This window comes from Apaloderma vittatum, unplaced genomic scaffold, assembly GCF_000703405.1.
Source record: "Apaloderma vittatum isolate BGI_N311 unplaced genomic scaffold, ASM70340v1 scaffold7356, whole genome shotgun sequence".
NCBI classification, from domain to species: domain Eukaryota; kingdom Metazoa; phylum Chordata; class Aves; order Trogoniformes; family Trogonidae; genus Apaloderma; species Apaloderma vittatum.
The window spans coordinates 1-69,373 of NW_009722255.1; the positions used below are offsets into that span (position 1 = coordinate 1).

Here is a 69,373-nt window from a genome sequence, read left to right on the forward strand (position 1 = left end):
CTCTCTCATTTCTCCTTTTCCTCTTATGTAAATGTAAAATCCTTTTCAATTATTTCCAATGTCACTGGCCAGATTTGACTCGGTCAGGGCTTTAGCTTTTCTAACCTGGTCTCTGATTACACAAGCAATTTCCTTGTAATCATCACAGGTTACCAGTCCCTCCTTCCACACTTTGTGAGTTACCCTTTTGTACTTGATATTTGCTAGGAATTCTTTATTTATCCATATAGGTCTCCTGGTCTTTTTGTGTGATTTCTTCCATCTAGGGATGCAATGCCTTTGAGCTTGGAGGAGATGATCCTTGAAGGTCAATCAGCTCTCTTGGGCTCCCAGTCCCTCCAGGGCTTTATCCCACGGCACTCTACCGAGGAGGTTCCGGAAGCGGCGAAAGTCAGCTCTTCTAAAATCAAGGGTTTCAAGCTTGCTGAGCTTCCCCCTCTTAGCTTCCCTTAGGATCTCAGACTCCACCATCTCATGGTCACTGCAGGCAAGGCTACCCCCAAGTGTAGCATTTCCCACCAGCCCCTCCCTATTGACGAGAACGAGGTCCAACATGGCACCTCTCCTCGCTGGGCATTATACATTTTAATTTTCATTTTTAGGAACTGTGTGTTTTTCAACAGGGGCATGTCTGAACGCCCAGTCCTTGTGCTTTAACAGAAATTGTCATGGAAAAGCAGGGACGCAAAAAAAAGAGAAAAATGAAAAGGGAGATGTGTGTTTCAGTTTAGACAGTAACTTTGGGGGGGAAGAGTTACTTTGAGGAAATGACAATAAATTGAAGAGGTTGTTCAGATGGGATTTGGAGCAGCTTCGTGAATTTGATATGCTAGTAGCAATGGTGCAGGAAGGGAAGAAAAATCATACCATGTGCTACCCTGAAACAAGAGCATGACTTTTATTCCCATATTAATGAATCCTTATTGCACTAGTGAGCGAAGGTCTTCCCTGAAAACATTCTGAGCTCACAACAAATACCTACAGATTCAGGTCTCCACTCAAAACCTGTGATTTTTAAGTGGTGTTATTAGGTCTAAAGAGGGAGAAACATTCCTTTAGAAAGAACAGGGTATTTAGAGATTCACATATCTCAAGGCCAAGGCAGATGGCTCGGACAAGCCTCCATCCCAAGGGGAAGGCACCCACCACTTGCCTCTGCTAGTAGTTCTGCTGGCATCTTCCTTCTCCTCATTAAAAAGTAATTGCATAAAAGACTCCCACACTGAATCTCTATTTTTGGATTGTCTGGTTTCAGTTTTGAACCATTAGCTCTTTGAATGTTTTTCTCCATTCCAATATTCTGTGTACAGTAATTCCCCTCCTTGTGAGATATTACACATAATTTGAGGCACTTCAAGTAGTCTTTCTAAGAAAACAATTCTTTCTATCTACTAGTCCAAGTGTATTTACTCTGGAGTTGTAATTTTATTTTTTTTTTTAAATAATGTGGCTTGGGTTATAGTCTGAACTTTTAAAAGGTACTAAGTCAAATGGGGTAGTTTTCCAGGGTCCTTACCAAAGACCTGGGAAGATCAAGTCAACTTCTCATTTCTGCTCATGTATCAAAGGACAAGTTCTTACACCCCCGTTGCACAATGGCAGCTCGTGCTGAATCACTTGTCCACCAGTGCTACATAGGGTTTAGGGGTGCTTACTGCTTTCCACTTTCTGTAGCTGTGATCAAGATATTTTACACACCGAATAAAAACATTGAGTTAAGACCAAGTGCCACTAACTTCTCCAGGTTTTTTGTTCCACAATGGTTTCCTAATGGAAACTATTCCAAGATCCTCGGTCAGTTCCTACAGGAAGTTTTCACAATTCGTTTACCCTCTCGAGGAAAAAGAAATAAAAAATCTGAAGAGAACAATTCGCCTACAGGCTAAGAACATGCTTATTGTATCAAATATAGTTTTCATGTTGTTTCACTACATTTAAGTGATTTTCTTTTTCAAAGTAATTAGTGCTTAGAAACAATGAGAAACTGTACCCTGTCTGATGTCAAGGAAGGCGTAAGTTTAGAACACTGGTGGGTTTGCCAATTAATTTCTTTGCTCGACATACTGACATCCCTCTGAAGATTTCAAAATACTTGAAAAATACACCACACTCTGTAACACAGCACCAACTCGCTGGGAAAGCTATAAGAGGTTGTGGCCTTCCCGTCAGCAAGCGGCTGCAGATGCAGGAGAAGTTTCTACATCATCTGGCAGGGTAATATCTGACAGTTTTTCCCATCTGTCATCTCAACCCTAAGTTGCAAACGTCACTTCAGTGTGCCAGGAAGGCAGGTAAGACTTTAATGTGAGTGGATGACAGAAAAGATCGGGGAACTGATCTGCACTGAAGCATCCAAAACGCAGTCTTAAAGCTAATTAAAGTAAGAGCCCTTGGGCAGCACCACTCCACATCTCCTTCCCTCCCAGCCAGGCTTTAAATGATGTATCGCTGTCGCTAAATCCGTGGAGTAACCAGGAACCGCACGCTGTCTTCTGCCTCCTACTCTGTTTTGCTTCTGTGACTCTCACATTAACGAAGTTAACTGTATCTCATCATTTTAGGGTTTATGCTGATACTTAGAGCCATTAAAAACCTTGCTGTCAATGTAACTGAAAAAATCACTGGCATTACTTCTCTATATAAATGACTAGCTGAGTGACAGTAGCTTTGGATAGACACTGTGAAGAATGATACGCTTTCTGTAGTTGTCATTTTAAGCATGTCCACACTGGACGAATTATCGTATCTTACGCGTGAATATATAGTAATTTTATGAAACTCACAACTTGGCTGAATTCCCAGAAACCTTTGAGATATTCATATAGAAATATTACTGATTTTTGTATCTGATTAGGGAGTTTACAAACTCAGTGTCCGCAATCTTGGAAGCCAAATTAACAATATAAAAAAAAAATAGAAACTAGGCATGTAATTTTTTTCCTGACTAAATGTTACTTTGATCAACATCCTTTAAAACTCTAACTGGATGATCCAAGTCTTAGCATGTAAGTATATTCCTTTAAATATAACATCCCACATATGTGTGTGTATATATTTATATACATATATCTGTATTTTCAAAGGGAGAATGGTTAGGAGACTGAGTTATCAAATATTAAAGCTCCAATATACAAACTCCAAAGTGAGACTTTGAGAATCCAAACAAGATCCTTTGCTCCTTCATGATTTTTCCTAGCAAATTTTAGGCTGATACGGGAAAGCCAATGGGAGCATAGAGAATGTAGGGGGGGCCTCCTTGTGTGTGTTATTCAAAGAGATGATTGTTTCTCTTGGATGCCTCCTCTGCTCCACAGATCCTCATCTCATCTCTCATGTGCTCTCATTAAAATAAGCAAATTAAACTCACAAGCTATTTAGCACATAGCTTTGCATTGGGTTACTGTATTCCACATCTAAATCCAAGGTTTTAGGCCAAGAGCTTGCATCATTTTCCCCCCACCGTAGCGGTTTGTCATTGCCTCACTTCACCAAGCATCTCAGAGTTAGTATTTTCTCAAATAATAGGTTTTAATGATAATAAGCAACTTTTTTTTTTTTCAGCCTTAAAAATTCTTTAGAGCCAGATAATGACAGAAGAGAATCCCTTTTATGTATACGCAATCTTCAGGAAATACTATTCTTCTTCCATGATATGGTGCTCATCAAATAGCCATTTTGTAATAATAATAATAATGTAAGTCTTAGACAAAGACTACTCATCACACAGACACTGTGGGAAAAGAATTTGTAAGAAAAATGGAAGACTAAATAAGGCCTTGAATAGCTTTATTGAAATCTGTATAAATAAACATGCGCATTTCAAATGTAAACCCAAGTGAACTCAAGTGCAGACAAAATTTTAACCTCTGTCATGCAGGAGGTTAGTTTACATTTAAAAAAAAACAAAACAAAACAAAAAAAACAACCTCAAAGCAGCTTTAAAATACCAGGATGAAACACCAGTTTTGATATCAAGGTATAAAGCAAAGCCATGTCCAACATACCTCATTTATATCCTGGTCAAATGCAATTTTTCAAACTTTTTAATGCTAACATAAATAAATAATTTACCAAAATGTGCACTCACAGAGTGAACTTTTATTTACAATACACAATTTATAACCTATTGTATTTGATTAGTTCAAGTGAAGAACTTCATACTTTTTGCTTCTTTTTTTTTTTTCCTTTTTAAATTATTAGTTTAAACAGTGGGACACAAAGCAATTCTCCAGGTAGTAGATATGTGAAGTGTGCCCCCACACTTATGAGCCCTCTCAAAGGCAGTATGTTGTATACAAATCAATGATACATTCTTCCAACTAGATCAAAGGGAAAGCAGCAAATTAAAGAACGTTTCCAACTGTCACACTTATTTTGGCATCCTGGACCCCTGAACACGGTGAACTTAAAATCCAATTCAAAATTTATTTGCCTTATATACTGTACAGGTTCTGACTTGAACATGCAAATGCCAATTCTCTTATTGTGAGTCACCTTTTCAGATCTGCTGTAAGGCTATGGTGAATCCCATCAGGAACACACGAAGAAGATTAACCAAGCTACCTTTTAAAGTCATTTTGTTCATCAACAATTTAAAGGCAGGTTATATTAAAAAAAAAAATTCTCTTCTAAGCCCGATACACAGTCATTACTATGGATACAGAATACTATTAACTCTGACCCTATTACAGAGTAGTTTGCAAGCTGTCAAACTACAGAAACTGGGGAGAGAGAACTTAGAGCACAATCTTAAATTTTGGACGGACACCAGATTAAAATTATGCATGTCGTATAAGCAAGATAACAGGAATTATGTCTGCAGAGTAGATTCCAACAAGCAACAAAGGATACTTACATTTAATTGAAAAACTTTTTGTTAATGCAGCATGAAATCCAGAACCTGTTCCACAGCAGCAGTAAGATGAACACGATATTCTGGATGCTCAACTATATCACAAAAGGTTAAAACACCTTTTCAAGCTATTTCCTCTATTGTGACCAAATTTAAAAAAAAAAAAAAATTTAGGGAGAAACAGAAATTTGCTGTTTCAAGAAAACTACTGCTTAAATATTTATGACGTTTTTACTCGTAGTCTGTGTGACAGCCTAAGGAACACGTATATATTGATCCAGAAACTAGACTTGGCAGTAGTAGTCTTGCAGTACTAAGAAAAGAAATGTCAGAAGTCCACAGATTTAACATTTTAGTTATTAACTCACATCCAAAACAAAAGAAAACATAATTCATCAGAACAGCAGCAGAAAACTTAAAAGGGGTTTATTTGTGATTTCCTATATATAGCTTGTGAATACAAGACTGTAAATGCATTAGAGACAATTTCTGTTTAAGTTTTTAATGTTTCACTTCAAGTACTGCACATGTTAAAATGTAATAAGGATTTACATTCTGTTATCTGAAATTCCCCATCTCAGATTTTTATTCTTAATTTGGTGGGCAATTTCACTCTTCCAATAGGTATCCCCTGTACGAAAGTCTCTTTTATGGCTTCTAGTTCTTCCATTAGTTAGTGTGCATACAATTTTCATTTTCTATATCGTTATCATTTTCATTGCTGTCTTCGTCACTTTCTAGTGGGATGCCTGTGGCAGCTGAAGCACCTTGTTTAGTTTCCCGGTCAAGAGGGAAAAAGCCAGTTCCACTGATCGTGTCCTGTCTCTGGTAGAAGAGCACATATGCTGCTTTGGACTGTAAAAGACACAAGTGCCATTTACATGCAAACATTCACAGCTCAGGTTATCCTTCCCCCCTCCGTTCCATTCAAGTCTATAAGGTGAAAGTAGAAAGAAACCCATCAAGTAAATTATTTCCCATGTTGGAGCAAATAATTTGTGTTTTGGACTACTACTGACAAATTTACTGCAAGATTCATGATTTAATCTTCCTTTTTCTTCCCTCAAGAAGCAAAAACTATCCACAGTCCCAGTCTGAGAAATGCAAAAGGTACTTGCCACTATTTGGTCCTCACATGCAGTGGACACACTACTGTCATCAAAGTAGTACCATTTCCCGTCATCCTTATTTTTTGCAAAAGCGGTATCTAGGACAAAAAAGTAAAATGTCTCAGGACTTTTTAACTTCATAGATGTAAGCCAAGAAAGCTTAACCAGCAACATTCTCTTTCTAAAGAGAATGTGTAGTGAGAAAGACCAGTCAAAATTAAATTCCTCAAGCACTTTTTAATTTTTCTATTTCCTTCAAGGAGCTGTACAAGGTACAAAAACAGGGGCAAGAAAGACAAAGTCACTTGTAAGAGTACAGTAGCTCTTGTGGAGCTCCTACATCTTCTCTTTTCACAACGTGCATAGCTATAAGTATAAAAGAACCTACAATTACCCTTGAAAGCTCATTTCATACAGATTTTTTTTGTCAGAATACTTGTCAAAGCAGTTCAAAGTAATGAAAAAAACCTCATCCCTCAACCATCATAAAATGACATTGCTTCAAAGTGATTAGAACTTGAAATAAACATGGTCAGAAAGCTGACACGTAGAATGGTGATATTTGAAATCAACTTACAATGTCCTCCTCCCATTCCTCCATAGTGGTTGGACACAGCGATCAAGTTGTAGCGGCAAGGCCCTGCATTGGGATTAATAAGGAACTCTGACATGTCCAAGTCGCTGTTTAAAAAAAACACAAAAAAACCAAAACACAAAAAACACAAAAACACAGCCAAAAGAAGGTCACGTTAATATTTTTAACCTTTTCACATTTCGGTGGTCTTTCAGCCCTTTACATTCTCTGCAAAACCCACGTAAGCCCGACTACACTGACAGTGCATCTCTTTCATTCTGTGAGGAGTGGAACAGCAATCAGTAATCTTAGGCAAAACTATTCCCAGAGTTCTTTCATACTTATCTACCACTATTATTTTTCTGAGTTCATACTTTTCATCTACAAGCATTCTGTCATCAGTGTTTACCGGACTGACACATGGAAGCTGAGAAAAAAATCATTTTACTTAATTGCTGAATAAAACACATGCCTTAGTCATGCTAATTTTTACAGTTTGAGCAGCAAAGTACTTAGGTTTCTTACTTTATTGGAAAGTCAACCAACGTATCCAACTTGTCCCTCATATATCTACTGTAGGAAAAGCGCTTTAGATGAACTACCAGTACGGGGGGCAGCGACCACAAGTCTAACTTCTTGGTAGCTTGCTGATGCTCTTTACAGTTTGGACAATACCTAAAAGAAAAAAAAAAATTAAATAGCAATTTTGAAGAGCTGCAGCTGTGCGTAAGTTAAAAGACATTACCATAGAGAAAGCTGGTAACGTGGGAAGAGCAAAGGCTGAAACACACATTTCATCTTCTCTTACTAACAGCACCAATATCCCTTCCCGTTTGGAGTGTGAGGTGCCAATGTGTGCTCACAGTGAAGCTCAACAGCATTTAAACACAGAAGTAGCACCCCTGTAGTAACCACAAAAGAGAAAGTGCCAGACTATTTTCTCAAACTTAATTCTAAGCTTCAGGCATTGATGGAAGATTCTTATCTGCTAGAAAATTCTTAGAGAAGAAAGATCTTAGGGGAACATCCTATCATTGGGAATATTCAGATATGATTCCAAATCACAATTTGGAAGAACGATATATCAGAGTAAAAGTCTCTGCCAAAAACTTAAGGGTTGGAACATGAATTTGAGAGGTTCTACTGACTACAGACAACCTGTATTCCATGTATCAGTGCAAGGCAAGTTACACATTTGCCTAAAAAAAGCTTCAGTGTGCATCAATTTTCTCGTCTCAGAAAGGAGCATTTGTTTAAACCACTGCGATGGATTTGACACAACATTATTCATTCACGTCATAGTGTAGAGTATCTTACCGATCTACCTTTCCTCTTAATTCTGAACCTTCCGTATACGGTAACAATTCCAGTTAAGCAGTGGATCAAACCAGAAAACGTTTTGAGAATTTTCAACTAAGCTTGAAATAAGAAGGTTCAAAATTCCATTAAGAAATCAATTAGAGATCTCTGTTCAAGTGTGGTTTTGATTACATTTTGAGGAACACACCATACAACACGACAATTTTCTCTTTTTGTCCTTACCACGGGTCTTCAGCACCTAGTTTTTCCTTTGTTGTGAACAGTTCAATGCAATCTTTTAATTTCACAAAAGGCTTTTTGGGAGGCTTATATTCCACACTTTCATGCTTTTCAAAATCCTAAAGAGAAGTATTTCTTGAGTTAAGAGAACAAATGAAATAAAACTCATTTTAGTGATGTCGTCTTACTATAAACAGTAACTACAAAGCTCCTATATACGGAAAAACTGTTCAGAAACCACTCAAGCAAAACGCTTAAGATTTACTTCTAATTTAGTAAGCCTCAGATTTTTACAGATGTGTAAATGAAGTTTATTTATGACAATCACGAATAATGTGAAAAAAAAAATACTAGCTTCTTCTTTTGAAGACTTTTAATCTCTTACGTCACATTTAATTAAGTGGTATTTCTTACATTTAAGTTTGATTAGTGCTGGAAAAGAAACAACAAAAACAGCTTACCTCCGCTGCACTATCATCAAAATATCTCTTCTTCAATTCAGGATCCCAATCCAAAGCAAGGAAAGATCTTTCTAAGATTAAAAACGTATTTAGTCTTAGTATTATTTCTTGTTTTACACTAAATGGTATTAATTTCAGGCCAACAATCTTCAAAATGAATTAAACAAGATGAAAAATTGAAGCACACACCATTTCTGCATCTCTAAGAGTCAATTACAATAACAAATTGATTATTTATACAGAATTTACTCCTGGAATAAAAAAAAAAAAATGCATTAAATCACACACAGAGAATGAACCACTATTCTATGGAAGTGGAGTCAGAAAAAAGTATCAGAATCAAATGTTGCCCAACCTGTTCCCCACGACTTACCATCAAGCCTAGGTTGCCTATCATCAAATCTAATATGCCGGGTATCATCTTTGATGTAGTTTATGTCAGTATTGCCTAAATTATTGAACTGGAATGTAAACAGTCGCTTTTTGTGTCCCGTGAGTGGTTGACCTTTGCAAGTATCCTCAGTACATAATCCATTTTCAGAGTCGTTGTCTCCTCCAACTGAATCTTCTGACTGGCTGTTCTCATTCTCTGAAGGCAGTTCCTGATCCTGGCTGGATTCATCGTCTTGTTCATCTGTTTCCATTTCACCTGAAACAACCGGAATAACAAGGAGGAAGAAAGAAGGAAGAATCAACATAATTGAAAGACACTACAGAATTAACTTCAGTTGAACACAAAGTACTAAACAAGTTTAGATATTCCAGTCTTACTTGGAGATCCTTCTTCGTGAATTCCGTTTGGGCCGTTACCATTGATGCCGTGGTCCTTACAGCAGTGTAGGGATCCTTCCGTGTCTTCAGTTTCAGTACAGGTTTTTACGTATCGGCTAAATACAACAAAAAGAAACAACAGTTAGAACAAATGGATTTTCAAATATTTACATTGTTCAAGCCAGATAATCAAATAGTTACAGCAAATCCTTTCTAGCTTATTGTATTCCTGCATTCTTTTCTGATTTACCCCTTTTTATTGAAGTTTAATTGCCCAACTTGCTTCCTGTTATAGACATATCTGGAATTCTCATCTATCATCTTACATCTTTGGCAGTTCCTTGATTTTATATAACTGGATTCTTGGTATTAGCTTCTGTCCAGAAATCACTTCTTCATCTGTTTGTTGACAATACTTTTTATACAAAAAAATCTGTATCTATAGGCTCACTTACAGAGAAAGTTAGATCAACAGAAAATGAAGTGGAAGTTTGAACTGGAGGTTATATGATTCTAATTTCTTTCACATTATTATTCAAGTCTAGTTTCAGAGAGTGTCCATCACGCACTTTTAAAACATAAATCAGTATATGAACTTGTATAGTAGATACAGGAGGTATAACCATAGCAGAGTAACTTGCAAAACATTTCCATTTTACCAAGCCCTAACAAATAGCGATGTATATAGCAAAATTAATTCCCCCAAATCGATAGTAGGCATTGATCCTGTTGTGTTCTCAAATAATTTTTGGATGAGGTCATACTAACAAAAAAATCATATTAAAATCCACACTAGTTCACATATGTGGTTAAACCTTTAGATTTAACACAGTTAACAGAAAGGAAATACCAGACTAAGTAGTCTAACAGTTTGTTAGCAACGCGTGTAAGGATAAGTGTCTACTGACTCCGAACTAGTAGCATTATTCATCAAAAAGGCATTTTTCTTTAAACAAAAACCTTACCACATTCTTAGCAGCAGCAGGTTATACAGTTTATCTTCAGTGTTGTTTCTAGGCACTGCTATGAGAAAAGGTTGACCAAAGAGTGAAGAACCACTATGGCTGTAGCAAGTGTGCCTGCACTTTTCCCTTAAGCAAACAGGAATTATAACTTGCTCTGTATCTTCTGTTCTATTAATAGCAATTTCAAATCTAAAAAAAACCACAATCAGAAATACAAAAAGACAACGGTCATTTGAAAGGCTATAAAGGGGAAAAATTACAAAATAATAACCCCCTAAGATTTGTCTTTATCTTATGCTTGGGTTTTAATCTTTTGCAAATAACTAAACAAAGAGACTGCAAAGAGACATGAAGCACATTATCTGTACTTACACATAAATGTCATCACGCTCCATAATACTACTTAGATTTTCATCCATGCCAAATATCCTGTGGAACCTGTGATTGTATATATCAGTAACAATCATCTAAAAAAGAAAAACGGAGTATACGTAATTAAATCAGTTTAATGTGCTAAAATGTTCACTGCTGTGCTTCGTGTGAGAAATCACTCTTACCTTATCTGCAGCAACCCCAGACAAAGCCGACAATGCTGTGCAAAGATCCAATATATTTCCAATTTTGGGAACAACTACTTTGTACTAAAAAGAATAAAATGTCACTTTAATTTCTTAATAGAACAACTATCCATAAAAACCCCCACCCAACCCAAAAGACTTATCACATGTCCAGCACACTTCACATACTTCTTTCAGATTCTTGAGCTTAAGGTGTAAAATATGTAAATCAACTACCACAAATTCAAAAAGGTGCTGAAAATGTAGCACTTACCTTCACAACCTTACTCATACGCACGCACTTTGAATGCTACAATTATTAGTTTAAACAATGCAGGTTTTTTGATGTTATTTTACCTTCTACATATGAAGACTTCACAGCACCATTACTTAGATTTGTATTTCAACACCACCTGCTAATTTAAGCATTTGTTTATAAGGTATTAACAGAAAAAAAAAGCAATAGCAGGCATTGGATAAAGACTGAATTCAAATTTCATGTGCAGAGATAGAACCTGATGATTAACAGTCAAAGAAAAACCTCTCTGGCTTTCCTTAGTGCAGTTTGCAATGAAACTTCACACAGGACACTTATGTGTTATTTGCATAATAAATAAAGACAGGATTAATTAGAAATAAAGTATTAGAACTTTGTAATTAATTGCCAAATGCAGTAAGTGTTTGGTATCTTCTTAAGTCTTAGAGTTATTGAGAATCATGAAACCTCTACTGAACTCGTACTCTTCCCAGACTCCCTTCATTCCTGCATAACCACCTCACGTGTCACAGAGGGTCATCTTCAACTACTGCGTGTCCCTCGTGCAAAATCGTTCTCACAAATCATTAAATTTCTAGCAGGCTCATCTCCCACTAGTTAATATCTGTCCCTTTGACTTCCCTAACTCATATTACCTTTGAGAACACTCCCTTTTCCTCCACTTTCCTTATTGTATCACACTGATTTCGGGTGTTAAAGCATTTTTGCCTTTCTGACTAACTGCCTGGGTTTTACTTAGTTGATCTATCCTCGCTTACCCCACAAGGGACAGCTAGAACCATTTAATTACAATTTTGTTACTGTAACCTATGTACACCGTTTCATGCCATTCTAAAGCGTTTAGTGCCAGTCTTCCTAAGAAAAGCAAAAGAGATACTCTTTACAAATAAATTTAATCTGATTTTCTTTTTCATGTGACTATTAGGTCAGGACTACCTAATATATTTAGTCATTGGGGTTTTTGCACCACTTACTACCACTAATTCCCTTTTGAGGCTAAGAAACTGAGGAATTAAGTGTATAAATATTTTTTTATAAACATACAAATTCATTATAACAACACTAAAATAGACGATGACAGCATACATTTTAAAGATGGAGAAGCCCTATTAAAATAACCATGAAGAAACTACCAGCATCTTCCTTAAACTGACAGAAATATAGGAATGTATGTATAGTCTTCCTCAGGCTTTCTAAGTGGGACTTTGGAACACGTACCAAAAAGTAAAACTTGTGCGATTTGCTTATTGCAATTACATATTTAAAAAAAGTAGAGGAAGTCAGGTTTATTGTTAGCAACGCATGAATCAGGAGGTTTGTCCATAAACTCAGAGGCTTACCTGCATAGGCTTTGCAAGTGGATCCATTCTAACTAAATAAACTTCCAAAGTGCGTTCTTTTTTCATGGGTAATGGAAGTGTCAAGTAACAAAAAGGATCAAAGGTTACAGATATCTTAGCACATTCAGGACAAACTAGGGTGGATTTAAAAAGGCCATGAAATATATCTACAATGATGGAATCATTTCTTTTTAAATGGTTTTCCCAGGCTTCTTCAGCAACCACCTGTAATTAAAACATGACCTTGGTTATCACAAAGTAGTAGGAAATGAATAGTGAAAATTATTAGTAGGAATACTTGATAGAACATTCTCCGTTACCACCTAAACTTAGAAATGTCACTCCAAAGGACCTTATCAGGATCACAGGTTAAAAGACATATGCTTTTCCTAGGACAGAGATTCTGTCAGGGGCATTACACATAGTCTGAGAGAGATTTCAAGTGGCTTGGGGCAAGACAGAAGCAAATAAAACTAGAAATTCCGTCTCAAGTAACTCATACTTGTAGTAAAATGAACTATCTATATGCTTACTCCTGTAGCTCAATGCTGGGAGAGTTTCCCTAAAGTAAGAGTACTGGAGAGTGACAGAATGCTGCATACTGTAGACATCAGAATAAAAGAACAGAATGGAAATTATGTTTCCAGCCAAACTCAGCCTTGAACTGAATAAAAAGGTCTTAACGAAGCCTCAACACCTCCTGACCCCCCAATTATTTTCCAAATAAACAGAAATCTACACTGGTACTTGAACAGGGTCTCCATTTTAAGGTCTTGGCTTATTTTCCGAAAACTCTTCTAAAAAAAGCAACATGTGACCAGTGTCCCAACCTTTCTGTGCACAATCACGTAGAAGTGTCTTGCACCAAAATCACTACCTTGTCTGGCCTCCCATCTGCATCCTTTAACTGAATGTAAGGCTTTTTCCTAATTCGATTCAAATCCTCATGTAATCCATCCAAGAGAAAAGCCAGTAGCTCTTGACAGTCTTGTTGCTGATACCCAGAAAACTGTGGTGCAAATCGTCCGACTTGTGTCTAAAAAAAACAAATACAAGCATTTCTAGTACCTTAGTCGTTATTAAGAATATAGACTTCCAAGATGCTATGGCAGAGAGTTGAAAATGTAAAACTTGCCAAGTTACAAAAGATAAGCTTTTCAATGGAGAGAGAAAGCCAAAAGTCTTTCTCAAAGACCAAAGCACAAGAACAGCTGATGTTTATTTAAATATACATCCAATTGTTTTACCAGTTAAATAAATGGACTGCATGCTGATGAATATTACTCTGAATTCTTATTCTTGCATATCTCCACACGTTTCATATACTTAAAACTACAAAACCAAAACTGCTATCGTGTATTAAGGTTGAGTTCCCACTGACCTTAAACGCTCTTGGGGTAACATAGCTGTACTTTCCTGACCACATTTGCTTGATAAGCTCTGCATACGATTTTGCTATTTCGCCTCGCATTCCTAAAGGATTGTCAAAATTCAGCTCTTCTTGGTATTTATCATTGAGGAAGTATTCCGTAAGAGGAGGTGTGTTACTCAGACACTGTAAATAAAAATATGGAATTTTTAGAACAGCAATTTAAAATAATTCTAAACAAATAGTGTTTGTACTTTGTTAAAGCAGCCATGAACAGTACTTTAAACTGTAATGTCTAGTGCCTGCAAGGAGGAAAAATAAATAAATCTTTTCCAGAAACAAATTAAACCAAGGCTGGCTGCAGTTACCATTATAAGTTATGCACAGAGAGTATTTTTCAAAAGCTTTACATCAGAATTCATTAGACAAGAGTAGTCCAGCCAATCACAGTGTGACAACACGATTTTTATCAACGTTCAAAACAAAGATGATTCTTGATACACCAACAGTAGCTTTATGAAACTCCTTGCTGAAAGTTGTTACAGTCGCACAAATTTAACAGGACCTCAGGCAGAGATTGCAGAGGTGCTTGGAAGGGAGAGCCAATAAGGCTTGTTAGATCAAATCATGCCACATTCAGAACAACACGTGGGCAGAAAATAGTTGAAAAGGGAGATGTTTTTTCTGGCAGGGGTGGGAGGGAAGGACAGGAAATGATGCTTGCCCCACTCCTTCTCTTCCTAGGCATCTGCTTATGGATACTGTTGAAGCCAGCAATCTGTACTAGACGTACCAGAACTTGAATCAGAATTGCTGCAGCCCTCTCTATGGTCTTTTGAATTTTGTTTAGAGCTGAAATTAGTTCAAGGAAAGCAAGAGCCTTGGTTCAGATTGAGATAATGACTTATCCTCTGTACCAGTTTGTCTCTTCTGTCGGCTCTTAGAAATAGCAGAATGTAATCACTCAAGCATGATTTGCAATTTTAGGAAGCCACTTTGAATTTCTGTGTGCTATTCCTCACACCCATTTGAACAAAAACTTTTCCACCACTCCAAAATGATCCCCATGCCATGCTCTAGCACGCAGATTTAGCAAAGTTTCTTCATTAAATAAAACAAGATTTTTTGCAGGTGAGACTGATGCAATACCTGATCTTTCTTGGAATCTTTAATAGAGCAAAGAATCCAGAAAAGCTTATAATATTTAATGAAGAAACTTCACACACAGAGTAATTTCTGAGATACAGTGCTGACTGACATCCTTTCTAAAATATCAGGTACCCTAACTTTTATAAGAGTCGCTGTGAAAACATCTAATACAGTTGGCCACATACTCACTGATCTTTTCAATGCAACTGAGAAAGCTAAATAACTGCAAGGATGTTTACTTCTTGAAACAGTAAGCAATGGAGAACTATTTAAGACCATGATAGAAGTCACTAGGAAAAAAGCATCCAGAGCCAATCTGAAATGACGCCAATGTTCTTTTTTTCTCATGATGTAATATCTTGTAGGTTATCAAGTAAGTCTTATGAAAAGCTCAAGAAAAACCCCAAACAAACAACCCCCTCATTAGAACCAAGACAATCTCCTAGACAGCAAAGCAATCAGATTTATGGGCCCTGTTCATCATAGCAGTTTTGGGGATTTTGTTTATTTGTTCTAAAACACAGACATATATAAATTAACACAGATACTGATAGACGATGAATAACTGAAACCGAAAGAGCTAAACAAATACAGCAAAACTACAGAAAATCATTTGTGAACTGAAAAAGTAACAGAATAGAACTTAATTTCAGGTACTCTCCATGTTTTCTTTAACGAACAAAACTTCTGTACAGTGCTCAGTCTCTGAAACCAAAATGGTCATTTTGCTGAATGGTCAAGGGAAAAAACAGGACAGAATGTAGAAACTCTAAGATCTACTAAGAGACAAACCACAGAAGAGAAAGATTGGTCTTTAGTACAACAAAAACACTGAAATCATAGTTCCACGTAACATATTAATTACTTGGGGGGAAAAAAAAAAAAGGACATTCTGTGGTAGAGCAATCTGTGGATAACATTTATGTAATCAGCATCAAGGGATCATAATCAGCCTTCAAGGAAGTAGACAAACAGTGTGGCTGGACAACATGATGCCTCACGCAATTTGTGTGCCAATTGTATTATGCAACACCGTATGCACAGTTCATGTACATACACGTGCATACAAACATCCTGGAAGAATTCTCAACTACCGAGTCAAAAAGGAGACAAAATCTCCTGTGAAGACACAGACAGATAGTCTACTCCTTAGGGAGCACAGCTGTAACGAGTAAAGGGTGTGGGGGGCATTAAGATGCACAGAAAAATGAATAATAAATAATCTTTTAGTGCTGTATATAAATGTATGTATATAGCAATGCTGTAGCCTTACTCAAATACTTTAATTCCAATACTAGGCTATGATCTTGTTAGTAAGTCTACCTGTCCTATGAAATCTCAGTATAGGTTGAAAAATAATAACAAAAATACTCATGCCATACTTCTCTAAATCTGCATATTTTAGGTATGGGAAAAAACTCCAATGAAAAGAGGACTCTGATTCTTTAACTGATGAAAAGAAAACAAAATGAAGGAAGGAGGGCCACCAAGAGAGTCAGTGGCCTGGGAGCACTTGCCCTGTGAGAAAAGTCTGAAGCAATGTTGGGCTTGTTCAGCCTGCAGGAGAGACAGTTGCCAAGAGCAGCCTTCTAGTACCTGCAGGGAAGGTAAGGAGATGATGGAATCCGGCTCTTCCCAGCAGTGCACAGCAGGAGGGCAAGAAATAATGGGCCTAAGTTGAAATGAGAGGTTAGGAATATAAGGAAAGAAGTTTTTAATGTAAGACCAGTCAAGCAGTGGAGCTGAGAGGCTGTGTAGCCTTTCTGGAGTTTTTCAAGACCCAACTGGATTAAGTCCTGGGCAACCTGGTGCAACCCCAGGGCCGATCTTCCTTTGTGCTAGAAACCTCCTGTTCCTCCTAACCCAAGTTATCCTATGATCCCAAGGTAATGAGGAAACATTTATTCACATCCCATAAAGGATATTTCACAGAAATGATGATAAAATTTCAAAACAAAGAAAATATCATTATTTATTATGCCAGTGAGCTGGTGAAATGAGAAGCAGACAGTAAGATCATGAAATTGAACTAAAAACTGAGTGTTCCTCTAAGTGCCGTGGTTCTTCAGCTGTCCTACTTAACAACAATTTTATGCAAGGGACATTGAAATTTCATATTTCAGCCTTCTAATAAGAGACCAAGAACTGACTGACTGAAAGAAAGAGCTGAGTAATAGGAGAAAAAGTAAATTACTTCATATCTGTCTCTCCTACTTTAATCTGAAGCGCTTGGTGTGAGACATGGTAAAAATCACTCAGCTAATACATCCCTTAGCACCACATTCCACCTGCCTACAGCAACTGAAACAGAGCACTAAAAATTGAAATAATTTCAAGTTTTAGTGAAAGATGTTATGATTTGTCTGGATAAATTCAAAGCCACAAGTAACTGCAGAGGGAATGTTAACCGCCTTTCTGGAGAAAGAAAACTGCTGAAATATCCCATTGTAAAGCTCTCAACAGCTGCTGTTCATAAGTCAAGCACATATAATCACACTGATGAAAGAAAAAAAAGAACACGTGAAAGAAAAAAGAAGCGTTTTTATTTAAAGCATTTACTTTCATTCTTCTAATTTTGAATCACAAAATGAAAACTATGTGAACTTTCAAGTTTTCACCGCAAAAGAAAAAAAAAAATGTTTCCCACAGAGCTCTAATCACCAGTATCCCACCAAGAGGGCAAAGCAATACTTCAGAAACATCCACAGGTGGCAGCACAGCAATGCTTCAGGAAAGCCATATTTTTATTTTTTTTTTCAGTTCAGAACGTAGCCATGCACAGAAGCGTGAATAAAATATCTACTTGTCAAACACTATTTTTTTGCTTGGTTGTCAGTTCAAGTGTTCATATTCATGAAGTCCACAAGACCCCTTTTATCCTTCCCGTTTTATTTAATGCTCAGATCTGCAAAAGGAGACGTCTAGGTCTTAATGAAAAAAAATCATGCCTTTGGTGTTAGCACTTAAGTAAATTAAAAGTACGTATCCTTTTCAATATATATTGAACACCCCTTCAAAAGAATCTGAAAATTCTATACAAAAGCCCAACTACAACTAAAATATTAAATAATATTGAATTATTGCTTTTTTTTTTAGTAAGAAACAGTGCAAAGACAATAGCACTTGGAGAAACAGAATAGAATTTTAACCTTCTTGGCCTTACTCCTTCTCAGCTTGCAGTGGTTTGTGGTACCACAGAGGATCTTACCCACCTTTTCACCATCTCTCTAGCTGTTTTGAGCTCTGAAAAGCTCTGACTTGGTAAAAGCCCTAACACTGAAGGCCCCTACTCAGAAAAACAAAGGTCTCTAAAATAGTCACTTAGAAGGATGAAGGGGCAAGCCTAACCTTATTGACAGATTGAAGCAAAACTTAAGGAACTGCCGGGATTATCACATTTTTACCTAGTTACAGGGCACAAACCTTCAGACGATTTTGCTGGTATCTGGAGAGGAAGACGTGCAGGGAGCAGGCCTTCTTCTTTAAGGAACACTGATAACAGTTCTGATCGTGAAATCATCTTCATTGTACATGAGATGGGAGCAGAGAGAAGCTGAGAAATGAAGTGGTTTCTGAAGCAGAAATGGCTCTTAAGTGAACACTAAGGGGTCTCTATGCTGTGTGGGAAGGATGAAGATTTGAGCAACGTGGTAATCAACAGGAGGGTGGATAAACTAAACTCTGCTTCCATTGAAGGAAATTACATTGATTACACTCAGCACTGACTGAATGGAAGGGATCAAAGCAGAGATTTTGGAATAGAACATAAATGGAACTGGAAACTATTTCAGAGTCTAAAACTCTACAGTAAACTACTTTGTTTAAAGAAAACAGATTTATACAAAAAAAATCCAACTCTTTGATGACATAACTGTGAAGGAAGACATCTTAAGGAAGTAAATAACCTAGAGTAGGTAACCCAAGCACATCAGAGAATCACAGAGAAGTTTTGGTTGGAAGGCACCTCTGGAGATTGTCTAGTCCAATCTCCTGCTCAAAGAAGAGAGGCATTGTGTCCAGTCACATTTTGAGCGTCTCCAAGGATGGAAGCTCCACAGCCTCCCTGGAAAATCTATTCTACTGCTTGATGACCCTCACTGTGAAACAGACTCTGCAATCCCTTGATCATCTTTGTGGCCTTTCGCTCCAGCGTATCCCTGTCTCTCGAGTACTGGGGAGCCCAGCAGTGTCTCCAGGAGTGTCTCGCCAATGTTAAGTGGAGGGCAAAGATTGCCCCTGACCTGCTGCCAATGCTTTTCCCAGTGCAACCCACATGGCTATTGGCCCAAGGACCCACTGCTGGTTCATGTTCAGCTTTTTGCCCTGCAGGACCCCAGGTGCTTCTCTGCCAAGCTGCTTTCCACCTGGACCCCATCCCACCACGCTCCAGCATGGACTTTTGCCTGGGGTTATTCCTCCCCCAGCGCAGGCCTTTGCATTTCTTTTGATTGAACTTCCTAAGGTTCCTGTCTATCCATTTCTCCAGCCCACTGAGGTCCCTCTGAACAGCAGCACGACCATCTGGTGTATCAGTCCCTCCTCCCACTTTTGTGTCATCTCTAATCTTGCTGAGGGTGCACTCTGCTCCACCACCCAGGCAAAAGGTTAGAGCATCCATTATTCCCAAGCAGAATTCCCTAGTCTGCCTTCCACATACTATCCGGGCCCATCCCTTCATTGTTTCCAAGATTAGATAAGTTCAAATGCGTTCAGAGTGCTTCAGCCACGTGCATTACACCTCCAGGCAGAATAATCCAATGTTACTTCATAGGAGGTGAAACTAATGGCAAATTAATTAGTGCAGTGAAATGTGTGCTTTCAGTGTAATTGCAAAAGAGGCAGGAGTTAGGTGGTGGGAAAAGGAAGAAGACAGTCTGCGAGACCTTGGTGTATTAAGAACATACTGTGATACCGTCACTAAAAAGCATTTTCATGGATTTCTTAGATAACGTTAAACTCTGAACGATACTTTCTTTGAGAGATACAGTAGGTGGAACTGAAAGATACTTTACGCTTACTTGCTAAGAAAGCTGCCAAATAATGCATTTGAGAAAACACACCATCAAGGGCATACTAAATGTACCATGCCAAACTGAAAGTTGTATTGCTCAACAAACACCTAATTTTCTTACCCAGAGCACTGTCTTGTGAATCAGCAAAATTCTCTTTATTTATACTGCAGTTTCTCAGAACTTACTTGAGTGCTTGACTCCCAAGATATAACTGAAAAGCAATGAAGTCAACATGACGTGATTTAGAATGAAGACCTCAGAATTAAACCCAGTTAACATAATGGGTTACTGATGCAAACCATAGTTTACACTGTCTAAGATTCCTAAAGGCAATAACCTATGCTTCTAATTCTCAGCTAAAAGGTTATTTTTAAATCTGCATACATGCAAATTCATATATACTGGTTTTACAAAGGTTGGAATAAGTAATCAAAATCATCCGTTTTTAATCAGTCTAGCCTGACAAACAGCATAGTATCATTAAAAAAAAATATTTTGCTATGTGCTAAGAATATCGTCTTAATTCAACTTATAAAAGACAATTCTGGTTCACACACTAGACAAAAAAATACATTCTCTTTTATTTCCCGCCGTTATTGCAGCATAATGATGCAATCCAGTAATCAAGAGAGGTTACATATAGCAATTTTATTTAGAATGGATGCTGCCAAATGTGTGTCCCTCCCTCTTCCAGTTTAGCTGCCTTTCATGCAGCCTGCTAAAAGAAAATCTGAATTATTTCCTGCAGTGCTCCTCTTCAAGTATCCTCATGGACACATTTTTAGAAACAAGAATAAACTGAATTTTACGGATGCCTTATATAAATAAGTATGGAGTAACCATGGAATAACCCCACATACCCCTACAGGCTAGGGGCTGACTGGCTAGAAAGTAGCTTTTCTGTGGAAATGCGGAAGAGCCAGCGGTGCTTCCCTGTGAGAAAGGTGGCCAGCTGCAAGCTGGCTGGTAGCCAGAGGCAAAGGGAAGCAAATCTTCCCTTCTCTGGCGCCGGTGAGACTGCTGCCGGAGGCTCTTCTCTTTAGGGCTCCCCAGTGTCAGAAAGAGGGGAGTAGGGCCACCAGTCATGGTCGGGGGGGCTGGAGAATAACACACAAGGAAAGGCTGAGAGCTGTACACATTTGTTCAGCTTGAAGAAGACAAGCGTAAGAGGAGAGCTCGTGGCTGTCTGCAGCGACCTCCTGGGAGGCTGCGGAGAAGCTGAGCCAGAAACTTCTCAGAAGCGCCTACTGGCAGGACTGGGGTAAGGGACACAAACAGGAGGCAGGATCCATGATCATTCCAGGGCCCGTTCTAACCCAAATTATTCTCTGATGCTATGTACAAAGAAGGAAGGGAAAATCCACACAGACTCACTATGAAATTCTGGAATATTTCTTCTTTGGAAGAAATTTCAACAACGTTATAAATTTAGCTTACAAATGCATCTGAAACTACTTTTCTCCTGCACAGGCTAAACAAGGAATTCAACATTTATTTTTTTATTATTTCACCCAAGTAAATAATGAACGTAAGTTGGGAATCTTTGTGATGACGAAAGAGAAAATTAACTCTGAAGTATGCTTGGTTAAGATCTAGTATCTTTATACCTAGTGGGAAAAAAATGTGAATGAGAACATAAATACAGTTTACAGATTTCTGATGTAAGACTGCTTTGATGACAGAATACATTCCAGAACTAAACAAAACCAAATACTACAACTGCAGCTTCCACTGAAAAGTAAAAGGCCCAAGGTTTTTTTGTCTTGGTAATACTAGGTATCCTAGTATTTCTCTTGTACAGAAATAAGAAATTTCCACAAAACATCTCATCGATGAAAAGCTGCTATTCAAAGGGGAAAGGTCAAAAGGAAATATGTTCAAAGGTTCTCCGCACGTTAACCTACGCACTAAAAGTACATGACAGTTAGAAATAAAGGCCTGGTAATCCACCAGTCATCTACTTTTCGACACTTCAGCACTATCGCCTGTGCTCAAGCGCATCTCAAACCCAAAAAAGTATTTTTTGTGACATGCATGCATGGCAATTATTTAAAAACCCTGAAGGTTTCAGTCATGTAGTATGCTGGTCAAATCTCTTTCTGAAATTGATCACTGTACAAAACCAGGGGAAACAAACAACGCAGCTATGTAAAACAACTGTTCTAGTATGCCAGTACAGATGTATCGTTTCCTCACATTTAATCCTATCCAGCTACTTAATGGAGTCACTCAGTATTAGTTTCCAAACACGACAAAATATAAAAATGTATTAGTTCAAACGTAATAAGACAAGCTTATTGTATTCTAAAGTACGTACCTGAATTGCTGAATTCATGAAACACGTATTCCCCAAGTTACTCAGGCCACACAGGCCTGGCTGCTCATTGTGTCTTCCTGGCTCTGAATAATCATAATTCTTATAAGCGGTATATGATGGGAGACAATAGTTCGAATTTTTCACACTGTAAAACAACAAAACATCTTTCACAATGTAAACATGTATTTTACAGTATTTTAATACATACAAGTACTTTATAAGCTTAAATGATTAAAAATGCTAAAGTAACTTCTGTGAACAAGAAAGGATTTTTAAGAAGTATTTGATTTTGGTAACAACATTAATTTCAATTTAAAAATTATCTGTGCAAACAACCAATATCTAATGTACTGCAATAACTGTTATTATTATAACCCTACCCCTTTTGGACAGGAGCAGCTTCACAGCTTACTCTATTCTTCATTGGTCCATCAAATTTAATACACTCAGACTTAAGACACCACCAGCAGCAATTAATCATTTACGTCCCTTTTGCATCCTGCTACTGCAAGAGTGAGGTCGGTGGCAATGGGAACGCAGAGTTACAGGTGAAAGCTGAGATTTCCAAGGCCACTGTGGCATAGCTGCCTCACTGCATCAGAGAGTCTATTTATAGCCTCCCTGCTAGGACAGCACAATCCAGCATGCAAATGCAGGAAAGCCTGGAGAGGTAAAAGAATGCGCAAAACGCCTTGCAACAACTTCCTTATAAATCTCTCTGATGCATCTGTTTGGAGAAACCGGAGAAGACTGAAACAGGTAAAAGGGTAAGATTTAAAGCAATTTGTTTCCAGGTGAAATCATCCAAAGGCTAAATATAGAATAACTCTCAAAACAGTAAAGTAAGCATATCCGAGAACGCTAGAAAGCTAAAGAATCTGCTAAGAAGATGCTCTGCAATATTACAGATCTTAGGAAAAAAAAAATCAACCAAAAGGGTTAAACTCCTCTTAAACTATTTCAGGCACTGATCATAACGAAACCTGCATGATAGCAGTTTTGGCTAAAGTTCAAGAGCACTTCTGCAGTCACTAAGCACTATTCACATTAGAAGGAACTCGAACATAAAAATTCAAAGTCAATCGCTAAGAATGACAAAGAAAAATAGGCAGAGCAAAAAATAAATTCTGATAAATAATTGAGATTTATAACTGCAAAAATCTGAAGATGCAAGTGCCCAACAATACATTCCAGCTATTATTCCTTTGTATCCAACTGAATTCCAACTGTTCCCTCCCTCAGTGCACACTCCATTCCATGAATAACAGTTGTTTTGTTTTAATCACAAGAGTTATTGAGATTTTTAAACAGAAGGGGAAGAAAATTTCTCCCTCTCTCAATGGCCTCAGAAATCTGTGTAGTTTATAGCTCTACTGTCCATAAGGAACTGTTCTCAAATTTTTACATCTGATGAATTCTCTTTAATTGTCATCTTTCCTATTGGTCCTTCTCTGCATTTTCTCGGCTCTCTGGCTTGCTCCCAGGCTAGCTAAATGGCATTGTGTTTGCTGGTCATTCTCCACTAAAAATCCCTGCAAATTTGGGTTTGCCTGTTGAGGTTAATCCTAACTTAAATACTTAACCCTCCTTTACACAAGATACTTTTTGAACTCCTGGGCCCACAGCCCCTTTGAGCTTGCTTCCGAGGTCAACCCTTCCCTATCATCAGTCCCTGGTTCACCCACGTATGAGAGAAACCCAGGGAAAGTGACTTTCCATCTGCTTTTGCAGCTGCAGTCCAGCACAAAAGCCCAAATCACTTAAATTGGCAGGCCTTAGCAACCCCAGGAAGAAAAAGTACAAGCTGGCCATCGGTGCTAACGCTACCTCCACAGTGTAACCAACCCCCCGACCCAGCTCGACAGTGCACAGCAGCGACAGAAATGCACACGTACAGGGTACATGAGACGGTTCTACTCTGAGCCCTGCTTGCTTCGTACTCCTTTCCTCATCTGACTCAAAGATTACACTTCTCACACAGTTAAGAGAAGAGAAATCTCTTTTGGAGATTTAGGAGATGCAGGGGAAATAAAGAGATTGAATGACATTCTCCTGGGGATTTCCATTGCCCTTCTTTTTCCTTCTCTGCAGCTTTTCCTCCTTCCTGAACTGCCACCTTAAGAGGGACGCTGGAAAGCGAGGAAACGTGACCAGCGTTTTTTGGCTACAGAAGAAAGATTTCCTCACATTAACTGAGCAACATCCTAATTTAATTGAAGGCAATCGTAACGCAGATAGATCTCCAGTGTTGATTTGCTCTAAGGAACAAACTCTCCGTTTACTTCTCAAAAGTGAAAGACATTTCTGAGGTCTTTCATCTTCTATGCTGGCCCACAGAAATACATTTGAGGAGTTTAAAGAATAGGGCACCCCAGTCACTCTGTGAGTCAGGTCTATCGATACATTTTTCTTTGTGGGTTCTGGGATATTTTATCAAAATATATCCAGCAAAAAACAGTGCCTGCTACGTGCATGAGACTAAGAGATGCTTCTTTGCAGCTTTATCAGTCTGCAAACTCATTTTTTCCTGGAAGAATTTAAATTGCATTGTGCCTGTGTTTTTCATGCTTTTGAAACTGGACAAAAAGTAAAGTATTATTAACAGCCAGTAGTAAATGCCTAACAAAGGAAAGAAAGTAAAGATGCAAGGCAAGTCTACATATAAATGCTCTAGAAAAAGTAACTTGTAATAGTGTGTCTCTAACCTCCATTTTGTTTCCTACAAAACCTTTAGAAATACACCTTTAATGAAGGAACAATGCAAGGAAAAGCAGAGGAGTAATATTAGAATGGGATAGGGTAACAATAGAGAGAACACACTGATGGCTCTTAGAAATTGCTGCTCAAAATATAAGGCAAGATTTTTAAAAATGAAACCATCTTCAGACCCTTCAACAGCTAGGTAGAGTTCTTGAAGTAGTGAAAAAGGCAAAGGGAGGTTTTCAAATACGATTTTATTATCTCTAAATGTATAAATTTTGAGTTGCATGTGCCATATTTGAAATTACTTGCATGTACTGACTGTATCCTGCCTTTAAAACTCAAAGCAGCTTTCAGATGACGATGAACCCTCCACACACTTACTGTGTAGTTGGGAGTTTTTGGAAGCGTGGTTTTGGAACAGAGAAGTTTCAAACAGAAGTTTCAAAAAGCATCACTAGCTTTGGAAAGGACACAGTTTGACAGTGGATTGCCATATATCAACAATAGGTGCTGTGAAAGGAATCTGAGTTGCAAGAATGAGCCCAGAAAATTAAAAGTTTCGAACAATTACTGAGCTCTGTAACATTTCAACCTCTCTAACACACTGCCAATGTGTCTTTGTGACCAGCCACTTTAGCAAACCCGCAACTGGGTTCCATCAATTTTTAGAGATGCCTGAAGCAGCAGAAGAGGCCCGTGCCCCTAAACAAAGACTACTGTCATTGTGATTGTTCACCATAGTTGTCTGGAGAGCAAAAGATAACGTTATCATCTAATTAAAGTATAAAAAAATAATAATCATCTTCCTCATAAATTTGCCTCTGTGTCAAGCACAACATGAAGAAACTGTTTGTGCAGGTGACGCAATTAACATTTATACTGCTTGAAATAAGCATATTCAAATATACCAAGCATGTGAACAAAGCTGCCAGCTGTCGGTCTTCTGACAAGCCGACGCTACTGGATGATGAAGCAAGTCATTTTAGGAGCCTGAAACAAAGGTTAGAAATGAAGAAAACAAAACAACTTCCCGCTTAACTCCCCAAGTAAAATCTCTGTTCAACTGTTTTCACTCCCCTCCCCACATAATTTAACAAAACAACATATGTGACATGAAATGTATTGCTTCCTAACAGCAATAAACAGAAATTCCAGTAAGACCTAAATGACGCGTGTCTCTCCCTGCTCTTCTGAATCCACTAACACATATCATGCTAATCCTCCTATGTTATTCTTTCAACAAGATCACCTGTAAAGGCAAAAGAACATCAATGATCAATTATTTGAAATCCTCCATTCCATCAGATCCAAACTCACATTTACAGAAACGAAGACCTGATAAAACTTGCACAAGCTATTTCTATTATCTAACGTATGACTAACTCAACACATCATTAAATATTCGCCAATGTGAGGCTTACTATTACTCAGAACACTTCCTGCGTTAGACAAGTACAAGAGAAATGTGTACCCCATGCCCATGACACTTTTCAGAGCTTTAACATCATTTGTCCTCTATAGCTGAGCTACAATAATTGCAAAAACGGGGCTGCAACGACCAGCATTTATGACTATTACTACACACAACCTGTTGTTTTGCCTCTTGTGCCTTACAAATCAGCTTTGTCAGCTAAAATTAACTTCAGAACAAATGTTGGCGATTCTTTGAGAGTCACAGCATCTCATATGCATATTGAGGTGCCAATGGATCCTGGAAAGCCACACAAGTGTAATTTTTGCTGTTGTACTAAAGATAATGTGTAGTGTAAGAGACAATAAAGCAGAAACATGAAAATAAATTCCAGGCAAAGCTGACATTAAGTAGTTAATTAAGAAAGTAATGAAAAGAAGATAGCATTAATTAACGAAAGATAAGTGCTTTCTCAGACAAGAAGGTATTTGTGAGAAGACTAGAACACAGGAAGAAACTCATCTTAACCCAGAATGATGTAATACATTAAATACGGAGATATAACTGCCCATTTACCTTTCGAAGCCAAAAATTTAATGCAACACTGTGTACTTTAAAGTACATAACGAATACTCCTTCTCTATCACCGAAGTTCATCTTGAACACATATTGACAGAAGCACTGCTAAAGATTCTCCTGTATTATATACACTGCAGAGAATTCTAAATCTGTGATTTTTCAAATATTTATTTTACACACATCATAAATGGATTATTGCATTGCACGGAAAACTATATACGTCTCCAGTGAGTATCTGCCTTGCATAACATTCAGACAGACAGTGTTTAAGTTGCAAAAGAAAAATGACCAGTGCTTCGAAACACTATAGAAAATATGGACCTACTATCCGATTTACAAACGTTTAAGTTACAGTTAAGGCACTTCAAAAGACCAATTCCTTACCAAATCTGAATTTCACTTCACTTTCTTTTAAACACATATTTCTGTTGAAAATCCTCAAACAAAAAACCCCAAACAAACAAAAACCACCCCAGAATATGACCTTAAGTTCTAAAAGCTCCCACTTTGGATTCAAAATAAACTAAGAAATAAAAATAAAAAATCAGCTAAAGCAAGTGAAGAAACTATCTTTAAAAGTTGCAAGAGCTGGCAACAGGTTTTGTAAGCGCTTCCTAAAAATAACTACAGCATCACTAGGGAGAAGCAAACATTTAAAAAAAAAAAAGAAAAAAAAAAAAAGAAAAAGAGATCGGAAGTAAAAAGTAAAAAAAGAAGAAAGCCTTGCTGGCTTGATTTAAAATGGTGGCTCTTTAGGAAAAAGTAACTGCTTGGGCATTTAAAATTCTCTTTTGCATAAGCAATGGGGGAAGGAGAGATTAGTTCTCAGCTGGAGGCTCAGCTCTGGTCAAGTAATTTTTCACACAATCATAGATACAATACACTTCTTATTTACTACACATTCACACAGAGTACAAGAGACTGCAGTTAAATACATGGATTTCAACTGTTTAACAGTGAGAGTTGGGGCTACTCACAATTGGTAGAAGTACAAGTGACACTTCACCACCCCTTAGGAAAAATCACTTCTGATAAATGCAGTATTTAACTGGAAGATATTGTATAAGATATTTAATATTTATGTCACCTTTTTAATATTTAACATCTTCATGTTTGATCACAAAATGCATGTACGGAAAAATATTTTAAATTTGAATGAATTGTAAGAATAAACCTCTTCAGTTGCCCCCAACTTGCATTAAAGAGGAGTGCTCTCTGGTTTCAAGCATTTGAAAGATGCTCCAATATCTGTTAGTGAAATAATTCCACGTTTTTCTCTATTCACCAACTTTTTTTACAGTTGTGTACAACAAAACAAAAGATTACACACAAAGCTGGCCACTGGAATCTGAAAGCTCTTCTTTTAGAGTTTCATCACATTCTTTATTACACTTCTGATTTTGAATATAAAGGAGAAAACCCTTAAAAGCGACAAGTCTCCTTTACTAAGCCTCTGCTCATTGTAATATTCAAGCACCCCTATCAGACTAATCTCTCTCAAATCTCCTAGCATAAACACACAGAAGCTGCTGATAACTAATGGATGGCTATAACCACTAAGATAATCATTACAGCTAAAACGATTCAGCTGTAGTGGTCTGGAGTCAACGTGTGACACCACACGTGCTGTGCCAACACCTTCGCATCCAGAAACAAGGGGAAACCTGACCACCAGAAATGTGCACAGTTTATCAGGTTTTTTTACTGTCCACCTAAATTCAGGCAGGATAACAACAGCTACATATTTTTAGCACGACAAACTCTAAACGAAGTCTTTGTACTTTCTTACAACGCTCAACATTCCTTTTAGCATCTATTCTACTGAGGATTAAGAGTCAAACATCTTGTACTGGGTTTCATTTCCTGATATCACGCTTTACAATACCTACGCTAGGGAACACTGACCAGTAACAATTAACGATCCAAATACTACAAAACAAATCAAAATCCTTAAGCTAGGAGTTACAAAACAACAAAATTTGCTTGTGTCACACTGGGGCGATTAAATTACATAATGTTTTAAGGTATATTGCTTACTTTCTGTTGTTCATGTTGTTATAATTATTTGATAGAGATGGAGAGATCTTTGGTAAAGTTGAAAAATTGGATGCACCTGGGGACCTTTAAAAATATGAAAATGATAAATTAGATAAAAATGCTGAGATATTAAAAACTATGAAAGAAAGCTAACAAATGAACAATGCATATAAACAAGTATGGAAAAGAAATATTTAAAAGTGGGCAAAATGCTAAAAATACCCAGGACATGCAGCCCTCAGAATCCACCCTTTAAAACTTGAAATGCTTCACGGAACTTTAAATTTCTTATCACGTTAAAGAAGCACAGCTATTAAAACCAAAAAGCAAAGAAATAAACAAACAAAAAAAATCACAGGCCACTGTGCAAAAAAAAAAAGGTTTTCACTTTATAGTATGACTATAGAGATTTTCATGTTCTAATCCCTGTAATACAAAGTTTCTAATACCTAAATTTTTTACATTTTCCATTTAACCATAAATGGATGCTGAGAATAGATACAAATGATTACGGTACATACTTGAAGGTTAGTTTAAGAAGAGCATGAAATAATTTAATTCAAATTGCCTTATTAATATTATTAAAAAATTTCCAGGACATTTTGCACAGTAGCGAATAACATTTAAAAACATTTTTGGAAAAATAATACCATTATCACTCATCCTCATTTGTTTAAGGCTATTAAAAAATGTAAGAATACTGATCATTTTCATCACAAAGACCCTCCAAACTAACAAATACAATATATTAACTAACTTGCAGTGTATTTCTTCTGATCAAATCTTAGAGTCATACAATAGAATCATAAAGGTTCAAAACAACTCTAGTACCATCAAGTCCAACTGTCAACCCAGCACTACCATGACTACTAAGCCACATCTAAAAGCGCCACATCTACACATTTTTTAAATATCTCCAGGGATCACGACTCCACTGCTTCCCTGGGCAGCCTGTTCCAACACTTTGTTACTCTTGTGGAAAAACTTTTTTTCCTAATATCCAATCTAAATCTTCCCTGGTGCAACTTTAGGCCATTTCCTCTTGTCTTATCACTTGTTACTTGGGAGAAGAGACCAACTCTCACCTCGCTACAACCTCCTTTCTGGTAGTTGCAGAGAGCGGTAAGGTCTCCCCTCAGTCTCCTCCAGACTGAACAACTCCAGTTCCCTCAGCTGCTCCTCGTAAGACTTGTTCTTGAGACCCTTCACTAGCTTTTTTGCCCTTCTTTGGACAAGCTCTCGCACCTCAATATCTTTCTTGTAGTGAGTGGGCCAAAAATGAACATAGGATCTGAGATCTGACCTCACCAATGCCCAGTACAGGGGGGGCGATCACTTCCCTGGCCCTGTTGGACACACGATTTCTGACACAGGCCAGGATGCCGTTGGCCTTCTTGGCCCCCTGGGCACATTGCTGGCTCATGTTCAGGCAGCTGTTGACCACCATCCCCAGGTCCTTTCCTGCCTGGCAGCTCTCCAGCCACTCTGCCCCAAGCCTGTAGCCCCGCCTGGGATTGTTGTGACCCAAGTGCAGGACTTGGCACTTGGCCTTGGTGAACCTCAGACAACTGACATTGGCCCATCGATCCAGCCTGTCCAGACCCCTCTGCAGAGCCTCCCTACCTTTCGAGCACATATCTTAAAGATAACCATGGAAAATGCTCTGAATCCTTAAAGGAATTTATGCAACTTCATGGTTTGTGGACCCTGTGCAACACCAACTGGTTTGCAAAAAGCTCCAGCTGTCATTGGAAAGCTTTAAAATATGTATCACAACACTAAGGGGAAAAGTTCTGCATGCTCAGGATTTTTCTAAGCACCTTCCATGAAGTAAACTCTGCAAGGAGTAAAATATTTTTACACAGGGAATTTTCCCCACATATATTCTCACATTTATTTTAAACTTCTTATTAATCGACCTTTTCCAAAAGAAAAGATATAGCATCACGTGAGAAAATGTTATTTGAAGTATTTTGAACAACATTCATGAAGCTTTCCTGGAGATCTCCTCTATCATTCTAAATCCTTTTTTGAACACTGTCTTCAAAGCCATAACGTACATATCCTGTGTCCACAGGAAAGATAAAAAAATGCAAGTCAGCTTAACCCTACTTAAATTCAAGACAAAAGTTACACTATGCACATTCATACATGTAATTATTTAAGAAGCTATTTGAATTGAGTCACTTTTAACTGAAATTTAACTTTTCAAAACAAATCTGAAGCTTTTATATAATTTAGACCAAGTTCAAATGCAATACAGTTTCACATTTAAAACCTCAATGTCTAATTATTATCAAAAATCCCCCACTCCAAAACCAGAAAGATAGATAAATAAAGGTCTGGTTTCCACCAGAACATAATTATAAGTTATTCTGTTTCTTAAAGGTGACAATCACTGGTTTTACTCCTTGATCACATTTGCTATAAAAGCAAAGTGACAATAACAGATAAAATCATAAGCGACTCCTACTAGCAATTGACATCATCTTCCTGGACTTGTGCAAAGTGTTTGACATTGTCCCACACGACATCCTGGTCTCTAAATTGGAAAAATACAGATTCAGTGGATGGGCTATACTCAGGGGATGATGGCTAGATGGTCACTCTCAAAGAATTGTGGTGAATGGCTTAACGTCCAGCTGGAGACCTGTGACGAGCAGTGTTCCTGAAGGATCAGTACTGAGACCAGTGCTATTTAACATCTTTGTTGGCAACATGGACAGTGCACCCTCAGCAAGTTTGGTGAAGACACCAAGCTGTGCGGCGCGGTCAACACTTCGGAGGTTTTACAGGGATGACATCCTGAGGGACCTGCACCTGGGAAATCACAGGCTGGGCAACGAGCAGACTAAGAGCAGCCCTGCAGAGAAGGACTGGTTGATTAGAGAAGGTTCTGGTTGATTACAAGGTCAATATGAGTCTGCAATGTGTGCTGGCAGCCCAAAGAGCCACCCATATCCTGGGCTGCACCAAAAGAAACATGGCCAACAAGTCAAGGAAGTTGATTCTGCCCCTCTACTCTGCCCTTGTAAGACCTCACCTGGAGTACTGTGTTCAGCTCTGGAGCTCTCAACACAAGAAGGACATTGCCTCTTGGAGCAGGTCCAGAGGAGGGTTACAAAGGAGATAGGGGGCTGGAGCATCTCTCCTGTGAGGACAGGCTGAGAGAGTTGGGGTTGTTCAGGCTGAAGAAGAGAAGGCTCCAGAGAGACCTTAAAATGGCCCTCCAGTACCTGAAGTGGGCTACAGGAAAGCTGGGGAGAGACTGTTTCCAAGGGCGTGCAGTGATAGGACGAAGGGCGATGGTTTTAAATTAGAACAGCATAGGTTTAGATTAGTAAAGAACTTCTTCCTATTTTCTATGAGGGTGATAAGAACATCAGGACAGAGTGCACCCTCAGCAAGATTAGAGATGACACAAAATTTGGGAGGAAGGACTGACACACCAGATGGGTGTGCTGCCATTCAGAGGGACCTCAGTGGGCTGGAGAAAAGGACAGACAGGAATCTCAGGAAGTTCAAAGGAAATGCAAAGGCTTGCACCTGGCAAGGAGTAACCCCAGGCACCAGTCCATGCTGGGGTGTGGGGAGACAAGGTCCAGGTGGAAAGCAGCTTGGCAGAGAAGCACCTGGGGTCCTGCAGGGCAAAAAGCTGAACATGAGCCAGCAGTGGGTCCTTGTAGGGAAGGCAGCCAACAGCTTCCTGAGCTGCACTGAAGAGAGTATTGCCAGCAGGCTGAGAAGTGGCGATCCTTCCCCCCCACTCAGCACTGGTGAGACACCCCTGTAATGCTATGTTCACTTCTGGGCTCCCCAGTACTCAAGAGACAGGGATATACTGGAGCAAATGCAGTGAGAGGTCACAGAGGTGATCAAGGGATTGCAGTTTCTGACCTACGTGGAGAGGCTGAGAGCTGGCGCTGTTCAGCCTGGAAAAGTGAAGGCTCCAGAGCGATCCTACAAATACCCAGAGGGAAGGAATGACAAAGATGGAGCAAGACCTTTCTCAGTGGTGCCCACTAAAAGGCCAAAGACTGTGGCTATAAACAGAAGTAAACAAAATTCCATCTGAACAAAAGGTGATGTTTACAAAAAAAACCCCAAAAAACCAACCAAAAAAAACACTGTCATTTTTTTTACAGTGAGGGTGGTGAAAAACTAGAACAGGTTGACAGAAGTGGCTGTGCAGTCTCCATCCCTGGAGACAGTCAGTGTGACTGGACACGGTTGTGGGCAACCTGCCCCAGCTGCCCCTGCCTTGACCAGGGGACTGGATGATCCTGAGAGGCCCTTCCACCCTCAAGGAGTGTGGTTGTAATCAGGCTACCATACAGCTTATCAGTTTAAAGCAAGCTTTACTATGTTTAGTCTACTCCAGTTGAGACCATTCTCTTATCAGAAAAAACAACTAATGCAGTTAATCATACTTCTTCGGGGAGTGCCCATGAAAGGCTGATACTTTAACATTCAGCAATCAAAAGAAAATAAAATTAATGTTCGGGTCATGCACTTGTTAAGAGTTTCTCAACCCTGCATTAACCGATATTAATGAACATGTTTGTTAAACTAACTTAAAAACATCTGTGGTACATTACCAGTGTTTGATGTTTACCCACAGGGGCTCAGACACATGGTTACCACAGTCCCACAAGTTATTATGCATCAGCAAACTGCAGTCCTGCTCCTGGCTGGCAGACAAGCTCTGACAGCTCTTGCTTTTACAATTTAAGACTAAGTCTCCTGTTAGCTCTATAATTATCTTTCCTACAGCAAAGTCAGTAGAAAGGCACACCTGTCTGCACATGAAAAAACCCATAGATTTTGAAACTCTAGGTTAAAAATAGTACTTTTCATTTCAGTAGACAAACACTTTTTCTTCTGAAGACTCATGATATTTTTTCCTAAAAAAATTTGGATACACAAGCATTAAAATTATTTCAAAAAGGACAGCTAAGCATCTTTTATATTTTTTTTCTCTTAAAAACATTATGGGACCCAACTCAGAAATAAAAAAAAGAATCAAGTAAGAGACTTTAGTGTTTTTTCAAGATAAAAAGGAATACAGTTTTGAACTAGGAAAAAAAATATTATGATAAAAACTTGCCATAGGACAAATACTGTAAGAAAATATTCATTACTACAAGAAGAAAAAACTAGGAATGTGTACAAAAATATCAAATTTTTGTATGGTAAAAGAAAATTTGCAGGCAAAAACTGTTAAAGTTAGCAGGAGACAATCTGTAAATGACGCAAAGTAGCCAGCTATTTGATTAGAATGATTTTGTCCACAGTGAAGTCTAAAAAAACTGAATCAGAATTACATCAGTAACTTATTCACAAAGATATATATCGATAGATTAATTTTAAATTTCTTAGTTTTGTATCATAAGAAGCATTTCTGAAGAATATGATGGAACACTAGATTCAATACTTGTTCATCAGTCTTTCTAAGAAAACATTAGAAAATACTTCTCTAAAATTAGAAGGAAATAATTTCCTGTTAAACAGCTTCTTTGTATGTTTCTCTAACTTGCTTTTGTATTTGCATGTAAACAGGTAACAGCTTAACAGAAAACAAAGAGAAACCTTGTCCTGGCTATTCATTTAGTAATTGATGGAACTTCAGAACTTAAGCTCCTTCCTTCTTGTTTTAAATTTTATAATCACAGGTTGGATTAAAAGTTTTAACTGTTGTAAAGTATTTCCTGAACATAAGTAATTTGCTTTTGTAGTACAGCTGCTTAAGTTACTCGAACTACAACCTCAGATATTTTTATATATTAGTTTATAACATCCTCTTGATGACAATCCACTTGAAGAAGGCTGAGGGGAGACCTTATTACTCTCTACAACTACTTGAAAGGAGGTTGTAGCGAGGTAGTTGTTGGTCTCTTCTCACAAGTAACAAGTGATAGGACAAGAAGAAATGGCTCCAAGTTGCACCAGGGGAGGTTTAGATTAGACATTAAGAAAAATTTCTTCCCCAAAAGGGTTGTCAAGTCCTGGAATAGGCTGCCCAGGGAAGTGGTGGAGTCACCATCCCTGGAGGTATTTAAAAGATGCATCGATGAGGTGCTTTGGGACGTGGTTTAGTGGTGGATTTGGCATCACCAAGTTAATGGTTTGACTTGATGATCTTAAAGGTCTTTTCCAACCTAAACAATTCTATGAAAATAAACTATTCAAATCAGATTGGTTAGTTGTTTTTCTGCCTGTGGAATAATGTCATCCAGAAGTATAGATATATGAAGAAAAAAAAAAAAATTAGTCTGCACATAGATCCCAAGTCTTCATTCAAGAACTGAGATCAGCAGCAACTAAGCTACCAAAGCAACTGGGACCTCCGTGTTTGGATGAGTTTGTCACATGTATGACATTGAGGAGAAAATTACTCACAGAAAAAGTTAGTGTAACAAAGTTTTCTGCAGAACTGTCCATCATCATCATCATCATCATCATAATAAGTAAGATCTATTTTGTGAGCAGCTGACAGTAAAGACAGTCCAGAAGTCACCATGAGCTCCCTAGAAAGTTTTACAGAAGCCAAGCTTCCTGAGGAATAAACATCCTAGTTCCTGATAGAACCTCTGGGAGAGCTAAAAACCCACCTATTCCTAAGCCTGACTGACCCTGTACACACTTTAAGAATGTACAGATATTTCTAGGAAAAAAAAGAAACAACAACTCAAAAACACTTCACACAGCACTAAAATACGAGACAATAACAGATATCATTAAACTTCCAAGATTAAATAAATTCAGAAGTTAGAAGAACAGAAAGTACAAAAGAAATTGAAACACTGAGAAGCTTGGACATAGAGCTGAAATTTTAAGTTGCACAGCAGGGTTTCTGCTCCTATGTAAAAAGGATCTCAAACTTGAAATAATTTATTTCCTAGCTTCTTCAGAAAAAAATTATGTTAATCAATCTTTTCAGTTATGCCAATTAATTATACTTTTAAGAGAAACAGAATTATAATTTGTAAAGTGTTCCTATATACTGAGCTAGGGTCCCAACCTGGTCACTTTCAAAATAAATATGTTCCTTTGTTTCAGGAGAAAACATTGCTCACACCTCTAACATGTTTCTCATAAAAAGTTGCCAATGGTCATCACCTGTAGTAGGACCAAGGAAAAACTGCCAAAAGAAGCAATCAAAACAAAGATTGCTCTTATGCTTCTGCTAACAAGAGGCAAGGAAGATGTGCAGAACACTGTACTATTTCTCAATTTCAAAGGTCACAATCTAAGTTGTGCTGCCATTCAGAGGGACCTCAGAGGGCTGGAGAAATGGATAGACAGGAACCTTAGGAAGTTCAATCAAAAGAAACGCAAAGGCCTACACTGGGGGAGGAATAACCCCAGGCATCAGTCCATGCTGGAGCGTGGTGGGATGGGGTCCAGGTGGAAAGCAGCTTGGCAGAGAAGCACCTGGGGTCCTGCAGGGCAAAAAGCTGAACATGAACCAGCAGTGGGTCCTTGGGCCAATAGCCTTGTGGGTTGCACTGGGAAAAGCATTGGCAGCAGGTCAGGGTCAATCCTTCCCCTCCACTCAGCACTGGTGAGGCACTCTGGAGCACTGGGTTCACTTCTGGGCTTCCCAGTACTTGAGAGACAGGGATATACTGGAGCAAGTCCAGTGAGAGGCCACAGATGTGATTAAAGGATTGCAGCGTCTGACCTATGTGGAGAAAGCTGGGGCTGTTCAGCCTGGAGAAGGCCCCAGAGAATTTTTATCAATGTGCAGAAGTAGCTAGTGGGGGGAGAATAAGTAAAACTGAGCCAAACTCTTTTCAAGTAGTGTCCACTCGAAGGACAGGAGGCAACAGGCACAAACTGGACTTGATGATCTCAGAGGTCTTTTCCAGCCTCAGTAATTCTGCGATTCTGTAACTGAAGCACTGGCAATTCCATTCAAACATAAGAATTTCTGTTTTACAGGGAGGACTGTCAAATAGTGAAACAGGTTTTCCATGGAGGCTGTGGGAGTCTCCATCCTTGGAGATGCTCAAATCCTAACTGGACACAGTTCCAAGTAACCTTCTCTAGGTGACTCTTCTTTGAACAGGTGTGTTGGACCAACAAAGTCCGGAGGTGCCTTCCAACCTCAGCTATTCTCTGATTCTGTGAAAAGCTTAGCTGATGTTCTAAAATGATGCTACCCTATTCAATCATAAATCTTTCATACTTTGCAATACTCTGTATTTTGAGCTTTCTAAATATGGTACTTTATTCCCTAGCCTCAGAAGTTAGGCTTATGATTTGTACTCTTCTAAAATAAGCACAACAAAGAGGAACCAGCGTGTGACAGCAGGAACCAGCGCATGACCAATGATAGGACTCTAGGAAGGCATCTGGGCATAGACTGTTTGTGATGACAAGCTATAATGCACCTCGCCCAGAAGTTTCAAAAGCAAGTGTTTAATATTTCTATGTCTTTTAACATCTATTAGATTTTTCACAAAGTTTACTGTTTGTTCATAGTTTCTATTTGCATCCACTAAATTTCGCAAACTTTCCACTACTACAATGTATCTGAATACCAAATTTCAATCAATCTTTCCGACAGCTACCAAACCTCAAAAACATTCCTCGGCCTCACAGTAAAACTGTTCATCCTCATTTGCAGGTTTACTTATAGCCTTCGCATATACGGGTGTTCTCAATTACCATTTCACTTGTCCCCTGATCAAACATTTTCCAGGAGACATTATTTAATTTATACACTGCTCTTGAATGCTTTCCATAAAGTGGAATTGAAATTGGGCAGAATAAAAGCAAGTACTGTCACCAAACTACATTCCTACCAAAACTCCCAAAAGAATCCGTGACACTGAGTTATCTAAACTATTTTAACCTTCAAAATCTGCATCTAAAATTTGACTTGGAATTTACATTTCTGCTAGATGCTTTTTGAGGTTAGAGATTGAACCTCATGTAGTTTGCATCTCCCATTACTGCACTATATTCTCCATTCTTTGTGTCACAACAACTTGCTAAGCAAAATTATACTGCTCATAGTAAGCTTAAATTGAACTCAGACTTCATTAAGCAACTTAATAGAAGATAGTGATCCTTCAAGAAGTGCTTGAAATAAAACACCAAAGATAAAGTATTTCTCTCCTTCAAATGCTAAGCAACGATATTACAAAGATGTTGTAAAACAACAGTGAACCTCGTGAACGCAGAATATCAGAAAGAATAAAAGGAACTTAAAAGAATGTTTTATGAAAGATATGTTTAAAAACCAGCCAGCAAAGGGAAGAAACACAGTTAATATTTGTAAGGCTGAGATCATGTTAGTTTACTAGTAACTAATTCCAATTGTTCTTCAAAACCAACAGAACAAGACTCGGATTCTGAAAACAGTATTAAAAAAAGGTTTACCCATCTAAATGAGAAAAAACACACTGAAGTCTTTCTACTCACTTGCCACTATCAAGGTGCTGTTGATAATGGCAGCCCGAAGAACAGAAAAGAAAAAGAACATCGTACTCTGTTAATTGATAACAGCCCAACAAGAACAAAAGCAGCATGCTGGTGGCAATGTAGACTGCAATTTAAATAATGTTTATGTGTAAATATTGTGCTCTGCAGATAAAAGGGCAAGCTATCCATTAAAACAATTACATATAAGAAAAACTGATAAAATACATGTATCTGAGTTCATGAAGTGGTACGCTATGCCTTGAAACAAATCTAGACAGAATTTACTGTTTTCTACTATGGATTTTTTTTCTATTTTTAAGCAGTATAATGTATATCACTGGCTGAAATCAACAAAAGCAACATGTATGCAGGAATTCATTATTATGTCATGTTCTATCTGTGCAACTCGTACAGCAAGTACACTATTAAGCATATTTTCAGCTAAAACATCTGAAGGACAATTTTCAAAACAAAGTATCACTTGTAAAACCATGAGTTTTTTAAAAAAGCACGATAACTTGACAATAGTTACGTCATAGTGAATAATACGAGTTAAATTCACAACTTACTTAGGAGTTGAAGGACCTCTTGGCCATGTTCCATCCTCATTCTTCTGTTCTATCACCAGTACCTACCACAAAAAGCATAATAAGAAAATTGAAATAAAAATATCAGTAGAATGCTTTCTGTTCCAATTTTTTAATGGATTTGCTGACACGTGACTGAGACAGAAATGTTTAAGTTACTATTCCTTGAGGTTCAAGAATATTCAATTCAATTACACTGCACCTTCCTCCTGCTCTGTTCATTTTCTTCTCCCTGCATCTTAATCTGTGCAACTTTGGATAAACAAGCTACTAATATTTCTGTGCCTCAGCAATCCACGGAGAAAATGGCAAGACCTTACTTCTCAAAGAGGTCAGAAGATGACTTGCAATGTCTAAACAGTATCTATGAATTTATAGAAATCACAGGCCTATACAGGCTTGCCAAGGAAGGGATATTTCTGAAGGAATTTTGCCTCATACACAAATACAGATCAGTAATAAACCAAACTATTTTCTTCCCTGATATCATACCTTTTTTGATTTGTTTGAGTTTTTTGTTTGGTTGTTTATTTGGGTTTTTTTGTGAAAGTGTTTTTCTGTGGGACCCTTGGCTAATGAAATTAATTTCAGTCAAGTTATTATTGGTACAAAAGGGAGCACAGAACACTCAGTCCTAAACACAGGCATTAAGTGCCATTTGAAAATGCCTTCGAGTATTTGAGGTATCTGCCCTATGCTGGCAGATATGACACAGCACCTAGAAAAAGCTCATGCCTTTCTGGGATAGCCAGATCATTTGAAACGGCAACTAGACTCCAATATTTAAACTGAATCTAACTCCTAATTTCCAACGCAACTAATCCTGCATGACCATATACCGATGTTTCAGGGTGCTAATTAACTGCCACGCTATGCCTGTGTGTATCTACACAGTGACATGTGTTCATATCTCTACTTATGCTCAACACCTTTACAAAAGTCATGCTGCCACTTGAAGCTATAAGCACATCTTTCAGTCTGAATACACTAAGACATGACATTGAAAACTAGTTTTCTATCATGGAAAAGCTTTCTGTTTGGAAAAGAGTAGCCTGCTATGTTTGGTCATGAATGCTGTAAGATTCTGCCACATTTCCTTCAGCTGGCTCTCAGTGACTACTAAATAAAAGGAAGAAATCTTAAGTCTAAATAGACTTAGAAGTTCAATGGAACACCTGAAGGCTCACTTCAGAAATCAACTGATAAATTCAAAACCTTTACTCAGTCACATACATAGTGTAGAATTACACGGCAAAAATAACCATTATGCTGGTTAGACTGCAATAGTCAGAATCATGGTTAGATTAGGAGGCTCAGAGAGAAAAACAACCACCTGGTGTGACAGCAAGTGCAACTGTCCAAACACTCATGGTCTACCTCAGCATTTAGCACGTTCAGAAACCATGGCTAAACTCGGTTCTGAACAGAATTTGTTTTGCTGCAAGTACAGATGTCACTTAGAGATCCCTCTACGGCTGAATTAGACCACGCTTGCTTCACAGTTAATGTTTCACTGGGACAGAGACAATTTGCAAGTTACATCTTCGACGCAAACCTGTTATGGGACATGTGAGCCCTTCCAGTAAGATCTCTGCATCATTAAAATTACCTGTGTGAGGGTTTAAGTGTGTGCAGCGTGCACCTGAAGGCCACAGCAGTTCAAGCTGTTTATTCTGGTGCACTACTATTTCCCTCCATGCCATAACAGAAAACTGAAGCACAGCAGAAATACTGCTGGCAAGTAGATTAGAGTAGAGCATTTCAAGGCAAAAGGAAATACTTTAATATAATCTCACCTACAATTTACTGTCATCAAATTTCATCCATTCATATTTGTAGCACCACAGCATGAACTACAGCTGTACAGCCAGTTCTGAAAACTAAAGAATCAAAGTAATAATCTGAGAAGTTATTCTAATGATAAAATTGTTCAATCAGTTTCACACTCATATATGTGTAGTCTTATTATCCAGTATTTGTTATTTAGAGTCATCTGGAAAGGTGAAAAAAACCCAAACTCGTAAGAAACACTTCCATAAAGGGATTTTAAAGTGATGAGACAGTCTCATGCTAAAGTAGGTTTTCAAACCGTTTTGTCTCTGTAGTTCTTATCTGAAATATTTTCATTTTTTCTTAACTTCTTTCTGAAATCTGGACAGTGGAATTCAAGTAGAAAATATTATTCTTTTAAGATACTAAAAACTTCTTCAAATTTTGGGTTTCATTATGGGAACATATTTCCGATCCTAGGAATACTTTTTTATTTCAGGTTTTACCAAATTCAAGTCAGCAATGTTACGTTCATCTACTTTTAATTCACCAGGAGAATTAAACTCATCTTTAATCCTGAAAATGCATTCAAATACTTTTATTTTGATGAATTTCTTTATAAAATTCTCTATCCTTAATGCACTCTATTAGTTGACAATTTGCATTTAAAAAGGAAAACTAACTAAGAAAGTCCATATTTTCATGAGCAAAAAAAAAAGTGTACAAAAAACCAAAATAATATTATACTGTACCTGTCCCTGGTATAAACCAGCATCTTGTATGGTACTGTCTGGTTTATTCAAAGGTTCAAAAGTATTACTCATGTATTTGTTCCACAATCTGGTCTCTTTTTCACCTGGAATATTGAAGATCTTTCTTATTTCTTTTTCAATTGTATCTGTTTTGAAAGGGAGAGAACACAAGTTTAGCATTTCACTACACAAACACTGTAAGTCTGAATAAAGCATCAGAACGACCTACTCTTTTCTTATATTCAAAACTGTAGAAAAAGCCATGAAACTGCATCATGATGTAGGGCAAGCAAGAAGCTGCAAGTTTGCTTCCCTTGAAGTAGTCAGATGACTATTTTATCCTCTCCTGAACGTCTTAGAAAAGCAGACCAAATAAAGACAAGTTGATAAATAGCAGGTGACAGGAGGTACCTAGGTACCCATCTACTCACTTCTCAGAGTGTGGTAACACAGGAGCATGGGTGGGTAGGAAACAATTAGAAGCAAGACTGGTGGCAAAACCAGGAGCAGGAAGTGCAAGCCATTCTGTTCCTGTCCCTAAATTAACCCCTTTTTTCTTTTTCCCCCCACTCTTCTGCTACCCATATTCCAGTGCAATTAGCACTACACCACAATACAGATGCGTAGTTTCATTTTCACACTCACAGAAATTAAAGACTACTCTGTATAAACGAAGCACATAGATTTATTTTAAAAGGATGATGAGAAGTTTTATGCTCCTGAAAGATGTAACATAAAAAGATCCACCAGCTCCTACTCTACCTGACAGGAATGTAATCAGTGTTACACAATTTTAACACAGTAGAACTGTTGTCTACAACAGAAATTTAAGAAGTGCATAATTAGTTCCATTCTCCTTATGCAAAAGTAGAGCTTATTAAGAAGTTCTTTAATCTGAACTAACATATACAGTGCTATACCACAGCAACCTCACTTAGATTATTATTATTTTATTTAAATTGGTATGCTTGTAAAGCCCCATGACAGCCAAGTCTCATAACAGCTAACATAGAAAATTAAACAGGAGTCAAGAAATGCACCATTTATTCCTGATGATCACTGAAAACATAATTACAAAAATAGGCACTGTAAGCTCTTTGAGAGACATTCTCCTTAAGCCTCAGGACAAAACACCAGCGTGTCAGCTCGTCCAACATTCCCCTTGGTCCCTTTTACTTATGATTATTATTTTCTCGTCTATTATGTTAAATCTGAAAAGTCAAAATAGACCTGAAACTCAAAGTACCTTGTAAAAATCTAGCCATTTTTAAAATGCATGACAACTGGCCAATCCGCTATTTGTAGATATTATAGGCAACTGAATACAACTTCCTTCTACACCAGTTAACACACATTTTAGTATGAAAGCAAGTGTTAGACTGGATCATCTGTTTTTGTAATAGAGATGATATGTAGGCAAGGTAGGTGCTATAAACAAGGCAACTGAATGTTACTTTTTTATTTGACTTTTTTATTTTAAAAAAAATCATGTAATATCTGAATCAATACTCAACCAGTGATTTCAAACAACTGCATTTGAATGTAAGAATGAATCTAGTCAGTAATAATCTTCCCTCCGCAAATAATCCACATTTATAAGTAGTTTTCACTAAAAGAAGAATTTACAAAAGACAATTTTTCATTATCTTATGAATACCATCACAATTAATTACTTGAGCATTGCAGCCTGGATTCTTCGCAAGTACTAAGTCAACGTTTATGTTAATTTTTAACATATTCCATCTTCACTAAAAAAAAACAGAGACAAGAAGCATTAATCCCATCAGATGACCACACGTTATGGCCAAGACTCTGGGGAAAGCATGTTCCGTCTGACTATCCACCTAACTTCAAGACTGTGAAACTAAAGTTCTTTTACATACTTCCACAAATGTAAGTAATGCACACTTTATGATTCTCTCCTCTGCCTACCTCCACCTAGGATATACCTTATATTGCTAAAATAAAAAAAAATCCACAACAAAACCAAACAAACCCCAAACAGTTGCATGATTATGATTTAAGTATTATTTTGCAAGACTATATGGAAGAGTCTTGATGAGATGCTGGAGACGGATCAGTGGATTCTAACAGAAGCAGATCCTGGCCCCTGAAGACTAGTGCTATCACAAATACTAGTGAAAAGAACTGTAGTAAAATATTAATCTGTACTATGAAACAGCTATACCACCTTCCTAAAAAAGAGAAAGGCTAGTCACAGAACAATTTGTTTTTGAGGATGGCAAGTTCTGCATTCTTGTATTCTGCAGCAAATTAAAGGGAAAGATAAACCAAAACCATTCACCAAGGTATTTTACTAGCAACACTCAAAAAGTACATTAGGTGCAGAGCCACTGGTGTAATCTTCTATAAAATCCACTACCTCAGTTTTGGAATTGTTTTATGGCATTGCAGACACAACCTGACTCCTATTCGTCCATAACAGAGGCTACAGACAAGCTTTCCGTCATTCTGTGGTTCGCAAAACTCCTGAATAAAGGCAGGAAAGGCCGACACATTAGTCAACTACTTCGCTCTTATTATACTTTCATACAACTAAGACTCCTGACTGAATCATTATTGCATTTCCCCTCAGAAGCCCTGATGCTCTACAGGATCAGCAACAATAACTAGATTGAAGTGCTGCCTGAACTACATCTATTGTCTGCTCATATTTTTTTTGGAATTAAAACCCCTTCCCCAAGAGAGTTAGTCACCAATCAGTCTCAGAGTTAGTATGTACTGCCTGCAAGGCCAGAGTCCTCAACTGTAAGAGATTCCTGAGAAGGATCGAAGAGCACATTCAGTGTGCCCAGTACCACCCCAAGAAAAAGTCTGGCATTATTAGGTCTGTCCTTTCTAATTATTTTTTCCTACCTTGTACTAACTCCTGGACATACAGGTTAGCTTGGTTTCTATCTGAGTTGGAAACCAAAGGTATTCCAGGAACAACACAAATTTCAAGGCTGGTGGGTAAATTTTATATTATACTTAAGGAAAAGGGGGAAAAAAAAGTCACCATCTTATTAGTGGATGATAAAAGAAAAACCTCAGGAATTATTTAATTTTTTTCAGTATTATAAGTGCTTTTAATTTTTCTACCTCTTGTTTTAAGATAAAAACTTTTGGATGTCCTGGGATGGCCCTGTTTGGTTCTCTGCATAAGAAGTTTCAGCTTCAGAACGGGGCTGTTTTTAAGGCTCTCCAGAGTGTGTCATCCACATCTCAGGAAAGCAAATAAGGCCCAGGTCTGGAAAGGGGTTGTCAGTGAGCCCGGCTGTTTCTCATTACCCTTTATGACAATTTTATCATAATTGCTATTTTCTCTCTGCTACGAAAAAAATGAATACACCTCCAAGCAACAGTCATTCCAAACTGCCCTGCCTCTGATGAGAAAAAGAAAATACCCAAAATTCATGCACTACCTACAATTCCAACGGTACAATTAAATTCAGTATAGCTGCAAAATAGCTTGTATTTAGTCCTCATGGAAGGATAACGTTAAACTGTTATTCCCAAGCTTTTGGGTTTGCTTAGAGAGTAACGAAGCACATCTTACCAAGTTAAATCACATACAACTCTGAACCCTTGTTTCAAGGGCAAATTTCACAATTTTTACGGCTTTTATTCTAATACGAGCAGATGATTACTTGCTTAACAAAGATTAAAATTTAAGACAGTAAAATGTTTCTGTTTTTAAAGTAAGCAATCAGCAAAGAGTTAAAAGCTAGCAAGTATCAGTCACCTGTAACACAAAGAGAAGCAAAACCTGAAAAAACGACATTGTTGTCAAAGAATATAAACAAAGAGTAATGGCTGGGCATAAAGTTCCAAGGGCATAAAATACAATTCTAACTGCACAAATACACCTGATTGAAAGATTCTAATCTCACAAATACACCAAAAAATTGACTTTATACATTCAGCAATATCTTTGCATATGTTCTGACTGCTATTTTCAAAGACCAATGTTATCTAAATACAGTTTTCAAACAAGGGACAATGCTCAAAGAGCCGGTAAAATAACTACAAACAAAGATAAGGTAAAGATTTAATACAGGACTCAGTTACTGGAAAAGATTGTGCCTGGCCTGCCACTTCACAACCCAAAAGAATACTGCCTTTGTAGGTTGCCTTTCACTGTTAATTTATAAATTCAATTCATTCTAATGTTTTGTAATATATGCTTCTCATTTTTATGACTAAAAAGCATTGGCTAATAAAAAACACAAGTGGACACACATGAAAAAAAGGTATCTTACACACCAAAAGCCAGAAAAATACTGTGTAATTCAATAAAGATAATGAAAAGCATCACACTGCTCACTTCCTGAGAAGCGCAAACGTCTAGAGTTACACTGATACCTACATAATAAAATGCACACTTTTAAAAGGAATTGTATTAACCCCCTAAATATTCCCAATTGTTTAACTTTCAATTTTGACCCAAGACTAGTCCCATCCTTTTTTAACAGTTACAATATCTATCATTTTACCTAGAGACCTATTTATTCAGAACTTGCCACCAAGCACTACTTAAACAAGTAACAATCATGTATTTTTCAAGAGAATTGTACATACCTATTGTATCAGCTTTACTAAATCTTCGTGTGACAACATTATTCATATTTCCATTTTCACAAAGTTTTAATTCTGTTAGATATACTTCCACTTTGCAGTGCTTCACAAACATACCCTGTTCAACGACCTGAAAAACAGATTTGGATCAGGTATCAGTCCGAGTATGTTTTCATATACACACTTCAAAATATTTTTGAAAACTCTTCAAGAAACTGAAGTCCAGGAAATGTAAGACATTTAATAAATGCAAAAAAATAGAACTACAATTGTCCTAGCACTTTTTAGAAATACAATACACTAAAAAGTGATTTTTTTTTCCCAAGATCACGTCTTACCTCTGTATAACACCATTACCATGACTTTCAAAGTGTTATGTACAGTGGAAACCACAAAAACGCATGCTTAACAAAAAGATAATGTATTTGATCAAAAGATAAAAAACACAATAAGTTATTTTTATTACAAAATACATTTGTTGTATGCTACTTCCTCAAAACATGAAGAACTGGTTTTCAAAGTTAAAGAATACTTATCAAAACCAGGATACACACTAATAAAATCTCTATACCACATTTTTAAGCAAAACCTACAAATCTTCCTCTTACATTCCGATAACAAATACACTCATTTGATATTTCAGCTACTCATTACAGTTCTTTATTTTATGTTAATTTTTCTAGCACCTCTTACAAAATAGTAAAGTATACAGGATTTTTTTTTTAATAAAAGTAAAAAAATATTCAGGGTCACCTCTTAAATGTTTTTCCTTTTGATCTTCCAAAGTGTAACTGCAGTACTTAGTCATGTAGACGGTTCCAAAAATAACCATCGGCCTGATATGTGATACAGCTGACAAATATGGAAAAAAAAAAAAAAAGCCACGAGCTAATTGCTAGGAGAGATCTATTTGCTGCACAAATATAACTTGTATGCATGTGCCATAGGAAAAAAAAAGTGAATGATTTCACTGCTGTTCAGCAGTTTCTCCTAGCTTTAATGACTGCCAACCACGACTTTTAAATAAAAATGCATCTTGATTTGAACAGCTTAGTGGAGTTTTCAGCTACTAGAGTAACAACAAAACAGTTGCAGTAAACAAAATTGTGCAGTATGGCTAAGACGTTTCTGAGAATAAAAGTACTTTAGCAGCAGTGTTACCACATCCTACGCCGTAATGTTTTTTGACGCAGACCAAATACAACATCGTATCAGTTTAAAATTTGGATCCACATTTCAAAAAAATAAGATGTAACAGAAGGGATGAATAAAATAAATATCATCCCACCTCTGTGAAAGAAACATTAAGGAAGACAGGAGAAAGAATAATGAACAAATGACAAAGGAATCAGAAAGAAAAATTCTGAACCAAAATACGAGTCTCAAGGGATAACTACTGTTCATATCAGCAAAAAATAATGAAACTATGCCAGTTTACCTGGTCACTCATGACATTTCACAAAGTTTTCTAGTCAAGTTCCCTCCAAGCAGAAGGCAAGTTCCTTGAACTTCCCTTGTCTCTCCTTTCATTTCGCCCCCCCAAAGTGAAAAATTTACAGAACTTTTCCTTTACCATGACAATTGGAAGAGCATTCAGTTTGCTGAAATCCATCTTCAAGAAAAACAGTAATAAGTTGATAACAGATATATCTTTAAAAAAGGAGAGTAATTTTAATGGATTTCAGCTCTTACAGAACTAGAGAAAGAGACATTCCAGGGATGTCTCTTTAAAAAAAAAAAATAAATCTTATTTTAATAAGAAGAACATTTGGAAAAAAAAAAAACCCAAACAACCCAATAAACTACTTGTATTGCTGACCAAATGAATACTGAAGACACAAAATTTCTTCTACAGCTAAATCTAGCATCTTGTTTGAAAGAAATGCACTTCCAGTAAGTGGCCATCATGCATGTAGTTAGGCCATACTCAGTGTCATAGGAGAAAAATAAAAGTTATATTACACCAGAAGTCACATAAAACTAAATTCTAACTAAAATACTCTTGCAGCAGTTTTTCAGGAATTAAAATAAAGATTCTTGTAACTGAAAGAACATGCCTTAACAGTCAACTTAGAAATTGCAAACATACCAAAACGTATTTTAAAACTTAATTAAGTCCAGAGACGATGCAACTGTAATCACCAATCCAAAAATTTTAAAAAATAATACAAAGAGAAATGACTGTATGGTCAATAAAGTGGTAAAACGCCATAGCACCTTCATAACAAGGATGGTATAATCTGGAGCAAACAAAAATTAACATCAAAGATGTTAATTTTTAAGTATCACATACTGAGAGGGCCACAGTATCTACCATTCCATGGACTACTATTTGTGTTGAGGTAAGCTTTTTGATTAACTCCCAAAGCAAGTTGCTGAACGGAGAATACTGTGCTTAGGAGAAAAGGAATTACCAATTTCTAATAATGTTAACAATGGCAAAGAAGCTAGACTTTTCACCAATACAGTCAATATAGTTTTAAGGTTTTATACTTAATTACAAAACCATCTGCATTAATAGACTAACCAGCTTCTAAAGCAAGTTCTTCTCGAGGGCTTACTTTCAGAAAAAAAATAAAAATCCTTTGTGTCCCTGTTTCTCAATATTAAAAACTTAAGCCTCTAAAATCTGAATAAAAATTTGATATCTGTAAGCTACTAAAGTAGAAAATGTCTTCATGATTATCATAGGCCAAGACTTAAAATCTAACAAATTCGTGTGCAACTCCAGCTACTTGCAGGACTATATCTGAACCACATTAATTCCAGTAGGTTATTTAAAAGTACCTTGCGTGCAATTGGCTCTTGTCCTTCCATCAGCGTGTACCAGCTAACTAGCCTATTCCAGCCTTCGGTTGGCAAAAGGATGTAGTCCAGCTCATCAATGAGATGTTCCTTGAGAGACTGAGAATCGCCATCTAGAAGAGAAAGATATTTTCACTTGAATACTGTAATTCTGTTACTTAAGTTCTTAATGTAACATTTTTCATATAAATGGCAGCCAAAATATTTTCTGAGTCCCAGTTATGTTATCAGTACTACGGTGCTGAAAACAAGACTGTTCTGAAACTATTCAGGCAAGCTATGAAGTTCATGCATAGCACACCTATAGTATTTCTACACTCAGGAACCCAAGTGACAACTCCATATCCTTGTGCAGCCAGAAGCACCTAACTTGTTACCATACACCACCATAGTCTTCAGAGAAACCAACCTATTTCTCCACCCACTTTGCACGTATTCCCACACCACCATGGCTACTTTCATCTCTTGATGCAGTTGCATCCTTCACTGAAAATGCAGAACTGGGTAGTTACAGTAGATCCAAGACAAAGTTTGAAGTCATTCACTCCATGCCAGACTGGGAAATTAACATGGTAAAACTCTCATACTCAAAGGATCCTACATGCTCTGAAAACACAGTCCCTACAAAATTCCTCACAGGGACAGTGAGTTGCAGCACATGAAAGTACAACTTGGCAACGTAAGTAGCCTGCTTTTAGCTTTGGTTCAAACCTTACTAGAGCAGTAAGACAGCAGCTATCCTATATGTGTAAGAAGCAATTCCAGATCTGAGTCACCGTGAGCCCCAGACACCAGGGCAGCTGTCTTTCCATTTGGAAGTAACCAGTTACAGGCCAGCAAACCCCTCTCAGTACAGAAAGAGATCAAACAAGGAGACCCACATATTCAGCTCCAAGAAATGAATCAAGATGACAAACTTAATGAAGTATGAAAATAAACAGGCTATGTATAAAGAATAAATAGACTGTAATAATATTTATTTCAATTGTCTTATGTGAATGAACTGCAGAATTACACTGCACAATTAAAACTGAGCATAAAAGTAACCTCAAATAATCTCAAATTGCTTCAAGTATTGGTCTTCCTCTTTCATTTTCTTTTTTTTAAAGTAATACTTCTAAGCAAAATTAATATTGTTACCTTCATTTTTATGCAAGGACAAATATAAATGCATGCTATGCGCATATGAAAAGCACTAAGGTCTTCTCATTTGATCTTATTTCTATACTTCTCTTGTTTTTCCTTTGCACAGATTGAGCAAACACAGCATAACGTCCTGAACATTAAAAAAGGCACACGTAAAGATTAAAAATCCTTTAATAATAACTATTCAAATTTTTTTTCTGTTGTTGTATAAGAAATTAACAAAACACATTTCAACATGACCTTTTCCGTAGGAGGGCAACACTACTGAGGACATTTCAGAGATGTGCTCAGCTCCTCGTTGGAAGAGTGAACATGATTCAGCTTACCAAGACTCTAGAAATCTCCCTACTCTATCTGCACTTCCTCACATTCAGTTGCTTTAAAGTGCTTGCGATTTTAAGGAAAAATACGGGGAAAAAACCCAATGCTTTTTACTTTAATCACCTGAATAGTGAAAATAAGGACAAAGAAGGATGCACAGCTTTCTTTTGCTCCTATTATCACTGATGCTGACTCTCTCTTTCCTTCTCCAGCTGAAGTACCTTGAAGCTCATGGGAGATATATATCGATTTCAGCTTGTCTAAGTGTCCAACACTTGTTGCTACCAGTAGCTGCTCAGAGGTGGTAAAGAGATACTGTTTCCCTAACATGCAATCTCTGCAGTTCAGAGATGACTTCATGCTTGTCGAGAAGGCACAGTATGTTTTGCAAGCATTTTTTCTGCCAGAAATGGTAAAAGGCTTAGGAGGAATAGCTAATCAAAAAAACCCCTAACAAAAGCCCCAAAATACCGGCAAGCATTTATTAGAATTACAAAGTTATTTTAGAAAGAGGGGATAATCAAGTTCAGAAGCAGTCAAAGTATTTGTTGCAATCTTAGCAAGAAGAAACAAAAAGAGCAACACAGTAGGCAAAACAAGGAAAACAGAAGAAAACTTCAGAATTTGGATTCCACTTTGGGAGCCACAGTATCTACATTTCTTAAGCAAAAAGTAGAACGGAATTTCATATGAACGTCTCGGTGAACATGAATCATAGAATCATAGAACAATTCAGGTTGGAAAAGACCCTTGGGATCATCAAGTCCAACCATTGACCCTACACTACAAGGTCACCCCTAAACCATATCACCCAACACCACATCTAAGTGACACTTGAACACATCCAGGGATGGCGACTCAACCACCTCCCTAGGCAGTCTGTTCCAGTGTTTGACCACTCTTTCTGTGAAGAATTTCTTCCTAATGTCCAGCCTAAACTTGCCCTGTTGCAACTTGCAACCATTCCCCCTGGTTCTGCCCCTAATCACCTGTGAGAAGAGACCAGCACCAACCTGAGGAACTAGATCTTCTGTACATCCCTGTAGTATGTCTTGCAATGAGGCAGACATTTTAGTGATACTTTTCTGTTGCAATGTAGCAAGATCCTTTACCCTCAGTGAGGCAACATCAGCTCATTCTCCCTTCTGTATCTATCAACTATATATATATATATATATAAAGATTTCTAGATGTGCAAAGCACTCTGTTAGTTGGTCTGCATTATTTATAGCTTAATCTACATACAGTTTCAGATTATGTTACTGTGTGTGTGAACCCTGTATTGAGGTTATCTGTCCAAATCTAAAGTCACGTTAGCCATTTTGCTAAAGGCTCCTGAAAACCTGTATTCTATCGTTTTGACCTCTGCCAATACTCCTTTCAAAATAAACACAGCATGGGTGTTTATAAATTTTGCTTTTTGCTCTTCCTGATTCTAAAACTGTGACTCTGTACTGGCACTGGTATCATGCACCTAGTGGCTGTCTGACATCTGCTGTTCCTGTGCAGAGGCAGTCTTAAAATCAAGGGCATTAGCGCTCAGCAAATATGAGCTGTCTCCTTCACCTGCTGGGAAGCAGCAATCCTCTGTGCTAGGTTTCCTATGTAGCATAAACTGAACCTGGAAATGCTTGGTTTTAATCCTGTCTTTGGCACCTACGATGCACTAGTTGCTCTTCATATTGCTCTCCCTCAGTGTCAGGTCTGAAAATTTGCATCTGATTTAAAGAATCAAATAAGCTAAAACGGGCACCCTTTCTCAGATACTTTGCAGTGTAATGCAGTCATAAGGAAAACTATTATTAAATTCAAGAAAGACTGATTCTGAGAAACTGAAGCAGTATGTCGTGCTTATATTACTTAAATGCTGTTCCCTTATTTCCAGAACACTTAGATGAAGTGAGAGCAGTGAAAAGTAAGAGAGATCTCGGTTAATCTCAACATATGCAAAAAATGTTGGATGTAATGGAATACACAGGAGTCGTCTTCAAAAGAAGAGATTTATAATCAGTTTATGATTAGCAAAGAAAGCGCAAAGAAGTAGTCATTTAGAGTAGCTGATGGTTTATCATAGAAAACAATGTTGCACATGAGGGAATAAAGTTGTGAAAAAAATCACACAAGAAGAAATGTTAGGGGTTGTTCAAAGACAGAACGGAATGCAAATTGTATCTTCCCGTTGTAAACTCCTGTAGCAATGTCGGATCAGTGCATAAACACAGTATGAACCTTTTAAAGAGATACGTTGGCCTGCAGATGACGTATTTGTGGTTTTCTTCCCATGCTTTGCTCCCAGTTGTAAAGGAACCACCATATACGTAGTGTTGAGAGGGTCAAGTAAGAGTTGATAGCGCAAATTGTGCATTATTTCAGCAAATGTTTCTTGTATGTAGTTCTGGAATAGAGATTTTTTTTTTTTTTCTGTAATCAGTCAAGAGAGTTTTGAACCAAAATCTGACTCTCAAAAATTGTTACATGTACAGCTAGGATGAAACAGCCTGGGGAGGAAAAAAGGAAAGTACCTTTTAAGCAGGTACAGTGAATGAAGTCTCATTTATTAGATCACATTAATTATATTTATCTCCATGAAGAACTGAATTCTTATTTACCTCATTGCAAGATACACTACAAGAATGTACAAAAGATCTAGTTCCTTATATTTCAGAAAACAAAACACATCACTCACCTAGAGCAAAAAGACCTTTTAAGTTCATGAATGGAAGAGAACATATAGATTCATATGACAATACAGCACCTTCTTCAAAGGCACCAATACTTGTCACTGTCAGACATCCACACTCACACTGACAACCAGTACAACACAGTATGACAAGTCCTATGAAAGAGGTAATCATCTCTAACATTTAACTTGTAAAATAATGAGATATTAATTATAGTTGAGAAGTTTTGAATGAAGAAAGTCAGAGTTCATCACAAGCCCCATGAAACTGTAAGAATTTGTATTACTATGTGCAAACACATGATGGGGTACTATTACGTTACCTGTAATTGCAAAGAAGGAAGCCCATTACCTGCTAGATTTTGTATCCACTAGATTTTGCAGATTAAATATTAACAGCTCTATTAGTATTTCAATACTGGACATTAAATACAGAATTTCATCGAAAGATTAAAATATCTGGGAAAGTATTCTGAAACCTGTGTCTGCAAATCTGACTATAATTCAGCAGAAGTCAGACGTGAGTATAGCAGTGACAGAGTTTAACCACACTTAGAGGACCATAAAAATTAGAAAATTATCATTACACACCACTTTGTATCACCACTAAATGCAATATATCTCTTTTTCAGTTGTTCCAGAATCAAAGGAATATCTTGGGGGCTCATTTACAAAAAGAAATTTTTAAAGTTCAAATTAAAAATGTTACTTTAAATCAACTAATTTAGTTAAGCTAAAAAAGTCTTGGTGAACTCGGGCTAGCTCTCTGTAAACTTGACTAAATTTCAATTCCCAAGGTATCCCAAAGTATCACTGTAAACCAGAAATTTGTACATTATTAAATATTCTGTTACCATTGCAAAGAGGTTCCAGTAATTTTATTTAAAAAATTGTAATTTGTAAGGGAAATCTATTCCAGTTCCCTTGTCACGGTCTGAAAACAAACAAAAACCATCATCTTCACATATGCTGAGATTCATTCACACTATCAACTACAAAAGATGAACAATCTGTGGCAAATTTGCACTAGATGTTAGTACGCAATCAGAAGCAGTTACCTTTGAGAAGTCCAGAATTATCAATAGGACCAGGGTACACATTCTGATCTCCCATCTGGTATTTGTCCCAGCTGTCAAAACCAACATATTTTTTCCACTGTTTGAACCAGCGACTATCCACTAGATACCTTAAACGGAAGAAGACAAACAAGTTAATTATTGGCATGCTACTACTTCCTACAGTACAAATTAATTCATGTTAATGCAACCTGTATTCAGCAGCCTTGCAAAACGGAGCAGGTTTTTCTCTCTGATCTGCTAACCATTATCAGCACCTCCTACTAACAAGGACATTAAGTGTGGGCTATTAAAGATCCCACTAATTACAGAGGGCAAGTGCAGTTTTGCGAGACTGCCAACACAGTATATCAGAAGCTAAAGAAAAGCAATTTCAAAACACATTTCCCTTTTTAGCATGAAGTATCATCAGCTTCAACTCCTGTTTTCAGTTTGTGAATATAGGAGATTCAAGTTAAAACTTTATAATTAGACAGCCCTTTAAAAATGAGAGATAACTTCTAGTACAATATTTTTTCCTGCTGGAGTTTTATTTATAACACTTATATGCAAGTTGAGAAACTTGTGAATTCTGATGTCCTGTCAAGAACCAGAGAGCCTAAGTGTTTTCTTCCTTTGAGTCAGCATTAACATACGCAGTAAATGTTCAGCTTTTGAGGCAGCACTAGATGTTCCTCCTACATATAATTACCAAATTCACACTTCCACATAAAGGGCTATCTCTAAACTCAGCTTCACAGTACTTCTACCCAAATTAAACTGCTGTCAGTGTGGCTTTTACAAAGCCCAGTGCCACCTACATTTCATATCTTAAAGAAATTCTGCAGAAAAAGATAACAAATTTGTTCAGTGATCCTCAGATTTTATTGTCCATTTTAAAAAACACTACCTTCATTATTTCTCTTTACTAAAAATATCCTTCTTCTGTCTGGTCTGTCCCAATCCTTTTGCTTCTACCCTAGCACATGTCAGAGTACCACCATCGGGATGAAAAGTAAGGTCAAACTAAAGATCCTTGTTCTTTTCTCTATTATTTGACTACTGAATTCTTATTTGCAGCATAGCAATAATATGCTATTGAACCTTGAAGACATCTTAGAACTTCCCAGTGATTCAAATACTAGTCTGCTAATACATATAGCTCTATTAGGCAATCATTCTGTAGGAATTACTCATGAACACTGTGGAAAAACACAGAACAAAAACATTAGCACCCACAACTGCTGTAACCGAAGTAGTACCAAAACATCGTGTGAGTACAAATTTAACTGAATAGGTTTTGAAAAATACATTAGCCGAGCCTTAAATTTGTGCTTCTAAATGATGTAACCACAATAAGAATTAATAAACCTAAGATACATAAGTCGACTCATTTCTTCTCCACAAGTCCAGTTTTTCTCTCTTGCATAAACAGATTAAGCCTGGAGTGAGCATTCAGAAGTACTCCTAGTACACCTCCAGTAAACAAGGAATTACTACTGAGTAGTTCTCCGTAAGTGGGCTCCTTTACAGTCCACTTAGCAGATTCTCTTCTCGATAAGCCTTAATTTTAAGTTTCTACAAAATATACTCTTACGTGTGTGAATCTATAGGTAAAAGTTCTTTGGAAAGTAAGAGGAAGAAGGTATTATAAAGCTATACATAGGATCACCAGAGGCTTTTGGATGCCTATTTCCCTTAAATTTCTTCAAAATCATCAAAGATTAAGAACTCAAAGGCACCTTTACAACATCTATGACAGTAGCATCCTAATTCCAAGTCTTGATTCAAAATACGATTACCTCAGCAGTAATAATAGGTCTGTGAACAAATTCCTCCTAACCTTAGATTGTAGCTGCGTAGAGCAAACATCAATAGCATAGGCAGAACAGTGTCCCAACTGCAACAGACATAGTTCTGCCAGTTTAAGAACTCTAGTTAAGGACCAAAGCTTTTTCTCACTGCAACAATGTCGGCCCTAATCAGATGCAAGTAACTTTGCCATCTCACCCCGTAAAACTTAGTCCTTTATCCATTCTATCATCACCACCTGCTACTACTTGTTCTGGTTTGAGCTAAACAGAACCAATTCTGTCCGGTCTCTTCTAAGAGGCTGCACTTTCTGAAGTCAGCAGCATGTCTTTGCAGACAGTGTCTGCTATTAGAAGTGATAACACCTGATGTTTACAGTTACTGCCTGGGATTGCTATGCAGAAAGGCTCTTGCTTATACTTGCTCCTGTAGCGGCCAAGGTCACTGATGGATCATGTGTAACATTTTGGCGGTGCTGAGAAGTAAAAGTGTTGCAAGAAAGTAAAAAGATCCACCTGCACAGGACAGATGGCCAACAAGAGTGTTCTATTCCATGTAAGTCATATTCAGTAAAAAAACGAGGGATCACAGGGGTTAAGCTGCTTCTTCAATGGCTGGTGTCCGAAGAGGACTCCATCCGTTCTTCTGCCTTTCATTGCAAGTTCCTGATGCCAGCTCCCGTATCTGGTTCCCCTCCACCGCTGAGCCTGGGGCTTCCCTCGTGCTCCCTGCTCTGCAGCATCAGTGAGGATTGCTACTCGGGGAGGAGTTGGATTCAATATCATTTTTGTACATATTAATTACTATTTTCATTATTAGTACAATTATTGTTTTATCAAAGCCGTTTTAGTTTTCTTTTCCAATCGGTAAGTCTGCCTTATTCCCTTTCCCTTCTTGTTTGGGGATGGAGAAGGGTTAGAGAGCATGTGTCAGTGTTTAGTGGCCGGCCCAGCCCTAACCCTCGTCACTGAGTAATCAACTACTACGCGTTGCTACCTCTTCTGAAACTGTTCTGCACAAAACTTTGTCCTTCAACTTGCAACATGCCATTTCTTTCTGAAATTTTGAACGCTTCATAAAGCAGTCAGAAAACAGCTTCAAATTGCTTTTTGAATCAAAACTACACAGACAAGTTTTTGCACTTTGTGTTAGCAAACAAGAATGTTAGAACTTTTCATGGAGGAAGAATTGTAAAGAGACATTGTAGAGCAAAATTTGGTTGGTGACGAAATTAACTAGATGTGGAGGAAAAAATTTGAAGAAGTGTTGAAATAGGTAACGGTGAACATTTAAAGACTAAAACAGTGGACCCCAAGCTTTCTTGCACCGTGAAGTCTAATTATCAAAGTTTAGTTTTATCAAAGTACAGTTTTAAACTCTATTAAGGAAATGTATATGACAAGTATTTTGCTACAAAAATGTCCTTTTCCACTCTTACCAAACTCAGAAAGAGACAGTGACTTAACAGGGTGTTTTGGGCACAGCGCATCCCACCGAATTAGTAATGAAATAGCACAGTTGGAGTGGTATCCCAGAAAGATGAGATACTTCACTTAATTAGAGACTTAACTTAATCACTACACTTTTACAATATTGAAACATTTGAAAGAAGTCTGGCACACTACTTATTTCAGTTTTGTGGCAGAATTCTCTTGACATAGAATCATGGAATGGTTCAGCCTAGAAGTGACCTTGAAGAGATAACGTGCTTCCTTTTCCACAATCGTCAGATTCAAATCTAGATTAATGATGGCAAAAAGGTGAAAGAAGAAAGGTTTTCACGTGTTTAACAAATTCTCTAATTCATGACCAAGATACGCTGCATTCATCTGTTACCCAGATAGTCCACTTGAAAAGTAAGAAAGAAAAATCAGATCTTTACAAATGAATTTTCACCAATAACTAACTACTGCAATTAAATGAGTGTTATTTTCAGTTTCCTGGAAGAGAAAAACAGACAACAGACTCTACCATGAAGTTTGAATTGGTATGACTATGTTAAAAGAAGTGACTTTATTCTACAGTGCATATATAATTGAATATCGAGTCTGATATTAAAGACAGTTTTTCCTTTACCTCGAGTCTGCCAAAACAAGCCTGATGTTACTCTAATTGAATCACTGGTATTTGTGTCTTTTTAAAGTACAAATAGAAGCAGTATTTTCCACATTTGCAAAAATCAATTTTATTCACTCTGCCTGTACGCATCCCAATGCCTTTTATAATAGCCTCTTAATATTTGACTAATTTTCCTTTAATAAATAGAAAAAGTCTATAGAATTTGATTAATCTGACATGTCCTCGCCTTTTGCTTCATACACAAGTTTTCAGTCTTATGAATATACTCAAGAGCACCCTCGCCTTGCCCTTCTACTGTGGCCACCCTGCACTATTCCCCAAAAGCCACAACTGCGTGTGGTAACAAACGTGGTCACTCCCAGGCATCCATTCTGCCACCAAACCTGTCAGCTTTGTCCCCTACTCCATTCCATGGCCTGTACTTTCTTGTCCTAAATTTGAATGAACTATGAATCTAAAAAGAAGGAAAAGTGTAATTTTAAACAGAAAATAAATTACCATATATGTAAACTGCTCATTGCTTTAACTAATGTTTAAGAAATTACTGCTCTTGTAGAACCGTATTATTTTTCAAACACTTTGTGTTAATGCCTGGTCATATACCAGTAAGACAATAATTAATAGACAATTTTGGTAACAAGATCTCACAGTACAAGAAAACTTGGGGTCCACTGTTTTAGTTTTTATATGTTCACCATTACCTATTTCAACCCTTCATCAACCTTGTTCTTCCACATCCAATTAATTTTGCCACCAACCAAAATTTGCTCTGGAATGTCTCCTTACAGCTCTCCCTAAATGACAAGTTGTAACATTTCTGTTTCCTGACTCTTCAAATTTAGAAATTTGAAATTGCACATTCAAATACAAAATTCAATTTCCAGCATAAAGAAGTTGAAAGGTCACCTATACATCTTGCAAGTACATAAGTGTGATTAAGAACTACTCAGCACAGATGAATTCCTTCCCTGGAAAGAAAAAGCCAAAGGATAACCAAATCTTAGAAAATCCATATGAAGTTTCAGACTCTCTAAGCAAAGCCTGTTCACTAGTACAATGGAGAACAGCAAAATGCAGAATGCATGAACACCAAAAACTTGAAAGTTACTCAAATTACTTAGCCTTTTTATCTTCTCCTTTCCTGATTACTTTCAGACAAATAAGAGCCTACATGCATTTTCTGCAAGATGCATTCTACTGAAGATTAATGACTAGATTAAAAATGGAAGATCATGAAATCTGTGTGTACTCAAAGGCAAAGCTTAATACTTTGTTTAATACTGCTTGTGGTATCTATCTATCTATCTGTACTAATTTTTAAACAGAATGAACTAGGAAGATCAATTTATTAGCATAAGAAGGAAATGGGCTGCTGCCAGTTCTCAGGATTTCTTACAAGAGCACATCACACTCTAATAATCAAACCCGAAACTAAAATATTAGAGACACAGCACTATATATCTTATCAGAGTCTAGCAAACTACATGCTAATCACAGATTATAAAGTATTGCCTTACTATCTCAATATTGAGCTCTACATCCTTTATAAACAAAGGTAAGCAAGGTACTTAAATTAAGTCCAGTAAGGAATTATTTTTTTTAGGTAACTGCTTTCAACTGATTCAGAAACTAATAATATAGCTTAGATTTCTTAATTTAAAGAAGTATCTAAGTCTTTACTCTCAGACAGATAATCTTAAGAGTAAACTCAGTAGACCAGTTTACTACAATGTTGAGGTAACGTGCATTACATGCAAAAAGGATTTGTTGAATTTATATAGCCAAGAAAAAAAAAATTTACAGATATAGATTTTTGAAAAAAGCTAACAGGCACTGTAACTGTGAATTCTTACAGTGAATTACTAGTGGTTATGTGTATGCATGTGCATACATATGCAAATGTATATATATATATATTTTTTTTTATATATTAGCCATTTAAATGAGAATTCTGCTATTTCTGTAGAAATCTGATACAGGTGAGTGAAGTTATTTTGAGTAACTATGGAACAGAGTCACAGTAGCCGTAAATCTTCCCCCTTTACAAGAACTTGTTCTTAACAGATAGATAGAATACTACTTTTCCAATAAATTAGGGAAAAAGGAAATTTGCATTTAAATGCCATACGCTTCCCTCATCTTTATGCAACCAAGACATACCATGTTAAAGATTATGCTGCAAAAAAAATTAACGCAATTACACCACCCTCAGCTTAGGGGATCAATCTGCTAAAGCACTTGAAATGCAGAGCTAAAATTCAGAGTTCCTAGCATTAAGGGAAAAAGTAAAAATCAGAAAACTATAGACTATAGCTTTCGATCCTACAGACATATTTGATACAGCATTCGCACCAAGATCAGCAAGATTATTCATCAACTCAAAACAGAGAAGGTAAATGGTAAGAAGGCAATTCATCTTTTCATCAATGTTATAATATCTGTGATACAATCAACCACCTGAAAACTAAGTATGACCTATGAGTAATTTCAGTGGAGAAGACAGACCTCAAGTAAATAGAACTACATCTGCTAAAATCTCATTTCTTAAATAAGATTTGATCATTTTTTAGATCAGTTTAGAGAAGAAAATTATTAAAAACTCGCAGCATTCACTTGAGACCAGATATGCTTCACTGAGTATGTGTTGTCCCAGATACAAAAATAGCACACCATGCATTACTAAAAAGAGAGGCATAAAATGTCTGTACATTAAACTTTCTACTATGTTTTGCTTTTACTTTTGTACTATTACCTAATTCCAAACCAGTCTAATGTTACTGTAGTTTTCTGAATTGTGGACCTGCCTGAGAAAGCTACGCCAGGACACCTTGGCAAAGTTAAAAAATACGCTCTATCCATTTTTCAAAAGTATGATTAAAAAATGTTTGTTATTTAACTCTGATGGAATCAAGACTTCACCCAAGCAGGAAACACAAATTCTGGTCTCTCAGATGTCGTCAGTCAAGCTAGCGAGCAGGATAACTCACCCCATTGCCAAGGGTAAAACACACCTGCAGGAGTCATAGTAGGGACAGAAGGACAGAACTGTCTCAAATGTCTAGATACGTTGTTTTGAGGGGCAGATCTTAAAAACTAAGACAACTTCCCAGTGAGGTGATCTGATCAACTCTAAATCAGTAAATAAATGACATTTATAGTAATTCCAAATAAACCTGACATGTCAAATTGCTTGATGAAAACAGTACAACTAAGTTTGATTATACTGAAGTCACTGAGAGCCAATACGTTGGTTTCAGAAATAGATAAATATTGGAATAGCTCTAAGATTTTACCTGAAAGCAAGCAAAAATATGAAGGTATGATTTGCTGAAAATTACACTTAAATATGGTAGTTTAGGCATTTACAATATTGGAAATATTAGTACAACTTAATTAGTACAGTTTAATTAGTTCTAGGTATTTCCTCTTAGCTGTATTATGTGTCTTTAAAAGATTTAAATTTTCTTTGAGCACATAGAAATGGAAAATTACAGAACATGTTTGCGGCCAGATCAAGTCTGGCCAACTTCAGTACTCTTCTGAGTGGAGCTTTAGATCACTTCATAAATATATCTGCTCCCATCTGTAAAATGTTTCTTTACTGTCTGGAGCAGATTATAATACACAAGGGACAATTTATACTCTCGAGTCCTCTGAAACAGCAGATCTGGAGGGAATCCCACAGAAATGGGATAAAGCTGCATCAGGGCAAGTTCAGACTGGACGTTGGGAAAAGGTTCTTCACTGAGAGGGGTGGTCAGTCATGGAACAGGCTGCCCAGGGAAATGGTCACAGCATCAAGCCTGTCGGAGTTCAAGGAATGTCTGCATAACGTTCTTAGTCATGTGGTTTAGTTTTAGGTAGTCCTGGCAGGAGCAGGAACTTGGACTCCATGATCCTTACCGGTCCCTTCCAATCTGAATCACAGAATGGGAGAACGTCAGGAGCTGGAAGGGACCCCGAAAGATCATCCAGTCCAATATTCCTGCCAGAGAGCAGGATCGCCTAGAGTAGGTCACAAAGGAACACATCCATGAAAACCTCACACCCTCCAGGGCACAAGCAGCCTGTATAACCAAGGTCTATGTTACCTCTGCAGACATGCAAGGTATCAAAATTTGAAGAACATCTTTAGAACATTCCACAACAGTGGAATTGTTCTGTGTTAATAAAGACATGGAGAACCCAGACAGTAACAAGTGAAGTCCATAACATTTTACCAAAGCGTATGGTCTCCTTTCGATAGACAACAGGTTTTGATATCATATGGATTCAGTGTTATCACTGTGGAGGATGAAATAAAAGACAAAACTCGTAACCTTGCAAATATAAACTCCGGCAACATTCTCCTTCCACTAGATGATGACAAAAGGCCTTATTTGAGGTCTGAGGGTCCTCACAGATTGCATTTGCTCTTCCAATCTTAATTCAGACTAGTATGAGTCCACTGATCACACAAAGGCGTTGAAAAACAGAATGTTCCTCGACATCTTCTGACACATGTCACTTCACTTCCTCAAAAAGCAATGACAACTGTTGGTCATACCTAGCTCATTCCATATAGAAGCTATTTGCTAATACTATATTCCCACTTAGGCATAATTTTTCTTTAAATATTTCTTTTATTTGAAGAATTTCTTGGCATGTGTTGACAATTATAAAGCACAGTACTTAACATTTCAACCCATTTCCCTCTTCCTGTTTCCCTGTGTTCAGGTTGTTTTCAAAGCACAGATTACTTCTGACCTTAAACTATTTTTAGCTATATTTTCTTGTAAACAGAATACATTCCTCAAAGCTATAGAGAAATTGTGTGTTTTTTTATTTCCTTCTCCTGGTTAGAAGCAAACAAGCTTTGTTTGGATATATCGCAAACTACCATTTAAAAAGTTAAAGTCATCGGTGTTTTAAACTTGCTTTAGCTGAAGATGTTAAACAGAATAAATCTGTCCTCAGGATGAGTTTAGATCACTTATTCCAACCTCATATAGCCCCTATCGACCACAAAACTGTGAAAACAGTTCACTGCAGGTAGCATTTACAAAGGAATGCTCATCTCTGTGACTAAGAACCGTTAGCCTGGTTCCTTGGTTACGTTCTCATTGTTTCTCCAATACAATCTACAAATTACAGAGTACTTATCTTTCCCAACACAGGCACACTAGCAATGAATATTTTGGTCCTTTTACTCTTTACAAAATATTCAAATATTAAAACACAATTAGCAGTTGATAGTCATGCCTTATATCCAAATACGTGTTCATATTGGGTCAGTCAATTGAAATTACCAACAAAAAAACTGTACCCTTATGGATGATCAAGTGCAGAGACTCAGGACAGTCCCAGATGGGATTACTTACAGCCTTTGTACACTAACTTACAGGAAAAAAACAATACAGCTATTATTACAACACTTGTAAATGCAGCTTCATTTCCTAAAGAAAAATTCAACAAATAATAAAAATAACTAATAAATTTAGATAAAATTTTCCAGCTGCATGACCATGCATGGACAAAAGAAAATAATAGTACTAGCAGGAAAGCTGCTAATTGATTTCAGAAATTCTCTCGTGGTTTTTAACTTCTTTTTTTGGTGACATTTAATTTTATCTGTGGTCTACTGCATATTTTGATTTAATAAACCTTTCCAACACATTATCAACATCACAGAAATACAACGGGATTCATTCTTTACCTTAACACCCAAGTTGACAGAAAAAATACTTGAACGCTGTGACTACAATCTTGGTATTCCCATTGCTATCAAAAGTGTTCCGAGTGTATTCCTCAGTTAAATATAGACAGAATTAAACAACATGTAACCTAGATTTATTTACACTGACTGACAGGTCATCCCTCCAGTTTCAAAATCAAGGCAATTCACTTTAATAGACAATAAAGACATTCACAGAGAGACACTCATTCCATCACTGGGAACTGCTGGGACATCGTATCTTCTGAACACAAGCTATTTCACTTTTAACAGCAAAACTGTGCAAATTGTCCAGAGAGATAGGTGAGGATTTTTATATTTTTTTTACTCTCCTCACTGCGCATGAGTACAGATTAAGCAATACTGAGGACAAAGTGGAACAACCCTGTTGCTGAAAGCAAATTAGGACTCCTGTTTAAAGGCGCAGTATCCAATTCTTGCCCTTGCACAACTGCAACTATAAAAATTAAGAAAGGTAAGATTGAGTTTTTACCTGTATTTCTGCTCTTATTATATTAGCTAAAATTGCTAGCCTAAATACAGTCATGATTAATAAATGTCTTCAAAAATAAATTTTCCTTCCCAGTTTTTGAAAGTTCTTGAAAGTTCAAGATGATAATTATTCTACTCTATCACATACTAACTAAACCATAATTTTATTCAAAATGTAGGTAAATCCATAAGAAAGAAAACACCCAGGGGTCAGAGAGGAAAAAAATGTACTCCTTAGCTCCCATTTTTAAGAAATCTTACTCTATCTCACATTCCTCTTCAGAAATAAAAGCTTTGTTCAACTAGATGCACTGAGGTGGTTTTGAATAAACTAATCAATCAGTTTGATTAGTTCAAATTTATTAGCTCCCCATGCTCAGCTGCCAGAATGTGCTGCAATAGCCTAAGCAGCACTCACCATCACGCGTACCACTACGAGACTGCCCAAAAAGCCTGATCTGGCCAAAATGCATGGACTGCATTTTTATGTTGAAACTTCAGCGTGAACATTACATTAACAACCATGTAAGTATTTTGTATTCACTTACAAATTTTCCATTTAAGAAAAGAATTTTCATTTAAAAATAATTTAACTCCGTAAATCAGTGTTTATTTTCCAATTTTCAGGCAAAAGCCTGACACAAACATGATTCTGAGGCTCTCGCCCCACTTAATCAATTAACAGAAGGAAACTGCTTCTACGCATTTCCATTGCAAGTGCTCTCCCGGAAGAATGTCAAACAGAACAATTTTTAAATCTTCCTAAGCTGTTGGTGAAACGCTGCACCATTCCACATGCAGTGAGACAAATCTACCACAAAACTTCAGCTGAAACATCTTGAAGTCAAAACTCAACAACTTAAATCTCATTTGAAAAAATAAAAAGCAGCCAATTCTCAAATCTATCCTTGGAAGACTGACACATTGTTCCTTGTTTCTCATTATATGAAGCCATCAGAACAGTTTAGGATATTACTCCAAATGTTACTGAGGTGCAGGTCCATAACATCTCATCATGTTCCCAGTAAAATCAAGTAAAATCTTTCATTAACGTTTAATCTAGATTCTGTTCATGTACAGCACAATGGCAGATGACCAAATGTAGAAAACACTGAGAAGATCACAGTGTAAAATGCTATTAAAGCTAAGCACTTCGGCATCAAGGTTATCGTCAATGACTGGAACTGCAGGGCTTTCAAGTAGGACTATATATACACCTGTTCATCAAGATTCGTGAGTTTTCACTGCAACCAGGATTTAAATGCTTATATGTTTTTGCTGGGGAAATTCTTTAAATATACTTCCAAGAGGGAAATCCTTTAAGGTCGAACTTTTCCTATCTACTGATTGTTTACCAGCAAGGATTTTTACGCCACTTATATGTTTATTATTCTCTTCAGTAACTGAGATTTACAGTTGAATAGCCAATAACATTCTCATGGTGCAAAAAATGAGAGTATTTCCTTCACTTTGCAAGAACTCCATGCATAACAACAGTACTCACTCTGGACTCAGCAGAACTTCAGAAGTGATGTGTATTAGAGACACACCTGAAAGAACTCAAAATACTATACTTCTGTAGTTTTTGTAATTTCCAAGACTTAAAAATCAAGAACAGATTACAAATTTATCTCGTCATTCTGTAAAGTGATGACTGGCACCAAAAATCATTGGCTAGCAGGGCTGGAAATCAGTATCTTCCTTCTGGTCTAATCCTGACTGGCTTGAGTTTACAGATAGTGTCTTAAATCTTTATCTGCTCATCTGAAAATCCTTATCCTAGAAGACACCTTCTTCTTACGTAAGTATTTCAACACTGGACTCAACATTCTACCAAAACAAAGGCTCTTAGAGCTCTTCCCTGAAAGGCAAGGCTTCCACCTTCCTTATTAAATTTTGAGATTTTTTAACTCATTCCAAATGAACACCTTCTGTAACAGGTGACTTCTCTGACGCCAAAACTGCACGGTATGGTTTCACTAATCTATTACTATATAGAGCAAATCTTTGCACTGCTACTCAGTATTCTCTATTCAAACATCTGAAGATTGCAATTTGTTCCTTTAGCCACCACACAAACTCCTCAGGACAGTTACCTGTCCACTGTAACAGCCCAATTCTTCTTCCAAGTTACTGCTTTTAATAACACAAATACCATCTATATTCCCATCTGCTCACAAATTGCTATGGCCAGCAATAGATGAAAGAAGGACCCTGGGGAACTCTGGCAAAAAGAGGGAGAAAAACTGCAGAAACCCACTGCTGAGACTGTGTTTTTAGCCACTATGTCCCACTACGAGGGAATCATTTACTGACAAGTGCTAATTAAAGGTGAGAAATATGGTCTCACATTCTAGACCATGGAGGGCCAACATGCGTAAGAGGTAGCCAGGTAAAGAGTATGAAAGCATTTGTAACGTCTTTTAAGTAACTGAGACAACATGTCTGATGAAGAGAGCCACAGAAGAACAGGAACTGCAGGGAAAGGCAAAGACAAGAAATGAAACCTCAATTTTGGAAGGAAATTACAGAAATATTCACACAAGAAGTTACACACAAGAACTGACAGTCTTCGTCACCTCTTCCGAGAAAACTGTTCCAAGATCAGTAACTTTCAGTATTGACAACTGTACCTCAGTGACACCGTAAAAATGAAAAACTTGGCAAGGTTCTCAAGAATGCCACTGCAGCTACAAAGGCATTAAATAACACCATCAAGACCAGCTGGTCATGCAAACTACACGCTGGCTAAAAAATTGATGAACATCAACAGCTCTTCAGTTTCTCAGAGCAGGCACAGGAAGACACTGATTGAGTTCAAATTTGTCTGCAGCTCTAATAACAGATATTTTCTGTCTTTTTAAATGAGAGGTTAAATTCTCCACAAACAATAACTTTCCTCACTTGCCAAGCATTACTAGAACATCAAAACACTGAGAAATAATCATACCAGATCCTAAAACTGCAAGATATACAATGAAATACAGCATTTCTTCTCTTCCAAAACAGAATTCTAAGTGTTTCAACCACAGAACCAGAAGGTCATCTGGATAATACTGCAAGAAGACAGACTTACACATACAAGTTCCATGGAGTGACAGTGTGGGTTTTATGCCAAATGCACTAATAAAAGTAGTCAACATTATTTAAAACAATGGATAAATAAAGGAGATTCTTGTTGGAAAAGACTGAATTTGATGTTTATTTAAAGTGTGTTTGGAAAAATAAGGTAAATGGGAAGATGGAAGAATCCTCAATCTCTCCTTGTTAACTAAAAAATTTAGTTTATTCACTGTCCATATACAAATGCAAAAAAAGACGCCTGGGACAAACTAGCCCAAAATCTTGCCCCTGAGAACTGGACCGCCAAAAGACACGAACCTTGTCAGTTCATCAAAGCAATATATTTTAATCTAGATCATCCTCAAGCTGCTCTTAAAAACATCCAATGAAAGAAATTCTACAACTCACTAAACTGCCAGTTCAAATGTTTCCTGATTCTATCCATTCTTTTCTAGTATCTAACTTGAAAAATGTTTCAAGGCAGTTATATTTCTTTCTCTCTGCAGTGCACATGAAGAACTAATGAAGAAATTCAATGCCCTTTTTACAGATACCACAAGGCTTGCCTCTCTTTGCCCTGTTCTTCAGTTCCTTTCTTAGAGTAAAACTCTATACTTTCCTTATATAGCTTATTGTTCTCAACACTCTAAATTCCAAATAGCATGGACAAGACTTTCAGTATAAGTCAGTAATTCAAAAGGATTGTATTTTAGTGTTTTAAAGTGCAAACAGAACAAGCTGGTATGGCATTGCTCACATTTTTTCAGCAATGTAAATAGTGCTGAAAAAATGTGGAAAAAAATGAATGAACGAAAATTGCAATTCTGAATTATGACTTGGACAACTTTAACTATTCCGTTTCCTTACTCATGCCCCAAAAACCACTGAAAAAAAGCATCTGGATTAAAAATACTCCTTAATTTGTGAAGTTAAACACATAGCTCTAAGTATTAATCCTACGAATATGCAACCATACATACTTATGCACCTAGACTTATTAGTTGATGAGTCAAAGCTAACAGGGCTTTGTCATGGCTTATTCAGTTTTAAAACACTTGATGAATATCAGTGTCATAATCACGGCTAGATTTTTCAGAAAGTATTTAGAAGCTTTTTCCACCTAATCGCTTTTTTCATGTTAAAATATTTAGTGAACTAAAAAAATTACAGCACAGTAAACTTACTGTTTTAGTCACAGTTTAAACTTGTCATAAAGTTACTTTCACTTTGACTAATATTATCTGTTTGAGACTTTTTTTAGTACTTTCTAGTACCTAACAGAACCATAAAAAAAAAGATAAATTCTTTTAAGATTACAAGCTCGAGCACCCTTTTACTACTGCTGGTCATTTTCAACTCTACCATGTGCACTGATTTCCTTTTTCTAGCTGCTCATACTTTTCCAGTTTAAGAGCAGTCTGTTCGTATGCCAAAACTGAACATATACTCAGCAGTACTTGAATAATGCATCAGAATGTATGCTTCTGACACATGCTGCAGTATCAACACTGTTAAATATAGTCTTTTATAGAACTGGAACAGTGAGTGATGACAGCTGAAATGAGGTGGGCAAGTTCTACTTTTGTGTATTCATACTTAATTTTCAGTAAGTTAATGCTTCAGCCTTTGTCTTTGGGTGACAGCTTCACACAGGAAGAGATGAAGAGGTTGAGTGCTGAAAAAAATGTCAGTTTTTTTTTATTTTCTTCTCTTCTTAAAAAAAAAATAGTCCCATTTCCTAGTCTCAGAGAGCTACAACTACAGAAGCTCAATTACTAAAGAGATGTTAGAAAGGGGAGTTTATTTAACCTAATTCCTGTCAACCATGGATTATTCTGCTGACAATCTGCACAGCATACTAATCAATATTTTCTGTCTGACCGGGAAAACCTGTGTTTACTGTGGAACAGGTATCGTAAGGGCCCGTTTGCACCTCTGGGGTGCATCTCTTAGGCAGCCCAAATACAATTTAACCTTAAGGCTCATCACAGCCGCGGACGGGCTTCGGGGCACAGATATAATTTCTGGCAACGTGAAGGTGACGCCAGGGCCGTTTCCTCCGTTCA

The 69,373-nt window shown here is 37.3% G+C and overlaps 1 protein-coding gene across 1 annotated transcript; it reads right to left on the reverse strand.

Moving 5' to 3' along the window:
• Positions 1 to 5,338: 5,338 nt before the first annotated feature.
• Positions 5,339 to 54,279, reverse strand: USP15 (ubiquitin specific peptidase 15; the record flags this gene model as incomplete). The annotated part of the gene is made up of 21 exons (XM_009871709.1): positions 5,339 to 5,707; positions 5,971 to 6,059; positions 6,539 to 6,642; positions 7,061 to 7,210; positions 8,078 to 8,193; positions 8,536 to 8,606; positions 8,909 to 9,184; positions 9,307 to 9,422; positions 10,272 to 10,460; positions 10,644 to 10,738; positions 10,829 to 10,912; positions 12,446 to 12,670; positions 13,323 to 13,481; positions 13,827 to 14,000; positions 22,293 to 22,437; positions 29,023 to 29,106; positions 39,024 to 39,085; positions 41,564 to 41,709; positions 46,145 to 46,271; positions 48,929 to 49,059; positions 54,152 to 54,279. Coding segments are annotated over 21 exons (2,857 nt in total), but the record flags the coding sequence as incomplete, so codon positions are not given.
• Between the last annotated feature and the right edge of the window lie 15,094 nt (positions 54,280 to 69,373).